General features: G+C 35.5%; 1 long non-coding RNA gene across 1 annotated transcript; it reads left to right on the forward strand.

Moving 5' to 3' along the window:
• The first annotated feature begins 3884 nt into the window (after positions 1-3884).
• LOC102500663 (uncharacterized) lies at positions 3885-32092 on the forward strand. The gene is made up of 3 exons (XR_334190.1): positions 3885-4001; positions 13996-14073; positions 31981-32092. It is a non-coding gene; the product is annotated as an uncharacterized LOC102500663 (long non-coding RNA).
• The last annotated feature ends 36561 nt before the right edge of the window (positions 32093-68653 follow it).

Below are 68653 nucleotides of genomic sequence, written 5' to 3' on the forward strand. Positions count from 1 at the left end.
CAGTAAGAAGATCATAGCTATGAGACAAATACTATCACCATTATCTATTGCTTTAGTCTATTTTCTGCTGCTTCACAGAATACCACAGACTGGGTATCTTGTCATAAAAAGAAGCGTATTTAGCTCCTCATTCTTGAGCCTGGAAAGTCCAGGACTAAAGTCTTGCAGGTGGAAGTGCCATGATTTCTGTATTATAGCATGCCAGAAGACATCACATGGCGAGAGAGGTAAAAGTGGGTGAGAAAGAGAAAAAGGAGGCCAGATTTCCAGGGCTGGGGCTATCTAACTCCCAAGGTGACAACATTTATCCACGCATAAAACCAAGCTCTCATGACCCAATCTCCCCTTAAACACCTGATCTCTCAATGCTGTCACATTGGCAATTAAATTTTACTGAGCATTAGTGGGGGTGCTTGACCCTAGCACTAGTTTAAACCCATAAAACAGACACAGATGGTTCAGATACGTTACTCAGAATCATCCAGTGAATAAGCAACACAGCTAGATTTAGTGCCTAGAGCTTAAATGTCAAAGATTTCCTACCCACTACTCTCTCATACCCAGGATGGATGATAGAATAAAACTCTGCCTTTTATTCAAAGAATTTCAAGTGCAGTGACAGAGGACAGGCAGAAGAAGGCTATTTTAGGAAGGGGTTGTTGAAATACAGAAACTGAAAATATTTTGTAAGGCTTGCGTGAAAGTTGAAGGCCTGTATTTCCGCTATGGCTCTTGTCACTCATCTTTCCAACCCTATAAAGACAAAGGCAAGAATTTACCTTTCAATTTTAGTCAGATATCTCATACTTCATGATTACCCACTAAATATTAGAATTTAAAACCCTTTTAAAAAATGTATCATCTATTTTATATTCCCTAACATTAATTCTTATATTAGCTTAGATCTTACCTCCCACAGGGACACGGGTATAGTATGGATATTGCCGAATCTTACTTTATTAAGTGCATAGTGTGTCATTGACTTCAATTGTTTTTTTCTGTTTGCTTAGTCCCACAATGTAGATTAATACAAATTTAACAAGCAGGCACAAGCCACCATTCTGTACATGTAGTATAGAATTTTAATAAAGAGATAAAAATTTTAATACTCAAAGTATGCATTACATAGAGTAGGAAAGTATACAGTAATTCTAATATGTTTGGACAAAATTATTATGTAACTTAAAATAAAAAAGGCCTTGGACACAGATTCAGTAATTTTTCAATACTGGCTCCACTATTTATCTGTGGGATCTTGAGTTGATGCTCCTTTAATTGCAACTTCTGTTGTATTTCATATTAACGGTGATGAATAAATGTTAATGATCTGAAAAAGGGTTTAGTATCATAATAAAATTATTTTGATTTGTTTTGCCTTTTTTCCTCGGAAATAAACTCTGGCATATTTAACACGGATCTCCTGGAGAGTATGATATCATGCTTAATTTGTTGCCTTTCTTTTCTTAAAATGGAAATGAAGTTAATAGCTACTAATTTTTATATTATATTTATTAACTTAACCCATCCGGAAAAAGACAGAATCACATGCGTTTCAAACTAGTTCTCAACTCTTACCTCTGATGCTGTTCCTAAACTTGTAGGCTTTAATTCCGCATTTGTTTTAGCTCTTCTTGGGCTATGTTTTATTTTTTGCATATGTCTAATTTTCCTGCAAAATTAAATTTTTTTTTATTAGAAACAACCTAGTTAGGAAATGCTTATACTAAAAGTTTGTCTTTTCTTTTTTTTTGGAAAATAAACTTTTACTTTGATTATTTAACTCAGATTTTTCAAACTCCAAGATCTCAAAATTTTTTGCCTTAAGAATCCCCTTTACATACATTAAAAAAAAAAAAAAAAACACTTTATATATTTTTAAAAATTGTGGACCACAAAAAGTTTTTATGTGGGTTAAATCTATTAAAATGTATTAAAATGTACTGCATTAAAATTAAAGTTGATTAAATGTTAAAATATGTTTATTAATTTTAAATGATGAAAAGCCTAAAATACATTAAATATTTTATGAATGTAATCATATTCTTAAAAAGAAAATATTAATACAAACTTTTCTCATTTTTTTGGAGAGGTTTTTGCTATAGGGCACATGCACTTGTCAGAAAGAGAGAGAAAGAGAGACAGAAAGCGAGAAATCACCCCCCAGGGTGGATGGCCATGCCATAATCCCTTCCCCTCCATTCTCCTCTCAGTATCTTGGGCACGCACGCACATGCGCCTGGCATGGGTTTAAGCCACTGGATCTGGGACTCGAACCATGGTTGACTACATGGGAATTCAACAACATAGCTATTATGCTAACTGCTGGTCCCTTGGTTTTTTGTTTTTTGTTTTTTTGTTTGTTTGTTTGTTTTGTTTTGTTTTTTTTCACTTACTGGAGATAAAGAAGATAAAGAAATAGGGACAGTGAAAGGGAAAGTAAGAAATTACCTTAAGGGGGGCTGGCCACACAGCAATTTCTTCTCCTCCATTTTCCTCTAGAGATTGTGGGTGTGTGCACACATGTGTCTAGCATGATTTTTTTTTTTTGAGAGATTTTCACTGTAGGGCGCGTGCGCTCACCAGACAGACAGAGAGAGACATAGAGACAGAAAGCGAGAAATCACCCCCCGGGGGGATGGTCACGCCACAATCCCTTCTCCTCCATTCTCCTCTCGGGATCTTGGGCACGCACGCACACGCACCCGGCGTGAGTTTTAAGCCACTGGGTCCGGGATGCGAACCGTGGTCGACTACGTGGGAGTCCAGCGACATAGCCATTACGCTAACTGCTGGTTTCCTCTAGCATGATTTTGAAGCCACTGAGTCCAGGACTTGAACTGTGTTTGGTCATGTGTGAGTGATTGGTCACGTGTGAGTCCTTTGACTTAACCACCATGCCACCTGCTGACTCACCCCTTATTGCATCATTTTATATTTTTGCAAATAGCTTTAATGTCTGGCCTAATTGAAGACAACTGGATTTCTCCACCCACCCACCCCCAATCCGCATATAGGGCTCACTGGAGAGAGAGAGAGAGAGTGAGTGAGAGAGAGAGAACATGCCCCAACCTGTTAATGATGACATGTATAGTATTCTCAACTGGATTGGTCTGAGAAGTATTTCATGATGGGTAAAGTCTTTCTACAAGCAAAATGAGAAATAGTGATCAACTATTTAAAAAAAATGGAATAATAATAATAATGATCGGGAAAAACATTGAAAAGATAGTGAATGATGAAGTGGGGAGTTTAATGTCTCTGTGTTGACCGACATGCATGGCATTCCCTTTTGAAAAAGTAATGTAATACACTGTAAAGCTATATGCAATCCAATGTAATATAAACACGATCATGATGATAATAAATAAAAAAAAAAATATTTGGGGCATGCATGCACATGCACCTGGCTTTTCTTTTCTTTCTTTTTTATTTTTCTTTCCTTTGTTTTTTTTTAGATTTTGTCATAAGGAGTGCATGCTCACCAGAGAGAGACAGAGATAGTGAGAGGAAATACGTGAGGAATCACCTAGCAAGATCCCATACAGTAAAACTCTCCTGAGAACCATCTGGCATCACTCCAGGACTCACAAGGAATTAAGGTCGAACTTCTGCATAATTGGTCTTGGCCAGAGCCCATACTCCAGGCTCTGCTACTGCCAGGTCATGCTAACCAAGGAAGTAGCAAACAAAGACACAAAGCAAGCTCTGGGAGGTCTAACTCCCTTGAGAGGGGTCAAAAAGACCAATCAAATGTTTCAAGTATGCTTATCTCACTGTGCCTATCTCCCCTGCATATCAGTCAGCCATAGTCTCCCGAAATTAATGGCTTGATTATCCTTTAAAAGAACCCCCTCCCTCCTCCCAGGCACCTCCAACATCAGACCTACAGATGCTCTTGCTCTTGATAAACTTTCCTTAATTGATGTTGGAATGGTCTTATAAGGCGTTTGCTGCTGTGCACTGGGATTTATCCAGCTAACACTAATCTGTGAATATTGTAGGTAAGTATCTGATATGCCATAGGTGGGTGCTTTTATTCATGTATCATTACGTAATTTAATAAATAATAACTGAGGGCCTTCTTTTTACTAAGTAGTTAAGTGGAGGTATAAAACAATGAATAAATAGTTAGGGGCATTGACCCTACAGAGGTTAAGTAAAAGAAAGGGATATACTTTTGTTTAGCAAATATAATAAATTAAAGTCAATTTCTAAATAATTGTAAGTTATTTGGGCTGTAGCAAGGAATATTTAAAATATAGTAATAACCTGCAAAAGTCGATTTAGATGTTTTTCCTACCTTAAGAATCAAAGCAGTAGCTCTGGTTTCTTTCTTTTGTAAATTGATTCAGTTCCCTCTTGAGCTGATTTATACCACTTTGCTTTTATTATCGACTTTGACAGTTTGTTACTTATTTCAACTACTCTTTTGTGTAATGAATTTCTTTTGAATAGCCTATAGGCTAGGCTTGGGCTTCATTTCAATGCGTGAACTTGTGTTTTTAAATGAATTCCTCCTTCAAGCAGCAGATCTCCTTTTCTTCTTCAGATTTTATTTTATATTTCTGCAAAATCTCACATATTGACCTCCCTATTTTTCCTAAGACATGGTAGACTTTTCAAAGAGGGAAGATTAAGCACGCAATTAGGAGCAATGAAGCACAAAATTGCTCATGCACGAAATATCATCATTTTCCTTGTGCATCTGAAAATAAGGGATTCATGCGGTCCAATCATGAGCTAACCAGTAAGAAAAGGGCACACAATCACGCACAACCTATCATTACATTTTAACAAATTTAGCAGAGAGTTTGGTACCCACAATTATCAAACTCATAAACACCCACTATCTGATGTGTTTTTCTTCTTTTTCAACATGCTCTTATTTACTATACAATGGGCTTTGATCCTTTCCTTATCTATTCTCTGTTTAGGATAGATCTATCCTCATCTATCCACAACACTTTTTAAGGGACATTAATATTGTCTGAGAGCAACCTTTTGGCTTTTCTAAGACCCAGGTAAAGACCCAGAGGAAAGAAGTGGGCAAGAAACCAGCAAACTCTTTTTAGTTCTGACTCATACACTCTGTTTAACACCCACCAGATTAAATAGCTAAATAGTGAGTAAAACTCAATTTGGACTCTGGTCCAGTGGACCACAATATTTGCCACATTAAAAAAGTATGTCTTCAATTACTCTTCATCCAGATAGATAAATCATTCTCATCCTCCATGTGTGGAAAAGTAAATTGGAAATGAATTGTGTGAATATTTTCGGGACCATTTTTAAAAAGAATTTTCTCGTTTAACTTTATTTATTTATCTATTTACTTATTTTTAATTTGACCAGAGAGGGACAGAGTGAGGGAGAGCTGGGAAAGAGAAAAAGCAAGTTGCCAGATCTGAAACACAAACCACAGTTGTCCATGTGGGAGTCCAGTGCCCCCAACCACCACACCACCTGCTGCCATTATTTCAGTTAATTTATTTAAATCAGAGAGAGAACAAGATAAGTAAGTCCAGCAAGATCTTCAGAACACAAGACATTCTTAGTCTTAGTCAGGTCAGATCACAGTCACCCACTCACTCAGTGTGTTTAGGGAGGTCTTGAGGTCTTGGTATGTCTATTCAGAAACTTTATCATGTAGGTCAAGCTGTGTTACCACTCTACTACCACCTGACCCTATACATTTTTCATTGTTTTTATTAGAAGCCCGATACCACAATAATGACATAGCAATGTTCATCTTTTGCCCACACCATCTTCAAAAACTTTACTTGAAGCCATAGACACCTTTATTCCTGACTCTTCCATTGCATTCTTTCTAAAGATTTTATGTTTTTCTTTTTTCGAACTACTGCCTAAATATATCTCCAATATCTCAGCTGTCGTAGACACCTATTATACTGTTCTTGATTACTAGAAAAGTGATGGTACAGCGTGGAAAGAGCACTGATTAAAGGTCTTGTTTTTTCCCCTCCTACATCAATAATTTTCTGTCATCTTGTATAAACACCTTATTCATTACAACCTCATTTCTTTAAATATGATAATCATAATAGCCACATATGAAAAATAAGTATGTAATCTTAATCTGCATTAAGATCAAATGGAGGGTCTTGGGTACACTGTAAATCAATAACTAGCTATGTATTTTAAGGAAGACAATGCATATTATTAATTACAGTTTAAAATAATGGGTTTAATATTAATGCTCTTGTTCTCTTTCTATGTTTGTGTTGTTTAAATATCACTGATCTTTCCACTATCCCGCCAGCTTCATACATCTTGCAAAGTCTGTTACAAATTCCACCATTTCCATAAGTCTTTCCAACTATTTCAATCAATCGAACTTACAAAATGGTGGCTACCAGTAAAACATTATATATATATATATATGTGTGTGTGTGTGTGTGTGTGTGTGTATATATATATATATATATACACATTAACCCATATATATTATATATTATGAGTGTATGTAACACACACATACACACACATTTTTATATATATATATATATATATGGTTAATTTTCTAAAACAATTTGTCATATAATACATATACTTTATTAAATATTTCAGAATATTTGAATATAATTTTTCTATTAAAGCCAAATAGAAAGATTTACCTGATCCCTCCAGACTTAGGTATCTCTCTCTACAAGAAGGTCTTGAGACTAAAGTATCTTCTCAGGTAGGCTAGAAAAGCCTTAGACAGCGTTGGGGAATGGCAGTCATTCCAGTTACATTGTTAATTCCAGTTAGTGTTCTTTTCTACTCACATAATGGTCATGATTTGGATGGAAAAATATATTTTCCCTCTATTAATGAATCCATGCCATCGTGGTTGCAGCAGCAATAGGGAACATCCAACTCTAGTCATTGTGCGTTTGCTGAAACAAGAGTTGGAGCTCACAGTGATGGTACAAGTGCCAGTTATGAGGAGCAAAGACAGCAGTGATGATAAAAAGCAGCTTAGTGCATACTGGCAGACTATGTGAGCATGCAGTAGGAGGAAGAAATGTGGAATGGTTTTGCTCTCAGACTTCAAATATCCCTATCGAAAGGTAATATGAAATAGCCCTTGTTAGGCTGAAGAAAGGAATAGCCAAGTAGTTAAAGCAATATTGGTAAGAACACTTGGCAAGACTAAGACTAAATCTGTCCTTCGTTTCACACAAACTCTTATATTCTCCTGTGTCTGTCACTTCATGGCTTGGAGAGTTTCAAGATGTACACATAAAATCGATTTCAGGTGAATTTTAAGCAGTCAGCACAAGATCTCTTAGTAAATCTGTTAAGAAACTTCATGAGGCAGTCATCTTTAGTTTCTGCCTTGGGAAATTTGATTTTCTCAAATGTTTATATCTATTTCAATCTACTTTAAACTGAATGGTTTCACATGTGGGAATAATTATTTAATATCCCTCCTTTTGGTTTTAGATATCTCAATATCACAGGGTTTCTGATTTTGAAAATATGCTATGAGTTATCACATTGCACTCTACTCCCAGTACATGTTCTTGATTTAGTTCCAGTTTATAAATCTGTGCTATAGGCATGGTCACAGGGGATAAAAAAGCATAGAGGTATTTGGAAGTGGTTTGATGGTGTAGGCGGATTGTACATACCTTGGGAAGACTCACCTGATCCCTCCATGCTTTGCTTAGGTATCTCTCTGTATCAGCTAATATGTTTTCATATGTAATAGATAGAAGATACAATTATAAGCAGCTTTAAAAGAATAGTCAATAAAATAAGTCTTATGTAAGGAAGAATCAGCTCATGCAGAGGATCTTTCATTTTTCTATTCAACTATCTTCAGTATTTTGTCTTCCAAGCTCAGGTCAATGCCTCTAATGATCACAAATGCTATAACACTTTCAGTTTTCACATCCTCACACAATCCACTTGGCAGAGAGGAAAGAGTACATCTTACTTATCCACAATCCAGGAAATCAAACCTCTCTCAAAAATATTAACATCAGATTAAACCATGTGGAAGATAGAATCTCTGACATGGAAGACTGACTCTAAGTCAAGATCACCAAAATGAATGAAAAAAAAAAAATACCCCCTCCCCACAAAAAGGAGAGCACTATATGGGAAATACTATATACCATTAAACACCCAACTATCTACACAATAGGTATTTCATACATAAGGTGAAGAATATGATAAAGGCATGGAAAATCTACAGCATACTTGTTGAAAACTTTTCAAACCTAGAAAATCATTCCAGCATCCAGATTCAGAAATGCAAAGAACACCAGATAGAATCAACATAAGAAGATCCTTCCCAAGGCACATTACAGCCAGATTGGTAAAAATCAAAGATGAAGACAATATTCTAAAAAAAATAGCAAGAGAGAAATATCAAGTTACTTATCCTCTCCTTTTTATTGAGAGGAAAAAATCCTTTTTCAGACCCCTGAAAGTAAACTTCAGTCCCAGCCTGGTAACAGAGTAGGTAACAAACTGCACCGCAGAACTGGAAGACACTTGGCAGCCATCAGATTTGGGTTTCTGAATAGACCTGAAAACATGCCACTTATATGCTTGCTAGCGTGCTCAAGATCCTGTCCAGCTCAAGGGCTGTGTGAAGGAGTTCACTGTGTGATGAAACCCTGTCTGGGGTACTTCTCTCTCTGTAATAGCAAAGAATGAGGAGATAATGGCTATTGGATAGAAGATCTATAGCATTTGTCACACTTCCACTGTGCTTCTGGAACATTTACAGAGAATACAACTATTGCCTGCTGTTTGTTTTACTCTTTTCCATATGTACCCATATATTTTACAAAAGTAGGACTTGATTTCAATTCATTGTAGATCTGCAAAATCTCATAAGCAGTAAGTGATTTTGTTAAATGAACAAATTGATACTCAGTGTTTCTGATTATAAATGGCCAATAAGCCTTTAAGATACATCAACCTAGAGTCAGTGTCACTCTGTAGGCTACAGAAAACTTGAATGCTCTTTTGTAAATAGGTTTCATAAATCATGGTAGGATAAAGCAAAGTCTAATCTTTCTCCCTTTGGCTTTTTAAAAAATTCTATAAAACTTTACCATAGTATTTCTGCCTTGCATATGTCATCTTTAGTAATATATGCAGGAAGCTTTGAGAAAGAAATGAAATATATGCAGGTGTAGATATTGAAGCAAAGTGTGTTATTTTGTCATTCTATTGTTCCTAATCTATGAATAAGGCTATGTTTCATTTTTCTTATCACATGTTTAGTAGAAGAAATGATCTCTACTTACGGCTTACAAAAGAAAACCTAGTGTAGGAACAAAGTACCAATTAATTTTCATTCATGTGATGTTATAATAACATCTCTGAAAGACAGCTTAAGGCATAATGGGTTTTTTCCTCCTTTGAAATAAATGATCTCATCTTGGATGCCAATTTCAAATTAATTTTATAAAATGAAGTTTAGACTTTATAAAAGGAATGCACTGAAATTAAGAATAACACATGGTACTACATAGGTCATACACATACAGAAAATAAAAAGTGTAAGATTCTTGGCAAAATTATGTTTTATCCTTTGTGGAAAAAACAGAACCTTTATTTAAAATATTATACAAAATAGCATAAAATGAAAAAAAAAAAACATCTTATATGTGTTTAAGTACCAAAACAAGTTGATTAATGCATTCTCTCGAGATATGGCCATAGATACTGCCTTAGAAATATATAACCTTTACTCTTCTCAAAGTGGCACTATTAACATTTGAGGCTGAACAACTGCTGAGGATGGTTGCTTTGTTCATTGTTCCGCAGCATTTCTGTCCCTACCCACTAAATGCCACTAATAGCCCCCGCCCCCCAGTTGTGACAATCAAAAACATCTCCAGAGATTACCTAATATTCCAAAAAAGGAAAAACCACTTTAAGTTGAGAAGTTGATTACTGCTTTGTCATAATCAAGTGTAGCTGAGAACTATGGCCTTAGAATAACATAATTATAGCTCATCTTAAAATTTATCAGTTTTCGAAAAAGGAACAAGGACTGTGGGTGGCGCAGTGGTTAAGACAGCTGGACCCCAGATGCCGGACTGAGTGGTTTCCAGACATGCCAGGCATGTGTGCATACATGCCCAAAATTCCAAGAGGAGAATGGAGGAGAAGGGATTGCAGCATGCCCATCCTGCCTCAAGGGGTGCTTTCTCACTTTCTACACACTTGTCTTTCATACAAGTGCATGCACCCCACTGGAAAAAAAAAAATTAAAGAAGAACTTAAGCAAACAAACAATTCCACTGAAAAGGATGAGTTCGATGAGGTTGTTAGTTTGAAGTACGAGATTAGTGCCAAGGTTGTAGGCTATGGGAATCAAAGAAAGATGATTGATTTGTAAGATGCAATCTTTTTAAATCATTTTTTAAAAATTATCTTATACATTCAATCACTACACATCATTTCGACTTGTAAAGTGAATTTGTCCAACATGTATACACTCATACCAGTCCAGTTGAAGATACTATACATGTTATCATTAACAGATAATCATCCATTTCTGTGTCCCATACTTGTCGTGCCTCTCTACTTTTCTCCTTGATTCCCTTCCTCTCACTCCCCCCCCTTCCTCTACCCTCTTCCCACACTGTCTTCATTTTCGGTAACCATTTTCCATACTAATATATGTTCTAATCTTTCAGTTTCCACCATGGAGTGCAGACAATCAGTGTATATAAAGTGGAGACATACGATGTCTCACTCTCATAGCCTGGCTTACTTCACTCAGTGGTAAATCTTCCATATTTGTCCACTTTTTATCAAATGTCAGGGTCTCATTGATTTTTATGAGCTTTTTTATTGTTTTTGAAAGAACATTTATCAAATTGTTTCTTTTCTTCTACTACTACTAAAAAATAAATAAAAATCACTAACTCAAGAAATATTCATGAAGCCAGCTTTCTGCATTAATTATCTTATTAAATGTTTGAATAAAAATAACAGTTAATCTTATCACAAAACTAATTATTTAAGTACACCCATAACTGCACTGTTACAAGAGAAGTATTAGCAAAGCAGTAAAGGAGCTCAGAGGTGAAATTAAGTAAATTTTCAGAGTGCAGTAGAGTTTTCTGAGTTTCCACATAGGTATCATATTTAAAATTGATTTTTCAAATAAGAATAACATTTTATAAAGAAGGAATTACGTTTAAAACAATTATACATACTAGTGAACTTCAAGTCGGGTCACAGACCTGGAACAAGGACAGGGCAAAAAGGAGTGGTTAAAATGAATCCAGAATGAAAAGCAAAGTTGGACTATAACAGGCTTATATGTAATGTCAAAATAATTAGGTTCTTGTCCTGTTAGTCTTAAACAGTTCAATGATTTGAGTAGGCTTATAATTTAGAAATGCTGCTATAGTGATATATAAACATTTAAATATAAAGTAAGAGAAACTGAAGGCAATAAAAACTAAGTTATAACTAAGTTACAAGAGAAATATTGTAGACCCCAAATAAATCAGTAAAAATAAGCACACAAGACTAAAATGTTCAGAAAATGTTATTGTTATAAAACAGATTTCTTAGAAATAAGTGAAAAGAGAGGCAGGTGCAGAAGATTCAAAGCAAAATGACTTCAAGTTTTTGGTATAGGTAATTTGGAAAATCTTGATGCCATTAAGCAAAGATGGGATGTATAAAAAGGAAAAACAAAATTGGAGGCAAAACAAATTCTGTATATATGTATGTGTGTGTGTGTGTGTGTGTGTGTGTGTGTGTATCAATCGAAGGTCATTTGGAACATCTGTGAAGGTATTCAAATTTAGTGGAAAACTATTATAATTCTCAGTAGAGATCTTAAAATGAAGTTATAATATGAAGGTAAATGTCCAGTGATGGTAGAAGTAAAAGACATCCAAGTTTAGGATAATGGAGGAGCTCTAACATTTAAATAAAGGGTATATGGATACTCTAAAAAGAAGAAAAGCAAAAAAATACTTCAGATTGGAAAGGGATACACCATGAAAGGCTTTTTCTATGGAAAAGCAAGGTAGAAAACATCTTTAATGAGAAGTTAGAAAAAAAATATCCATGAGACCCAGTCTTCATATGCGGTAGAGGCATTTAAAAAACAAACAAACACACAAACAAAAAAAACAGGCATGTAGAAGAGTGTCCTTTGAATGTGTAAGATGGGAAGTCATTGGTGACCTTAATGCAATAGTCACAGTGCCAGTGCCATACTGTTTTGATTATAAATGTTTTGTAATATACTTTAAAGTCAGTTAGTGAGAAGCCTATTATTATTATTATTATTATTATTTTTGGTACCATATTGCTTTGGTGATACAATGTATTTTTTGATTGCAGACTGTTTTGTAATTTTTTCCCCATATTCTATGAAGAATATCTCAGGAAATTGGATTGGAATTGCATTGACTATGCAAATTAATTGGGGTAGGACTGACATTTTGATTATGTCGATTCTTCCAACCCAAGATAACTGGATATCCTTTTAATTTTTTGTGTCATATTCAGTTTCCTTTTTCAGTTTTACATAATTTTCCCTGTAGAGGTCTCCTACTTATTTGTTAGGTTCATTTGTAAGTATCTTATTTGTTTTGTAGCTATTGTAACTGGGATTGCTTTCCTCAACTCTATCTCAGTCTGTTCATTGTTGATATATAAAAATACTATAGATTTAGTATAGAGTATTGATGTATTCTGCTACTTTACTGAATTCATTTATTGTTTATAGAGATATTTTTGTGTATATTCTTTTGGATTTTCAATGTATGTAATTATGTCATCTGCACATAGGGACATTTTAACGTGTTTTCCTATCTGAATGCCCTTAAGTCTCTTGTCTGATTGCATTGGCTAGGACCTCCAGCACTATGTTAAAGAGGAATGTAGAGACCCTTGTCTTGTTCCACTTTTTAATGGGAAGACTTTAGCTTTTCCCCATTCAGGATGATGTATGAAGTCGATCTCTCATGTATGGATTTTACTGTGTTGAGAAATGTTATTTCTACCCAAATTTTTCTGAGAGTCTTGATCATGAAGGGATTTTGTATTTTATCAAGTGCTTTTTTCTGCATCTCTATATATGATCACATAATTTTTGTCTTTCTTTCTGGTAATGTGGTGTAATAGATTTATCAGTATATGTATGTTGAACTACCCACACATCCCCAGGTAAAGCTTGCCTGGCTCTAGTGTCTAAACTTCTTAATATGTTGTAGGATTCAGCTTGCTAGTATTTTGCTGAAAATTTTTGTAACAGTATTCACCAGGGATATTGGTCTGTAGTTTTCATTTTTGTTCTGTCTTTTTCTGTTTTTTGTATCAAGGTAATAGAGGCTTCACAAAATGAGTTTGGGAGAATTCCGTCCCTTTGAATCTTTAAGAAAATTTTGAGAAGAATTAGAGTTTTCTCTGCTTTAAACATTTTGTAGAATTGTGAAATTTGTATATGAACATATAAACTCATACACACAGAAACACACATATATCTGACATAAACACATATGCATATAGGCACTTGTACATTCAGTATATTTGAGATACAAATATTCAGTTGTACTAGGTTCTTATGATTAACACAATATACTGTATTCAGTTGTTAGAAATTACAGACAGAATTAGATTTAGTGATTAGAAACATGGATGATATTCTCATAACGAAGAGTCCTGGTGCCATAAAAAGAGAGTTAGGATATGAATTGGCAAAAAATTTGGTAGGAAGAAAAATATATTCACATATCTTAATATTGTAGTGATGACTGTTGGCATTATTTGAATGCTTTTTATCTTCACTTTAATGTAGGTTAAATTATGTGTATTTCACCTTTCATTGTTTAGCTGACATATTAGAGAACATTTCTGTTATTTTTAGAGTATATTATACAGAAATTTTTCGTCAATGCTTGAGTAAATTGTAGAATTATTAGAATGTTAAGTGGAAAATAGCAACTGTTCATGGTCATACAGGAATGACTTTTTCTTCTACTCCTAAAGCAAGTATCTACATTTGGGACCTCTCTTCTTTCTACTTTCCAACTTTCGCTCATTATGAAATCTTCAGACTCAGTAGAGGTGAGTGTAATTTTACTATTTCATATTGTATAATTTTCTTAACTTCAGAGTTTTAGAATGGAAATATTCCACTCACGATTTTATCTCCTCCTCTTCTCTTCTTTTTGTCTGAGTTAATACAAAATTATTGACATTGAAAGAGGCTAGCTTCACACCACACTGTGGATAATGAGGGAAGATCTAGCACAGGGCTTGCACTGACATAATCTCAATTCTTTGAGATTTATTGAGATATGCTTTACATTGTAGAATAAGATAAATTTCTAAAAGTACTTTGTTCATTACAAGAAAATGTGTTCTCCAAATTTGGGTGGCCATGTTCTATTGATGTCAATTAAATCAAATCTGTTTATTATTAAATACTTTAATATTTATTGATTATCTATCCGGTAGATCTCTCAATTATTGTAGGAGATTGAAACATCTTACTTTGCTAAAACATTTATCAATTTCTCCTCTTAATGTTGTTATTATTATTATTATTATTTTGCCTGTACAATTTGGAGCTCTGTCATTAGAGCATACATACTTCAAATTGTGTCTTTCTGGAACCAGCAGATGGTGTAACGGTCACTGAACTCATAGTCGCCTGCTGTTCAAGTCTTGGATCTAGTGGCTTCAAACTCATGTTGGGTGCATGTGTGTGATGCCCAAAATCTCAAGAGGAGAATGGAGGAGAAATGGTTGCCGCATGGCCATCCCCCCTCAGGGGTGAGTTCTCAATTTCTGTTTCTCTGGTGAGTGCATGTGCCCTATAGCAAAAATATTTCTTTCTAAAAATAAATAAAATAAATTGTGCCTTCCTGGTAAGTTAGAAACTTATTATTGTATACTGATCTTAATTTCCAGTATTATTTTTACTGTGACTATTTTATCAGATAGTAACATAGCTAAATTATTTATTGCCAGTTACTGTATTTGAAATTATTATATTTCAAATGCTCACAAATGCTCTATACTATTCTATGACTTTCAACTTTTTTGCCCATATATGTTTTATGTAAGTAGTGCCATCTGCACTCACCAGAGACACAGAGTGAGACAGAAATTCCTCCTTCCCCCTTAGAGCATGTGGTCACATTGCAAAACCTTCTCCTTCATCCTCCTCTTGGGATTTTCACACCTACACACACCCCCAGCATGATTTTCAAGCCACTGGGTCCAGGACTTGCACCATGGTTAGTCAAGTGGGAGTCCAGTCCCTTAACCATTATGCCACCTGGTGGTCCCGGAATCTTACATCTTATTAAGACCTCAACTCACATTGTTTTGTTGTCCAGTATTTAAATACTAGCCTATTTTTATTTTTTATCTTTTTACTAAATTCTAATAGTATTCGATAGAATTGGAAAAAGGTCAGTGGCCTTAAATGAAATGGCAGCATTAACTTAACCCTTGATTACCTGAACAGTGGGTACAGCCAAGCCATCCCCAGACTGTGAAATAATTCATTTGTATTGTTTGTGCCAAGTTTCTTTGTAATGGTTACATAGCAGTAGAAGACCAATATATTCATTAATTATTTAGAAAACAAGGAAGATGCTGCAACTGACTCACAGAATTCAAAAAACTCATATAAATAATTAGAAATGCTGAACACAATTCATAAATAAGTAACAAAACTGGCCAATATCCACAAGGTGATGATCAAATTCATTGACTAGACAAAATTCACTGTTATTTTTATGGGGAAATACCATTGACATTATTGTTAGTTTTTTTCCTACAATTGGAAAGAGTTCAGAGACGATAGATTTTAGCCTCTTATGGAATTCAATAACCAAGAATAGTGCACATTTAGTTTTTTTTTTTTTTGCTTATTTAAATATATTTTTATAATTTTTCTGATCAAGCAAAATAGGGATATGGTTTTAAATTTATGAATTTCAAACTTTATTAATGGGTATAAAATATGTATTTAGGAGTGTTACTCACATAGAAGATGTAATTATTATTAAAAATGATAACTGATAGGCTCTTGAAGCCTTGCTAGAATGTACACAGACTAGCGCATTTACTTCTGCCAATGTGAGTTCTGTCCTGTTTTGTTATTCAACAATGTTCAACCATACAGGGAAAATATTTCCCCGAATTTATTCAGTTAATTATCTATTACCTGGAACTTCTGTTTGAGAAGTTCAACAAATACTTTGCAGTGAAGAGAAATGCACTGGGCATTGAAGAGAAATTCTACCTCTACAAATTCAGCTTAGAGAATGTTTGCCAATAAATGTCAAATGCTAATAACTTCCCACTAATCATTGTGAAAATAAATCATTCCCCTAAAGCGTTCCTCTGAGAGTCTTTGAAAGGCATATTCAGTTTTCAAAGTAAAAAGAGTTTTAAGCTTAAGAATGGTTTCTTTTCTTTTTTTTTAATAATTATTTTATTTAACTTAATTTATTTATTCATTTATTTATTTAAATTTGAGCAGAGAGGAACAGAGTGGGACAGAGTGAGAGAGGGAGAAAAAGAGAGAGAAGGAAAGTAAGAAAACAAGTTGCCAGTCCCAGGACTCGAACCACAGTTGCCCATGTGGGAGTCCAGTGCCCTTAAACACCACACGACCTACCAGTCCCAAGAATGGTTTACTTTCTCAAGAATTCTATTTTTTTGAGAGTTCTTTGTTCAAATAGTTACAGCTACAACATAATGGATTAGTCCTTTTGTTTTTTTAATGATAAAATATACTCATGTAAAGGTTCATGATTTTTAGTAAGAGTGTAGGAAAGTTGGATTTTTGCTTGCTCTTCAGTTTGGCAAGCAACGCTTATAATGTGAGATACACACCATTATGTGCTTTCTGTGGTTTTGTTCAGTTTGAGCCAAAAGGAAGTTTTGAGTTGGCAGTAGGATATTTTCTATTTACAAGAAGTACAAACAGCTGCTACCAGAATGTAACTACTGGATATATTAGCTAAGATAAAGGTAAAAGTGATATCTAGGCCTTGATAAATCCAAATGACTAATTAAGAAACACTTATATCCTAAACCAGGAGCAAACAAAATAAACTTTTAATTAGAAAATCCTCTCATCTTTGGCTCTGGTATTTATGACTCAGATAATACCCTGTTATTCAAGTGTTCTACTGGGATTCTAAAGATTTTTGTGCTTCAGTGATGAGACCACATGGGACAAGAATGAGAAGAATGAGGGTCTTTGTTGATATGTAGAGGTGACTACCATTTTAATCTAAGAAATTCTACTTATACAATATGTGCATGCTGATTTTCTACATAAGTTTCATTTTGAAAATAAGATTTGCCCTAAAGTATTTAAAATGTCTGATTGAGACTAGATTCATTTTCTATTGGAAGCCAAACATTACTGAAAATCAGCAACTTAAACCAACACTCATTAATTGTCTCAAATTAAGCAGGCCAGACATTTCCTGAGCTCATTGGAGTTCTCAGTCTAAGGGATGACCAGACTGGTATTAAGGTGCTAGTTGGGTCATATTCTTATTTAGAAATTCTCAGGAGTAATCTGCTTGCATGCTCATTTAGTTATTAAATTTAGTAATTCTTTGTGATTATAAGATTTCTCGCTTTCTGTCTCTCTGTCTCTCTCTGTCTGTCTGGCGAGTGCACGCACCCTATAGTGGAAAACCTCTAAAAAAAAAAAAAAGGGAGAAATCACCCCCAGGGGGGATGGTCACGCGGCAATCCCTTCTCCTCCATTCTCCTCTCAGGATCTTGGGCATGCACGCACACGTTCCTGGCATGAGTTTTAAGCTACTGGTTCCGGGACGTGAACTGCGGTCGACTATGTGGGAGTCCAGCAACATAGCCATTATGCTAACTGGTGGTTCCCACCAACTCTTCAAAATGATGGCTGGACACAGTCCTTTTGCTCCTTTTTATTTCCTGGTTCTTCTCCTTTCTCAGGACATTTGGCAAGCCTTTTCCATGGGCTTGTACTGAGCCTGTGCCTTTCCATCAGAAAAGAGAGAAAAGGGGAAATAAATACCTTATAAGGAAATAATAAAACTTAGGCAACATCCAGGAAGATTGTACATCCCAGAGAACTCAACCAATGAGGAACTGGAGGAGGGCCTTGAGCACTGGGGAACAAATTGCTTGTAGTAACCGTTCCAGGTATGCCTGCCTATCAGAAACCTGATCTTGCTGGGCTGCCAATAAAGTTTCGCTTCACTGTACCTCCTGTTTCTGTGTCTGTTCTTTGGCATTGGATGGGTGAACACCTTTCTCACAAGAAGTACCTAAAATCTGCTTTCTAAACCCTTCAAGACTTTTGATCTTCAGTAAATGTTTATACTTTATTTAAACATTTTCTCTCTTGCATTTATTCCACGCACTTACATTTAGGATAGTGATATTGAAAAAACAAACAAACAAGAAATAAATAAAAAAATAACATAACCAACTTAAGGACTACAATAAGCTATATAGCCTCAGCTAGGTGCTAGTCTTGTTGTATGTTCATTCTACTCACTGAGTCTCATACCTAAAGTCAGACATGTCTTCATAGACTTGTTTATATCAACTATACTTACTATTGAAAGTATTTCATTTAATTAAGATCCTTTGTGAATCCATAAAATATGGGGAAAAATCATGGAAAGCAAATATAGATACCAGAGACTGTGGGAGGAGAGTGGGAAATGTCAGGGGGTGAGAGGGAAGGAATCAAGAGGGAAAAAAAAAGAAGTAAAATATATAAGAAACTAGCAAATCATAAGTACATCAAGATTCCTTGGGGCAGTTTAGTAACAAATACAAGTGGTCCAGCTCTACCTAAAACCTAGTGACCCTCAATGTAGGAAGGTTAAACAATTTCCTATAGTGATTATGAATCCTATCAAGTTATATAATTTACCTATTTAAGAACATACTCTAACATTTTTAGAGACAATGTTGTCAGCTAGCTCACATGTTCACTTTTTTCATAGCTTTTTATCCCCCATTCTCTACCACTCTGAAAGCCTTTACTGAAGACAGGTGTCATCCTCGTATTTCAACCATCTTGATGTTGCAATTGCATTTATTTTATGACAGTCCCTAACTGGTGCACTTACATCTCCTACCTTGTCATCATTCAGCGCTACTCCATTATAAAAATTCTTACTTGGTAATACCTATTTTCCTTTTCTTTCATCAAGTCACTGTAGTCTCTCTCTCTCTCTCTCTCTCTCTCTCTCTTTCTCTCTTTCTCAAAGCCATCCTGGTAGGTGCTATTTCCTACTGATTGCTCATCCTGACTGAAGGCTGGAAGCATTCATTCCAAGATGACTTCCTTTAATCTGCAAGAAATTAATATAACTAGCCAACTGAGTCTTTTTTAAGTTCTAATTATAAAATTTTAACTGCTTCTGCCGTACTTTATAGGAACGATATCATCTCTCACTCACTAACTTAAAATTGCATTTCCCACTACAGAAATTCCAAGGCTTTTCCTAGAATTTTAAGCTTTCTCTCTCTTTTTCTCTCTCTCTTTCTTTCTTTTCCTACTTTTCTTTCTCTTTTGTGTCTGTTTCTTACTCACCAATGATCGTTTGTTCAGATACATTTTATATTTAGAAAAATATACTGCTTTCAATTAATACTTTTATTACCACTAAGCTCTTAGTTTAAAGAGTTAACTGTGTCACTGCTTCATTTTACTGCCATATTATTTACAGAGAAACCTATAATTAGGTACAAACTCACTGTAGATTTATTCTGAACATCTTGCAGTGGGGTTTCTTTATTTTTCTATTTCATTAAAGCTGTTTACTCTAAGTTTCCCAAGATCAATTAATGTCTCAATCCCTTTCACATCTTTAACTTGCCATGTCTCTATGCATAATTTCACTCTGGTAATTACATATCACCTTCCTCTTAGAGCTTTCTTTTGAAACTTTAGATTAATTGACAGTATTGTCATTTGAATGTCTATATCTCATTGCTGAATCTTCTCTTGTTTCTGTTTTCTCATTGTATTTAATCTTGAGTCTCTCCTTGGTTATCTACCTTTTCTTTTTATTAATGAGAGACTATGAGTGCATGCACAAGACAGAGAATAACAGAGAGAAGAGCTTTTGACAGAATTTCACCATACCATGATCCTCTTCGCCCAGCCTTCCAACTCCTAAAAATCCTGAATGCCCAGAGGCATACAATATGTTTTTAAGCCTACCTGGGGGTCTGAACCCATGGTAAGCTTTATGTTTTCTAGTCTTGCAGGTCACTCATGTCTCCCCTTTATCACAGCGGTTGGGTCCGCCCTTATTCATCTTTCTTTATCTTTCTATAGTTTATCCCTTGGTATCCAATCAACTCTACCATCCTTGAAAACAACTCTATGTAGCTAGCTACAAATTATTTCCATACTCTAGCTTATTTCTAGATAGAAATCTATGACTTTTAACTGTATTTCACTAGTTTATGTCTGTGCCATAACATTAGAGTAAATTTGTCATTTCTAAAACCAAAATATGTTAAGACCTCCTACATTTAAAAACCTCAGAATCCCTTTTGACCTATCTTATCCTTTAGTAGGAAATGCTAACTAACCTCTTACAGAATTTTTCACAGATGTGCCTTTATTTTGATTTCCTTTGCAATAACTTGACAATAGTCTTGTTACTTAAACGTATAAAAGGTATCCTGCCTTACTTCTTTGATTGCATGGCCACTTGACTTCATCCTGCGTATTTACAATTGTGTGAGATGCCCTCCAAGATGGCGTGCATTCTGCTTAGGCACTCTCTCTAGGATACATTTCGTATAATCAATTGTGGTTATTTATATCACCCCTCTCTCTGACTTGTAGTATCTTTGATGTCAGAAACTGTGGGGGTTTTTTAATGTTACTCTCAATATTTATGGCATATGAGAACTTCTAATTTTGTTGCTTAGTAAAATAATTAAACAAATACTAGATTCAAAGTCCTTACAAAAAAGGCAGAAGTTGGACCAGCAGTTAGCGTAATGGCTATGTTGCTGGACTCCAATGTAGTCGACGGCAGTTTGATTCCCGAACCTGGTGGCTTAAAATTCACACCGGGCATGTCTGTGTGCGTGCCCAAGATGCTGGGAGGAGAATGGAGGAGAAAGGATGGCAGCATGGCCATCCCTTCTTGGGGGTGATTTCTCGCTTTCTGTCACTCTGTCTCTGTCTGTCTGGTGAGCGCACGTGCCCTACAGCAAAAAACTCTCTCTCACACAAAAAGGCAGAAGTAATAATGATTTTTGAATGAAAATCCTATATACTCAAATATTTAAGAGATTCAGTTGAGGATGTAAGCCCCCTATAATATGTGATTTTCAACTGTTCAATAATTTTTTTCTATGCCCTTATTTCAACCCAAGAACAAACACAAGGTTGATATGAACATTTTATTTTATTTATTTTATATAAGCCCTAGGCTTGCTTCACTCTCACTGTAGGCATTACCTACTTTGTCGGTTTTTAATTCAGTTCAGACACTACTTACTTTCTTGTTGATGCCATTTCTAATCACTCCCTTTGGCAAATACTACTCTTTCTGCACTCAGCTTAGATGATTTCTATCTCTCATCTGCATTTATAGCATGTGATTTTATATTTTAATCATTTATGGACTTTTCTTATCTCCTGTCATGGGTTGCAAGTGCCCAATGCATGAACGAAGCTGATGTTTAAAGTGTACGTCAGTGGAAATGAGCCTGCATGTGGTTTGAAGAAAGAGGCAGATGAATAAAGTGATGAAAAATAAGTGACTTACATTGAAATGACTGTCACTGTAGGTCTAAGAGCAGCCCTAAAACAAAAGAATGGCACATTAAGATAATTGTGTAGGTAATATGAGTGAAATGTGCAAGTCAGGTAAGCCTATGTAGGCGCCTATTCCAAAGTTTAATGTTAATAAGGAAAGGATAATTCTGTGCTAAAACCCAAGACCAAGATATAGTGGGATATTTATAGTGTTTCCTATTATTTGAAAGACCTTGGAAAGCTAAAAGAACCATTTATAGCTTTCTCATCTAATCCCTTTCTCTGGATACAGGAACAGCATATTCCACTTGGGTCTCATAAGCAAAAGGGTTCTCCTTTACAGAAACGATAAACATTGTGGAAGTTCTCTTCTTTGCTTCTGTACATAGCACATTCGCAAGCCAGGGCTCTGGCATTAAAATGAATGAGCATTCTGTTTGTTACATGCCACTGTCGCAATGCTGATATGGCATGACTTTAAAGTCTTGCTCAATAACTCATTGTACTCCAAGCCCTACAGAAGTTCATCACTATTCTTCATTACAACATTACAGCAGTGAAAGATGTGCTAGTCACCCTTTTTCTTCCTAGTCTATGCCTCTTACATATTTTGTAATTTATTGGAATCGGCATTCACAAAGGTGTGCTCTGAAAAGGTAATGGGGATTTCTGTTATTGCTCTCTTAAACTTTCGTTTTTGTGTGTGTGTGTGTGTGTGTGTGTGTGTGTGTTTTAATGAGAGAGAGAGAGTAGGAAGAAGAGGGAGAGAGATAGGTATTCTTAACATTCTCGACACATTGCCATTCTTCCTGCCTCAGCCTCCCAGTTAGCTAGGACCATAGGTGCATACCTCCCTGGCTGCCTGCTCAAGTTGGGCTAGGAGCCCAAACCAGGCTTCTCATGTGTTCTACTCCAGCATGCAGTGGAGCCCTCTTGCTTTTACCACCATGGTTGGGCCCTAAAAAAAACAAAAACAAAAACAAAAACAAAACAAAACTCTTCTAAATATTTCCAATATTTCCAGTTTATTTGAACCCTCTGAAACCACATTTTTTTTTTTTTCTGATTTGTTTTCCTTGTCATATTTAAGAGCTGTATTTCTTTGGAGTCAATGCATTTTCACTTCAATCTAGAGAAATTAAGACTATTTTCTTTGCAACCAGAGAAAGACACCATCCCGTTATCTGTGATCACCTTGTACTAGTCTGTGTTGCTATGGCGCAGATCATTTGGAGCAGGAGCTAAAAACGGTTACCAATTCATTTCTCCTAAGGCCATTGAAATGCTCGTCAACAGGAAATGTGGAGCCTTGATTAGTCTGGTGGTATTGTATTCCCATAACATAACTTCTCTGAGTCACATTTTCCTCATCTACAAAAAAGTGAAGCTAAAAATAACTACCGATGAGGACTTTTTGGAAGATTAAATGATGCAGGATATGCAAGAGTGCCTGGCTTGTAACAGGAACTCAAAAATGTTTGTTTCTCTCATCTATTTCTTTAGATTCATGAGTATGTTTGAATAAAGGTAAATTTAGAAACAACTAAATTTGTTTCTCAAGATGATGACTGTTTTTCTTTTGCAAATTTAAGGCTAATATGTTTTACAAATATCTGTCCAATAAAATAACTTGTAAGAAATCAAAAAATACAATTCTTAAATATTCAGATCAACAAAAAGTTGTCATTTACTGGACAAATGTGAAGGAGAGTCACTCCACCAACCCTCATGTGCACTGTGGGTTTCTTTCTCCAGGGAGAACATCAAACTATTATTTTTACTAGTATTTTGAATAGTTCAACCAAAGTAGCTCATCTCTATTACTTATAGTAAGCCTGATATTTCACGTCTTTATTACATTCAGAAAACCCCTTTTATTGCAATGAGAAAACTTTGCTTTCAAGACAAATGAGGGGGGTAAAGAGGAACACTCCACTTCTGTTAAACCACATGACAAAAAATGTGTTGTAATAATAAATAGGAAATATGGGTTTAATATTAAGAGAAGCAAGTCTTATGGATACCATAGGAAAAGTTGTGTGTCTGTCTCTCCATATTCAAAAGCATGAAAAGAATGCTGACAACCTGGTTTACCACATAAACTCTTTTGCAATTTATCTAAAGCGAGAATGTTCTCTTTTTTACCGAATTTAAATAGCAGATCTTTTTTTGAGCCAGACTATGTCCTGTCTCCATTCAGCAAATGAAAGAATTTGGATCTATTATTTGTTTTGGCTTTGTTGTGATGAGAACTGATGATATGCCTTTGAGATGTCTTGTGTCTATCTTTCTTTTTTTACTTTTTGGTTTTATTCCTTGTTTTCCCTTTACTTTCTTATTCCTTTCTCTTTCTTTTTCTTTTTTTTTTTCATAAGTTTACACCTATTCAAATGTGTGTACTTCAGCAGCAGCTGAAATTTTCCTGAAGTCACAAGTGCTGACAAACTATAGTACATGGTAGTTTTCCAGATGCAATTATATAAGCAGGCACTGTAGTTTGGAACAAGTACAATAGACTCTAATGAAGATGAGTTGCAACTGAATTCTTAATTCCTCTTAATATCATAGACACCATTCTCTGTTAAAAAGATCAGCATCTTCCTTAAATATATCAGATTATTTTACTCTGTAAGCAATATATGTTTGCATAGACAAGTAGTTGAACTGGTCTGCAACCCATAAGTTAGGTGCTAAGTTCTGTGTGCTGGATCCCATATGGCCAACCATGGTTTGAATCTCAGCCCCAGTGGCTTACTGATATGCCAGGCATGCATGCCAAACCCAAAATCCTGATGGAATGAAGAGATAGAGCAAAAAGGAAGCAGTATGATCATGCCTCATAGAGTGGTGATTTCTCTCTCTGTTGAGCGCACATGCTCTCTGGAAGTATAAAAAAAATTATTCAGGTAAACGGTTGATATTAGTGAGCAGGGGTTTGAGTTTGGCTGGTCATATTATCATTAGTGTTGTGCCTCTGGCTTACTTGATTTTCTTTCTCTCAAATGAGTGTGTATGCTTCAAGTAATTAATATGATTATTACCTAAGACATAATTCAGGAAAATGGCTTATGATAGTGTCTGCCATAGAGTAAAAACTTAGTCATTCTTGGCCTCGCAATAGGCCTGATTGTCTGCTTACTGAAATAAAATATTATGTAGAATAGATTCTTATACTGCCTGTCTATTCACGATGACTTACATTGTATTTTCCATTAATATGCAATATGGTGACAGCTTGGTTAGCCTCATTTTTCAATCTTATACTCTGTTCTCTATATCACTTCGCTGGAAGTAAAGGTTGCTTATCAATGAGGCAGAACATGAAGCCACCATAGATTCTTAGCTAAATGGCAATGTGATGATGTGTTGATGGACTGACTACAGGACAATGGAAACACAGGGAACTTGATGGGTATGTACATGCATGTCCAGGATCCTGGGGACTGGAGGAGTGGAGGAAGGAGACTGCAGTGTGACTCAAAACTATGAAGTTTTCTCCTTTGTCCCACTCTCTCTCTCTCTCTCTCTCTCTCTCTCTCTCTCTGTCTTCTTTCATACACTCTATCAAGAATAAAATTTTTAAAAGAGAAATCTTAAAAAAACGCCTCTCTATGGACAAAGTTATGTTATGTTACCTTTCTGAAGCTATGAAGAAGCATTTTTACAGGTGCTGTGGCTACCAACACTTTTTTCTTTTCTTTCTTTTTTTTTTAGCTATCTGGACCACCTAATAGCTTGCCCTTTCTCACCAGGAACTATGATAATCTACTTCAGCATTTCTCATACAATGAAATAGAGACGGTTTTTATACAATTATAATTTTTTGCATTTAAAAATAAATATTGCTAAGGGTGGCAGGTGGCAAGGTGGTTAAGGCACTGGACTCCCACATAGCCAACTACAGTTTGAATCTCAGACCTTACTGTCTCACTTTCCCTCTCTCTCTTGTTAAATTAAAATAATAATAATAATACATAAAATTAAACAAATAATTATTTTTAAATAAATAAACATTGACATATTTTAAAATCAGATGGAGAAAGTGCCAACTGACTGACAGACTTGATTTTCCCAAAGTATTTTCTTCTGGTAGTCAATTTTTCAAGTAAAACTAAATAACTTCTTATTTTCTTATTTATAAAAAAATGGAAAAGAATGCATAAAACAAGGAATATCAATATCTTGTAGTACAATGTTAGTTTCATCCAGTACTCTCTTTTTCTAGGATATATGATAACTTTTGTAATTATTTTGTTATGAACTCAGAACAGATGGCAACCCAAGGCACCGATGACAAATTAACCTACCTGCTTTTTACATATATAATTTATGCTTCTCAGTGCTCAGAAAATTTCTTTCTTCCATTTATTTATTGTGATAAGAATGCTTCCTAAACATGATTTCTACCCTCAAGAATTTATAAAATGCATAAAGCAGTATTTTTAAGTATAGGTACTATGTGTACAGCTCTCTAGAACTTATTCTTCTTGTATAACTTAACAATGGCATGAATTAAGCAGCAACTCAAAATTTCCACCATCTCTCGGTCTCTGGCAACCAATACACAACTCTTTGAGTCTACCTTTTAGAAACCTTGTACAATAAGAATCATGTGTTTTTTTCTTTTTCATGATTGATTTATTTCACTTAGCATAACATTCTTAGTTTCATTCATTATTCCATATTGTCTAATTTTCTTCTTAAAACTAAGTAATACTTCCTTGTATGAACAAGACACATTTTCTTGATCTATTTATTTCTTCATGGATTTTTTTGGTAATTTCCATTTTTTTTAATAAGAGGTATGTTCCTTAGGGTGTGTGCACTCCAGGAGACAGAGACAGACAGACAGAGACATTAAGAGGGAAAGTGAGAAATCACCCCCAGGGGGTTAGTGAGGCTATAATCCTTTTTCCTCTGTTTTCCTCTCAGGATCTTAAGTATGCATGCACACACACCTGGAGTGATTTTCAAGTCACCACATCTAGGACTTAAACCATGGTTGGCCATGTGGGAGTCCAGTGACTTAACTGCTGTGCCATCTGCTGGCTCCAGTAATTTTCATATTTTGACTATTGTGAACAATGCTGCAATGAATATAGAAGTATTTTGACAACATACCAATTTGAGTTATTTTGCATATATCCTCAGAAGTTGGATTTTTGGATCATATGGTAGATCTATTTTTATTTATCTAATTTCTTTATGTTTTCAGTTTGCCAGAGGGCACATATGCTTGCTGGATAGAGACAAAAACAGAGAGAAAGAAAATCATAAAGCACCACTCATGGGACATAGTCATGCTGCAATTTTTTCTACTCCATCTCTCCTTCCTTTTGGAATTTTGAGCATGAACACACACATGCCCGGTATGTTTCTCACGTGGTAGGTTCAGGACACGAACAGCATAGTTAGCTACATAAGATCCAGCCTCTTTTTCTACCAGGCCACAAGTTAGCCTTTTTAAAACTATTTTGAGGAATCGGGATACTGAGTTTTGCAGTGACTGAGCCATTTTATATACACAGCAACAGTGAAGAATACACCCACCCACCGTGCCACCAGGTAGCCCAGTCATTATTTTCAAAAAAGGCTTTTTATTTTCCTTTCTCTTTTCTACTTTAGTAACCATCATAATGTGTTTATTGGTTGACTTAATCCTTTAGTTTTACATCACCCCCTTTTTTTTCTCATCTCATAGCATAATCTTTAATGACCAGTCTTTGAGTATACTGATTATTTTCTTTGTGTATCAATCAGTTATTGAATTTTTAAAATACATTTTTTGTTCTTTGTTTCTTTCTTTCTTTCTTCCTTCCTTCCTTTCTTTCTTTTTTTTCCTTTCTTCCTCCCTCCCTTTCTTTCTTTCTTTCTTTCTTTCTTTCTTTCTTTCTTTCTTTCTTTCTTTCTTTCTTTCTTTCTTTCTTCTTTCCTTCCTTCTTCTTCTTCTCTTTTTTTGTTTTTGAGATTTTTGCTATATATTGCATGCACCTGCTGGAGAGACAGAAAGAGACAGAGAGACAGAATGCAAGAAATCACCCCCTGGAGGGGATGGCCACACTGCAACCCCTTCTCATCCATTCTACCCTCAGGATTTTGGGTGGGCATTCAACTGGCCTGAGTTTCAAGCTGCCAGGTCCAGCACTCAAACAATGGTTGATTAGGTGAGAGTCCAGTGCCTTAACCACTACACCAACTTCTAGCTGCAGTGTATTTTTCAACTCAATTATTTTCTTAATCTCCAGAATTTCCATCTTTTTTTTTATATTTTCTGGTTTTTTGTTGTTGTTGCTATTAAAATTCACATTTTTTTTCAGCTATTCTGTTGACTTCATTTAGTTTTCTGTGTTCTCTTGTAACTCACTGTTTATTTAAAGCAACTTTTTTTCTGAGTTATTGGTCAGGTAATTTATAAATCTCACATTTTTGTTTTATTTTGTTCTCGGGATTTCTTACTGGAGATTTAGTGAGTTTCTTACATTGGGCCCTATTTCCTTGATTCTTTGTGCTCCTTGCAGTTTTATGGAGGTATCTATGCAGCTGAAGAAACAGTCATTTCTCCCAGGTTTAAAAATTGTGTTTGTTCCATGAGCAAGAGAGACAGAGAGTGAAAATAAGATAGAGAGGTGACACACCCACAATAAGGCCCTGATACCAAGACCTATCTAGAGCTTCAGCAACCCTCAAATCATGGCCATAGTCCTGCTCATCCTATTCAGACACAAATCTGAAACTTTCCATGTTGGGTCAGCCTCACAGAGCATTGCGCTTTACAGCTCTGGCCCCATTTTCTGAGTTTTTATGGACTACTTTTATTTTAAATTGCCAGAGGGAGTGTGCGGATTTGCCAAGGAGAGGCAGAGAGATAGACAGAAAGACACAGAGGGAGAAAAAAAACCCTCCCCAGTAGGGGGCGGTCATGTCACAATCCCTACTCTATTTACCCATCCTGTTTAACATACACATTCAGGTCATGTAGTTTTCAAGTGGCTGGGATCAGGATTCAAACTATGGTCCACTATGAGGCATATGTCTACCTAAACCAAAAGGCCATGAGGCTAGCCCTCGACAGACTTTAATAGAACACTTCTAAATATCTTACCTTTTAAACTAGAAATGTTGAACAGTCAAAAACTAGTTTCTTTCCCATGTGGTCATTCTTTGTTATCATAAATCTAACAAGTATATATTTTAAATTCTATTTACAAACACAAGAAAACCTCCAACTATTACTTGTTTTCTTCATCCACGTTACTGTTTCTTTTCTCTTGATGTTATTATTTATGTCTAAACACAAAATATAGCATTACATTAATAAAATAGCTTCAAAAACTTGTGGAGATGGAATTTTGGGGTCTATCATACATTTAACATATTCCATTAAGGACTCTATCTGTCAAAGGAAAACGTTGATTTGTTTATTACTATAGGCTTTTTCTTCCTAAATGTTTCCAAAACTCATACACCATATTTTAGAGAATGACATATTCTAGAATCAAATGAATTAAATAGTCTTTTCCAGATCATCTCATATTTGAATTGATATTCTTTTATGCTGCTTTGAATACAACTACTAAAGCTATCAAAGGTTTTTTTGTTGTCGTTGTTTTTTTTGGAGAGGTTTTTGTTATAGGGTGCATGCACTTGCCAGAAAGACAGAGAAAGAGAGACCGAAAGTGAGAAATCATCCCCTAGGGAGGATGGTCACACCACAATCTTTTCTCCTCCATTCTCCTTTCGGGATCTTGGGCATGTATGCACATGTGCCCAGCGTGAGTTTAACCCGCCAGGTCCAGGACTCCAACCATGGTCGACTACATGGGTGTCTAGAGATATAGTCATTACACAAACTGCTGGTCTCAACCTATCATAGACTTTTGAGGTTGTGAAGTTTAAATAAATTATTACATATAAGTGACTAAAAATTGTTCCTGAAATATAGTAAACTCAAGTAGATGAAAACAACAACTCTGTCTACCACAAAGATGTCAGTAATTATTATCTCTGTCACAGTGTTGTATACTGTGATATGTTTTTGGCCTGGTATCACTACATTCTGTTGAATTGACCCCTTACCTTTCACTACAGAACAGTTTCATCTTTGAGTTTACTTTGTAAGTGAGAAATATTACAAATACATGAGAAATTGGTTTCCAGTTTGAGTTTCTGTACTTGGTTTAAGGATCACTCTGCAAATCGTGCATGCACTTGCCAGAAAGACAGAGAAAGAGAGACCGAAAGTGAGAAATCATCCCCTAGGGAGGATGGTCACACCACAATCTTTTCTCCTCCATTCTCCTTTCGGGATCTTGGGCATGTATGCACATGTGCCCAGCGTGAGTTTAACCCGCCAGGTCCAGGACTCCAACCATGGTCGACTACATGGGTGTCTAGAGATATAGTCATTACACAAACTGCTGGTCTCAACCTATCATAGACTTTTGAGGTTGTGAAGTTTAAATAAATTATTACATATAAGTGACTAAAAATTGTTCCTGAAATATAGTAAACTCAAGTAGATGAAAACAACAACTCTGTCTACCACAAAGATGTCAGTAATTATTATCTCTGTCACAGTGTTGTATACTGTGATATGTTTTTGGCCTGGTATCACTACATTCTGTTGAATTGACCCCTTACCTTTCACTACAGAACAGTTTCATCTTTGAGTTTACTTTGTAAGTGAGAAATATTACAAATACATGAGAAATTGGTTTCCAGTTTGAGTTTCTGTACTTGGTTTAAGGATCACTCTGCAAATCTACTTACTTTACCATTTGAAAAATTCATAAGAAAAGTAATTTTATTAGGTAAATGTCCTTCCAAGACATGGCTGAATGAACAAGTTCCAAGGACCTGATATTGAAACCAAATCAGTTTTCTTTACACCATTTAGCATATGCCCTCAAAATAAAGAAAAAAAATTGGGAACAATAAAACCAATTAAACAAATAGTTTGAAAGGAAAAATCTTTGATAATATTACAGTCTCTATTTAAAGCCCTCCCCTTTTCATATTATTTTGACTCCTCTGTTTTTATTTTTTTTTAGGAGGGGTACAAACACATCTAACTCAGAAGTAAACAACCTTCAAGATCCAACAGTCTTACAATGATGTAATTTAAGCAATTTCTCTTTGAGAAAATGAACTAATAGATTTTTTTTTTCTGTTTCACCTGGCTAACATATTAGCAGAACTTAAACCAGATTATAGAATTCCTCATTCCTGGGCTAGTGCTCTTTGCCAAAATGTTATTGACTCATTAATACTGTCATGTCAGCAGTTGTTGAAAGAAGTGTGAATTTTGATAAAAGTACTGGATTTTCTTGGCACCTTACTTAAAGTAGGATATGTAATGAGGTGCCTCTTAGTCTCAATGTACTTTTTCTGGTGAAGGAAAGTGTCATTTTTTTTTTCTCCTGACCATTTTACTTCCTATCCCATACAGGTGTCTGATGCACAGATGTTGTTCAAATATATTTATTGAATGAGTAAGACAAATACTGATAACCAGTTAGTTGAGTGTCATCATACTTTACGGAGGGGTTCTGAGAAGACACAGAATATGGAGTACAGTAGTGAAGATATACAGCACTCATATGATTTACTTGCTTAATATACACATCAGCACTCTATAGGAAGAGAATCCTTGAATAAAAGAATATTAAATAATGTTCTTTATGTATTTCTGTATTTTCCAAGCTAGCCTACAAACATGCATGTCATCTCCCCCAACTTATCAGGAAAAATAAAGCAGCTGGACCAGAGTAGTCTTCAGCCCCTTCTAGCTCCTCCTTCCCTGTGATGCTCATATGCTATACTTCTAATTAAACTCCTTGACGCTAATTAAAAATGAGAATAGAACAAATGTTACTAGCTGAATTCAGACTCCCTTCTGTTAAATTTAGTGAGCTCTTCAAGGCTGGGCTTTTGGATTTTTTCCCCTAATTAGAATTTTCTTGGCACTCACACTTTGTCATGCATACTTTATCATCAATTCCATAAAAATAACTCCAGATAGTGAATCAGAAAATACCTGTCTTCTCTAAAGTACTCATAATCATAAGGTTTTTCTTTTTCTTTTTCTTTTTCTCCAGTACTGCAGAGTCCTGAGAATCTGTGGTTTGGCAGATGGTGTGATGCAGCGTGTAATCTGGCATGCTATGTCTATCAGCCTGTGGTAACCCTTCGGCATTTTATTTCTGCAGGAAACAATGATGGCAAGGACAACATGTGGCGGCCCACAGGAACATAATCATGTTAACTCCTGACTCTGCAAAAACTTAACACGTGGCATTGTTATTAGCATTTTCTAAGAAACCAGCATCTATGAAACAGAAATTTGCTTGACTATATTCAATTGCTTCTGGTTGATTTGTTCTTTCTTCCATTAAATTTACCAAAGAATGTTCTGTAGTGGTGTGAAATTGGAGGTCTGTCAACTGATTAGCATCACCTCTGCTTCATGCACCAATAACTTCAACTCATATTTGCTAGTTTCTTCTATTCTGCCGTGCAATTAGAAGACTAGTTTTTCTAAATATATTCTATCAATGCTCTGTGGTATTATAATTCAGATGGGATAAGAAGTATGAAGAAGGAAAACTTACCAGGCTTGTATCTGTGGCAAGAATGGCATATGGAGTAGAAGTAAAGATGAATAAATATGAATACTCTGAATAACGAGACATTAAGCATTTCTTTCTTTTTTATTTTGAAAAAAGAGAAATAATTTAAGGTAATTAAATATTTAGATACAATTTAATGTTGTCATTTCCTTCATTCTTTTGTTTTTAAGGAAAATATACAATTCTTCTTTCATGGGAAAAAAGATCTCTACAATGAAAGATCAGTTTCTAATTTTAAGACCTTTAAATAAAAAAGACAATGTATAATAAATTTATGTGTTACCATGTCATACTGATGAGAGGATTATCTGCTATTCTCTTCCTCTATGACAAAAAGTATTGAAATATCTTTGAAATGAAGCAACCTCAAAGTGTTTTTCATCACATATCATTCCAGTAGGAAAATTGAAAATCGAATAAATAATTTGAAATAATTTTTGTTCCTTGAGCTTATCTTTGTTCAATTCATGAAGAGATTGGTGAGTTTGCTTACAACTTCAGAAAGAATGCAGCCTTTACTTATAAAATGGAATGCATCCCCTGGAATATGCTACGACACCAGGATTTGAACAGTGGTTGGCCCTGTAGGAGCTAGCTCCCTCTGCATAGAAGTTAATCAATGCACCATGGGGTCAGCCTAGTCAGCCATTATCACCCTATACATAAAGGAATGGATTTTAAATATGAAGCTCTGAAGATGTATGAGAAAGTTCATATCACAGTCCCCACAGTGTGCTTGTAGAAGACTGTGACCATCAGTACTCACTAAGTCTAACAGGGGTGATGCTTTCTCGTTATGGTTTTAATTTATATTTCTCTGATGATTTCTTACCTTGAGTTTTTTGGCATACCTGTTCATCATTTACCTGTCTTCTTTTGGAAAATATCCATTCCGTTTGTTTTCCTGTTTTTAAATGATTCATTTACTTGTTATTGAGCTGTTTTGAGTTTCTCACATAGTTTGCATAGTACTCCTTTACGAGATATATGGTTTGGGGATATTCTCTCATATCGTATTTGTCTCTTCATTCTGTTTCTATTGATTGTTTCTTTGCCGTGCAGGAAGTTTTGCTTAGATATAATCCTACTTCTCTATTTTAACTTCTCTTTTTTTCGTGCTTTTGAGATCTTATTCAAAAAGTTATTACTAGGACTAGTGTCATGGAGATTTTCCCCTATGTTTTATTCCAGTAGTTTCATAGTTCTTGGACTTTACAGTTAAGTTTTTAATGTACTCTGAGCTGTTTTCTGTTTATCAGGAAGACAAATCCCATGTTATCTCACATGTGAAATCTAAAGGCTTGAACTCATAGGAGCAGATGGTAAAATAGTGGTTACCGGAGATGAGAATGAAGGAAAGGAGGTATGAGAAGATATTGGTCAAAGGATACAAAATTTTGTTAAGCAAAATAAATTCGAGAGATCTATCGTACAACATAGTGACTAAAGTTCATAGTGATCTTAAAAATTGATGAAAAAGATTTTAAATGACATTGCCACAAAAATGGTAACTATCTGAGGAAAGGGACTCCACTTAGATTCTCTGAAATGGACAGTATATTTTAAACATCGTATTGTACATGGTAAACACATATACAAAAGATTTGAAATGACATTGCCACAAAAAATGATAACTATCTGAGGAAAGGAACTCCACTTAGATTCTCTGAAATGGACAGTATATTTTAAACATCGTATTGTACATGGTAAACACATATACTTTTTGTCGATGTACTATTTTTTAATTTCAGAAAAGAACTCACTAAGTCAAAGTTGTAAGTAATGTGTATAATTTATGTAGGAATATACTGCATTTTCATAATAGAGAGTGCTTTATAATTTGAAATACATAAGCATGATTGTCAGCAAGTAAATATGCTGTTAAACACTGTATAAAATAAAGTCCTTACAAACTATGAAGTTAAATTGCCAAACTATCAAATAGAATGATTGTTTAAGGAGAGAAATGCACTTTTTAAGATTTTTTTTTAACGTTTCTTTCTTTCTTCAGTGAAAGACAGAGAGAGACAAAGAGAGGAAAAGAGATGGAACCCTCAACAGGGTCCTTATAAAAAAATGTGTATTTTGTTCATGAAAGAGCACATATGCACACACATGACAGGCAGTGAAGGGAGAAGACACAGCGACAGAAGCACCTTCTACAGGTTGTCATCATGCTATAGTCCCCTTGGTCCAGCCCTCTAGCTTGTCAGAATCTTGGACAACCACTGATGTAAGATTAAAAACTCGAAATGACCCTAAAAGGAATCTAGACATAGGTCTCTTAAACTTTATTAATTCCAGCATTAATTACTATTTCTTTACCATGAAGACTTCTTGCCTTTAGCATTGACGACAGAAGCAGGGATTTTTATGTCTTAATTAGTTTTTTATCCCCACCAGAAATCTAAATTAAAAAAAAAAAAATGTCCTGGATCCAGAAGGTGGCATAGTGGTTGAGGCACTGGACTCTCATATGGTTGACTGAATTTGGAGTTCCAGACCTGGTAGCATGAAACTCACACTGGGGGTGTGTGTGTGTGTGGGTGCGTGCCCAAAATCCCAAGAGGAGAATGGAGGAGAAGGGATTGCAGCATGGCCATCCTCCCTGGCAGGGTTGATTCCTCACTTTCTATCTCTCTGTCTCTCTGCCAAGGCACTGACCCTATATATAGCAGAAATCTTTAAAAAAATAAAGCCCCAGAGTTGTCAGATTTTTTTTTTTTTATTTTTGTCTTTGATCTCTTATGTAAAATAATTTCTTATTTCTTTTGTATTTTTTTTCCTATTATATTTAACAATAGGGTACTTTCGGAAGAACATGCTACAAAGATGGAAGCCCAGACTCTTTCTCAGGCATCTATGGAAAAGTTAAGTGTTGATTTTTATGTTTTTTTTTTTAAATTTTTTTATATATGACTTAATATAACCAAGAGCAAACTCCCAGTCCATGAGTCACATTTTCAGAATTCTTTTAAGATTATGTGGGCTGGGACCAGCATTTGACTTAGTGGCTATGCTGCTGGACTCCTATGTAGTTGACTGCAGTTGGAGTCCTGGATCCCGTGGCTTAAATTCACACCAGACGCATGTATGTGTGTGCAAAAGATCCTGAGAGGAGAATGGAGGAGAAGGGGTTGCAGTGGGGCTATCCCCCCTGGGAGTGATTTCTTGATTTCTGTCTCTTCGTCTCTCTCTTTCTGGTGAATGCACACATTCTATAGCAAAAATCTCTCCAAAAAAAAAAAAGAGAGAGAGAGATTATGTGGGTTGACTAAAGTGTTTTGGAGCTCCACAGAATGGAAGAGAGAGACTAGGCTGCAATTAAAGGTGGCATAAAAGTTCTATGGCTAATGGCAATGACGTGAGAAATTACTGTTCTGACTGGCTTTTCTGAGACTGGCCTTGCCCAGTCCCGCCTCTTCACCTTTCTGTGATCTTCTTGATGTCCTTCGATGTATTTGTTTTCTGCTAAAGTTAATCAGAGACTATTCCTGACTTTGCAATCCTGATGACGAGACTGAATGTGAAACAAACTGGAATATGTTAGTAAAAGAGAATCTCTAAGATCTTCTTTATGAAATTTCCCAGAGTGAATTTGCTGTAGCCAGAAATGATGATAAGAAGATGTGTTCTACAGCTCAGGAAAGAATAAAAAATGTCAAAAATAAGAAATTCATCACACACCTATTTAGGAAAGGACTCCTTAAAATCTCTATGAATTGACAAAAGCACTTATGAAGTAGTCGATGCCTTATATGTACCAAAGAGAGTGTTTGATGGAAAGATTTATGACTCTATAATTAATATTAGATTTGCGTTGTTTCTGTCCTATGTTTTCTGTGTAACATTGGGAACAAACTTTAACTAATAAAATGGATAGTTTCAAAACTGACTCACCAAATTCACAGCAATTAATGCAGGTGAGAAATAGTCCTCAACTATAAAGCTTCTTGCATGCATGAGGCTTGTTGTATTTTGGTGCTCTAATATTATTGATTTTTATCCATATGCTGTAAGGAGGAAGAAGGCAAGGGCACCACTCTCAGGAAGGTTAACGAGCCAAAGGCAAACTCATGAGCAACCACTGTGCAAGACATAAAGTGTGAGATGATAGAAAAGAAATAAAAAATAAAACCTTTATAGTATAATATGAATTAATAGTCAAGAGATTAATAGAATTTCTGAGCTTTTATTTAATGGCAGAATACTGGGGCCAGCAGGTGGCATAATGGTTAAAGCCCTGGACTCCTAGATGCCCAACTGCAGATTCATTCCTGAACGTAATGATGAAACATATGCTAGGTGCGTGTGGGCCCAAAAATCTCAAGAGGAGAATAGAGAAGGGAATGCCATGTGGCCATCCCCTGGGGGAGGGGGTGGCTTAGATTAAAAAAAAATATGTTTAAAAAAATGCAGAATGTTAACATTGTGAGCCTGAGAATAAAGACGGTGTGTGCTCTACCTGTGGTTTCCACTCTCCTTGGAGTCATCACACACCGCTTGTTGTTCAAGCACACAGTCCAATAGGTCAGAAATGGTGGCCTTCAAAAGAGAGAATGCTTCATTCCTCTTCCCTTTCTTTTTGCAATTTGCAAAATAGAGTAACATCCTGGAAAATTGAAGTGAAAACAGGGATTGGCAATAAAACATATGGATCATTTAATATAAAATAATTCAAAATAATAAGCTTACAAATAATGTGCTCATCGTAAGCCAACATAAAGGTTGCCTTGCCCATTGTGATAGAAATGTCTAAATAATACATGAAAAACAAAATACGACGTCAGTAAAAGGAAATTAGTTATGCTGTTTTTATAGTAAGGGTCTTAAAGTCAATAGCTTATTGAAATTCTCAGAAAGCTTGATTTTTACATTTACCCATTTCTTTCTTTTTTTTTTTTTCTTTTTGAGATTCATATGTCCTATTTATCAGTGCTTCGAGGTCTTAGTTCTGCAGCGACATCTTATGGAGTTTTTTTATATATGACCTAATATAACCAAGAGCAAACTCCCAGTCCATGAGTCACATTTTTAGACTTCTTTTAAGATTATGTGGGCTGGGACCAGCATTTGACTTAGTGGCTATGCTGCTGGACTCCTATGTAGTTGACTGCAGTTGGAGTCCTGGATCCCGTGGCTTAAATTCACTCCAGACACATGTATGTGTGTGCCCAAGATCCTGAGAGGAGAATGGTGGAGAAGGGGTTGCAGTGGGGCTATCCCCCCTGGGAGTGATTTCTTGATTTCTGTCTCTTCGTCTCTCTCTTTCTGGTGAATGCACACATTCTATAGCAAAAATCTCTCCAAAAAAAAAAAAGAGAGAGAGAGATTATGTGGGTTGACTAAAGTGTTTTGGAGCTCCACAGAATGGAAGAGAGAGACTAGGCTGCAATTAAAGGTGGCATAAAAGTTCTATGGCTAATGGCAATGACGTGAGAAATTACTGTTCTGACTGGCTTTTCTGAGACTGGCCTTGCCCAGTCCCGCCTCTTCACCTTTCTGTGATCTTCTTGATGTCCTTCGATGTATTTGTTTTCTGCTAAAGTTAATCAGAGACTATTCCTGACTTTGCAATCCTGATGACGAGACTGAATGTGAAACAAACTGGAATATGTTAGTAAAAGAGAATCTCTAAGATCTTCTTTATGAAATTTCCCAGAGTGAATTTGCTGTAGCCAGAAATGATGATAAGAAGATGTGTTCTACAGCTCAGGAAAGAATAAAAAATGTCAAAAATAAGAAATTCATCACACACCTATTTAGGAAAGGACTCCTTAAAATCTCTATGAATTGACAAAAGCACTTATGAAGTAGTCGATGCCTTATATGTACCAAAGAGAGTGTTTGATGGAAAGATTTATGACTCTATAATTAATATTAGATTTGCGTTGTTTCTGTCCTATGTTTTCTGTGTAACATTGGGAACAAACTTTAACTAATAAAATGGATAGTTTCAAAACTGACTCACCAAATTCACAGCAATTAATGCAGGTGAGAAATAGTCCTCAACTATAAAGCTTCTTGCATGCATGAGGCTTGTTGTATTTTGGTGCTCTAATATTATTGATTTTTATCCATATGCTGTAAGGAGGAAGAAGGCAAGGGCACCACTCTCAGGAAGGTTAACGAGCCAAAGGCAAACTCATGAGCAACCACTGTGCAAGACATAAAGTGTGAGATGATAGAAAAGAAATAAAAAATAAAACCTTTATAGTATAATATGAATTAATAGTCAAGAGATTAATAGAATTTCTGAGCTTTTATTTAATGGCAGAATACTGGGGCCAGCAGGTGGCATAATGGTTAAAGCCCTGGACTCCTAGATGCCCAACTGCAGATTCATTCCTGAACGTAATGATGAAACATATGCTAGGTGCGTGTGGGCCCAAAAATCTCAAGAGGAGAATAGAGAAGGGAATGCCATGTGGCCATCCCCTGGGGGAGGGGGTGGCTTAGATTAAAAAAAAATGGGAATGCCGTGTGGCCATCCCCTGGGGGAGAGGCTGGCCTAGATTAAAAAAAACATATGTTTAAAAAAATGCAGAATGTTAACATTGTGAGCCTGAGAATAAAGACGGTGTGTGCTCTACCTGTGGTTTCCACTCTCCTTGGAGTCATCACACACCGCTTGTTGTTCAAGCACACAGTCCAATAGGTCAGAAATGGTGGCCTTCAAAAGTGTGGCCATCCCCTGGGGGAGAGGCTGGCCTAGATTAAAAAAAACATATGTTTAAAAAAATGCAGAATGTTAACATTGTGAGCCTGAGAATAAAGACGGTGTGTGCTCTACCTGTGGTTTCCACTCTCCTTGGAGTCATCACACACCGCTTGTTGTTCAAGCACACAGTCCAATAGGTCAGAAATGGTGGCCTTCAAAAGAGAGAATGCTTCATTCCTCTTCCCTTTCTTTTTGCAATTTGCAAAATAGAGTAACATCCTGGAAAATTGAAGTGAAAACAGGGATTGGCAATAAAACATATGGATCATTTAATATAAAATAATTCAAAATAATAAGCTTACAAATAATGTGCTCATCGTAAGCCAACATAAAGGTTGCCTTGCCCATTGTGATAGAAATGTCTAAATAATACATGAAAAACAAAATACGACGTCAGTAAAAGGAAATTAGTTATGCTGTTTTTATAGTAAGGGTCTTAAAGTCAATAGCTTATTGAAATTCTCAGAAAGCTTGATTTTTACATTTACCCATTTCTTTCTTTCTTTTTTTTTTTTTTCTTTTTGAGATTCATATATCCTATTTATCAGTGCTTCGAGGTCTTAGTTCTGCAGCGACATCTTATGGAGTTACTTAGTTTGCACAACCACTTAATAATGTCTGGCAGAAGTGATCATTGTTCTAGCAGATTTGATGCAAATAGGATTCTTGTCTGTGCTTTGCATGTGAAAGAGATTAAACTGACACCATGAGGAAATTTTTTTCATTGCTCTGGTTGCTTATCTATAATTTCTTTGTCGTACGGACTGTGCAGTTTTTAAGATATTCTTTCAAAATGTACTGCAATATTAGGTACTTACTATGTATTCCCGAGCTGCGAGAGAAAGGGAGAAGGAAGCTTTTGAATAGAGAAATAAGACAACAGAAAAGATCACAGTACAGCTGGTGTTTGTTGGCAAGAGTTTCCACTTAAAAATTTGCAGCAATAAAAATGCCTCTATTATAATTGGCACTTTTCACTCATCATGATCACCAAGAGTAAAAAAAGAAAAGAAAATTGAAATCTGAAATTTAGAGAAATAATCTGCTAAATTCCTTTAATGTGTAAATCCAGCCACTTCTTTGTCTGAGTATGTTCTTTTGACGAAACATCATATTGCATTAAACTCTAGAAGGGAAATAGTGGTTCTGTTGTGTTTTTATCACTAGAGTTATATTTTCAACATCTGTAATCTAATTTACAACACTTTACCCATAATCTTCTAGAAGAAATAGTGTTAATAAATGACCCTTAAATCGACTAAACTAATCATGTTCTATTTTATTTTGCTTTATATTGGGTTGTCAGAAAAGTCATGAGGCAGGGCTAGTAGGTGACATGGTGGTGAAGGCACTGGACATTCCCATAAGGCTGACATGGTTCGAGTCTCCGATCTGGTGGCTTGCTTTCTCACTTTCCCTCTCTCTTTCTCTGTCTCTCTCTTTCTGGTTAAATTAAAATAAATGAATGAATAAATAAAATTAGAGTAAATAATTATTTTACAGAAGAGAAAAGTCATGATGTATTTTCTTAATGGCAAAACAGAAAAAAAGTCATGACTTTTCTGACAAACCCAATATTTACTGCTATGAAATATGCTAGTGAAAGAAAATTTGAGCATATGCTTTGCACATAGTAGGGTTTCACTCAATGTTGTCTAATATTTACATATAAAATACCTTGTTATAGGAACACAAACTATTGCTAAATAATTTCCATGTGGATACAGAAAGAGATATCATAATGAAGAAAAGTTATGGGATACTGAAAATGCAATTAAGTTTTATCAGTGAAAGAAGCAGTAATTGTGTCAAATACCATATTCTACCTAAACAAAAGAGGAAATTTTATTATGTAATTATAGACACATCTATGAACTCTTATATGTCTTTCTGATCACTGCTGAGTAAAGATTATGGCATAAGATCTTGCTCACACTTAAAAGTTGTCACTGTACTTGGTTAATTATGATTGCATCTTAAGGACCCTGGGTATTTTCATGTATCCTACAAGCACTCTTAGGAAATAATTGGACTGCTCAAGGACCATTTGTCCAGTGACAAGATAAGTCTCAAGTTGTGTCTTTCAGAGATCTTCTGTAGAATAAGAATTCATGGCTTAATTTTTCATATTCATCGACTAGAAAAAAACCTGACTGACTTAAAATTGTATGAATCATGACCAGAGACATAGATAAGAATGTCATTTTAGAGAAATGAATGATTTTAATTGAACATTGGTATATTTGCTAGAAACAAAAGTTAGAAGCTGAATAGTGTTTGTCAGTGGTGGAGAAAGAATGTATAGCGATTTAATGTATGAATAATATTTTTTAAATAATAAAAATATTTAAAATGAACAAACAAAAAGAATATGATAACTTTGATTCAAATTGTCTGATCTGGAAGCATCAATCACTCACCCAAATGAACATGTGTAGAGAAAACTAGTGATGTGAAACTGAATTTAGGGAAAACATGAAACATCAGTTACACAGATTTGAGACTACTCCAAAGAGGACCATTAAATGAAGAGTACTCTGGTCAAATCTTAGAGAATATATAGAAGGAAGAGATAACCACAAAACCCACTGCCCAAATAGTAGACTATTACAGAAATGGAATATTTATCAAGATGCTGTCCCTATCTTCTTTGTAAGAGTACCATACTGCTAGTTTACTAGTTGGAAGATAACAGTTCTCAAACTTGAGTTAGATTTAATATGTTAACCATGAAGAAAAGGGACTCAATCTTGACTTGTAAAGATAAGTATTGGCAGGAATAGAAGATCTTAAATATTTCACAAAGTAATTTCTCAATATTCAGGAAATGAAGCAACTCTGCACATGGGTATGGCTGATTCCAACATGAGCATATGATACCAAAAGGACATATATCACCCATACCATGTGAAAATGAACATACAGACCTTAATGGTCTATTGATATTCAAGTTGGTATTTTAAGATATAAAGTCATTGATTCCATTTAAGTATATAACTATGGCTAACTTTTTCTCCATGATTCCCTCACTCTCACTCTCCTCCATTCCCCACCCTCTCCCAAAAAGAAAGAACCAAAATATTTAAGGGACAAGAAAATGGGACATTATCTGTTGATGATAATATGTATGGTGATATCCTTGATTGAACCAAACTGCAGTGTATCCCGGGTGGAAAAGTGTATTTGGTAGGCTGCAATGATAACACAGTGATTGAATATAAAAACAACACTACTAAATGAAATAAAATAAGTAACTATGGATAATGAGAATTTGTCTATGTATTAGTAAAAACTTCTAAGGTAAAATAAGTTTGCTAAAGATGACACATAGAGAATACTTAAAGAATGTAATTATCACTTGAAGAAAAACAAATCTTTACCACTAGCTTCCTGGGTAAACTGGAACATTTAGCTTTATCTATTTCTTGAGATGTGAAATAAGATGGAATCAACTGGAGGAAAATGACAGCCTTTTCTATGCCAAAATATTTCTTTAAAACAAATAGGAAGGCAACTGGAAGCAACACATATAAACTGACGGGTTCCAACATTTTGTGTCTAATTGGCTAATTTCATATTAGCAGTTCTACATCTTTTCTTCTGATGTGAATCATCACAGGGGAAGAAAACAAGGCAAATGATTTCCTGGCTGAGGAAAACATCTTTGCTTCATTACATAATTTTAATTTGCTCTTGTTTCTATTCCGAACACTGAGAACTCAATAGAGAAAATGTTGCTTTTTAACACATAACTATGCACATTTACATAACGATGTACATTTAAAATGTTAAAAAGCCAACTTCCACTTCGTTCCATTTGTCAGCTTCTGCTTCCCCAAGCCTTTCAAAATTCAAGTCTATGATGCCTGTCAAATGCAGATTCAGTCCTATCATTACTGAGATAGTCTTTTCCAGGGAAACATAATGTCTCAGTAAGTACACACTCTGACTTCAACAGGGACTAGAGAGAGTTTTGCAGCCCAAGTCAAAGTATTTATCTAATTAGGTTAGGGTGAGCCACAAACACTTCTGAGTGTCTGACACTAACACAAGCTCTAATAAGAGCTGTCATTTAATAAGTACTTACAATAAAAGCAAACTCACAGAACATTTTTTTTACTGACATGGCTGGCAGAACAGAAATTGAAATGTTAATCCAGTTATGGAGAGGAGTACCTGGTAACCACTCAAATTTTAAATTGGGCTCAGGAGGCCAAAACACTGGGTGTAAGGGAGAACTGGAAAGAGATCAGTCCTCACAGGGACTAATTCTCCGGTCTCAATTACTTAATCCCTTACTTGATTATAGTGATTATTGCCCTTAGGCTAACAGCCTGGCTAAAGCAAACTTAATTAAATATCTGAGGAAGATAACATCATACAGAACTTCAAATTATCTGTACAATTGTACATCTAAGTGATTGTCACTCCATTGAATTAAAAAAGACCAAGCATTTGAAGAGACTAAAATCACATGATAACACACAAAAAGAAACCATGTAAAAGGGAGAGGATTCCTTAAGGATCCAGATAACGGTGATGAGTCATAAACTTTAAGTCAACTAGCCTTGATGGCTTGAAAGATTGAAAAGGAAGAGTGAAAACTTTGATGGAAAATGGAATCAATAAAAAGTAATGAACCCAATGAGAATTCTACAGTGAAATTTGAAATTTAAAATTCATGCCAGATACATGGGCATGCATGCCCAAAATCTCAGGAGGGAAATGAAAGAGAAGAAACTACAGCATGACCATTATCCCTGGGAAAAAAACTTGTTACAAAAACATAAAAAATGGTATATCAGCAGATTCCAGAAAAAATAAATGATGAATCAGCACAATATTCAAGAAAAAATAATTTTTAAGACTAAGAAGAGTATAACCCTTGAAATTCCTTTTTTCAATATTTTGGTGCATCGTACAGCCAAGACAACAAAAGGAAAAAAAAGGAAAGAAAGAAGAGGAAAGCAAAAGAATTACAAAATTGCCATTTTCACGTATGACATAATGAGCTTTAAAGAAATACAGAGAACCTGTATGTGAGGTACTAAAAGGAGCACATTTATTATAAAACAAATTATATGTTAAACCAATGGGGGGAAGAAGCAGCAATAAATTTAAAATGCTATTTAAAGTACATAACATTTCCTTTATCATAAAGCATCAAAATTTTAGGCATAAGTTTAATCATAAATATAAAATATATTTACATGAAAAATGTGTAAGTAGTATTTTTTTTAATTTTAGTAATTCAAAGGATACAAAAGAGTTACAGATTTCATAACTCAAATTTTGAAGCATCAACTTTTCAGAAATTGGCCTATAGATTCAATGACACTCTAATAATTAATTTTCATGTGGGAGTCCAGTATACAACCACTATGCCATCTGTTAGTCCCTATTATTACTATTGTTTAGTAAGTGACTAGTCCTGTAGCATATTGATTAAAGGAGTCAGAGCCCACATGGCTGAGCACAGTTGAAGTCCTGGCCTGGTGGCTTAAAAAACACACCAGGTGCTTACACTTGTATGCATAAGCATACATACTACAGGATGGAGAAACAGCAGGGTTTGTGGCTTGACCATGCCCCCACTGGGATGTGTTTTCTCTCTCGCTGCCTTTGTGTTTATTTCTGGTGAATGCGCAAGTCTTCTGGCAATTAAAAAAAAAAAAATGTGTACTCTCCTGTGATGACACTTTCTGGACTTCATACCAAAGAAATCAATCTTATTAAAAAAAAAAAACAAAAACCAATTTGTAGCATTGTACTGTAGTGCTTGAAAACCATTAGTCCTTATAAACTTTGATTATTATTACACATCTAACAGTTTGTTTCATGACTTGAATGGTCCACAGATATTGTCCTTCATAATTACAATTAGAATTAGCAGGGTCCAGCAGAATATATGTGGTTAAGATGGTGAACTCCCATTTGACTGACCACAGTTCGAGTCCTGGCCATGGTGGTTTGAAGCTCATACTGGAGACATGTGCATGTGTGCCCAAAATTTCAGGAAGAGAATGGAGGAATGGCCATCTCCTTCAGGAATGGTTTCTCACTTTTCTTCTCACATGCTCTATGGGGAAAAAACGAAAACAAAAACTTAAAAAAAATGACTACTAGCGAATCTACCCCTTCTTTCTATTTTTTATCATGGCTTTTTCAATTTTCTTCATTATGGTAGAGTAAAATTTAAAATAGTCACATATTCACAATATACAACTCTGCATCATGGTTCTACAAATACTGAATGCTGTTCCTTCATTACTAAACCATAGTGTTATCATAAAGATTAGATGAGAGAGCAACAAATAACCTATGCCTTGTTCATTATAAAGCCACTCCAAGGGTGGTCAGTAACTTTTCTTATCAGGCATTGTATCTTTCTGAAGGAATACGGCTACCAAAGTAAACTTTTGTACTTCGGTCATAACTGACTATGCCTGGATTGATTTATGGATGAATAAAGAAACTGTGTGGTATCAAAATATCACATTATCCCTTTGAGTTTGTGTCGTTATTCTTTTTTCAGATACTGACATTAAAATGTCAATAGGCTTAACATGTTGCCAAATTTCTGAGTGTGCTATTTTCTATTTCATCATGTTTACAGTATTAAAGTAGAAATTCACTATCTCAAGGCAAAAAAAAAAAAACAAAGTGGCAGCTTGAATAAGAGTCATTACTGTTGAATTTAAATCTTTATCTCTATCCATGATTAATGTAAATATAGATATGTATTATATATCAAGATAATTAAAAAAATTAAAATGTATATTTGCATTATTGATATTCTGCCATTTTCTGGTAATAATGGTTGTATTCATGCAGTGCTTGCTTCATAGCTAAAAAGATAAACTGTGAAGACTCTCCTTGTCCATAGAATTCATCTGTAATTTAGTATATACAGGTCAATAGAATGAAACATAATTGTGAAGTATAAAGTTTCACATTGAATTTCTCTAGAAAAAAATACTGCTCTTTTTAACAATATACATTTAAATATTCCCTAAATAATCCATTCTCTTAAAACCATATCTCAAATTTTAAGGAGCACTAAGAATTAAACTAAAATCCCTTTTTCTTGAAATAAAATAAATTCCTAAAACTTCTTAAAATTTGAGAGATGTTGTTAAAATTTGAGATAGGTTTTATGTTTTATTCTCTATTACCAGCTCTCTTCCTATCTGCTATTTTTTTTCCCTGTCAGTTTATAGATAGAGAAGAAAAGAGACTCAAAAGTTTTTCAACTCCAATGTCTTAACTCTTCAGGGAACCAGACACAAGAGACTTGACGGCCCCAGGGACAACATAAATAATAACAAAAACCACTGGAGGCAGAAGGTTAGGAAATGTTATGGCTATATGAACTTCCCCATGTGATGTGACTCAAGGAAAATTCCAAGTAAAGTCAGAAAGAGACTTTTGCAAAGATCTTATGAGCCACATTTACTCTCCAAGTTGTATCTTCATTTCAAGGCAGATACACTAAGAATGAGTTGAATTTTGAGAAGAGAACTGTAGTTGGAAGAACACAGCAAACACCCTATTGTCAATTATTCATTTTTGATTTTGAGTCTTTATTATATTGGAATTTTATTTTCTTTGGCATCCAACATGAGCCAGATTCACTGAGTACTGGTTAGCAATTTGTGTGAGTCTAGTGAGACAGAACACTCTTATGTGCAGTAGAGTTCCATGAAACAGCGGCATTGTTGACAGATGGGCAGCACAGGACAACAGAATCCTGGGGTTCATGGTGAGCTAAGGTTCAGGAAGCAACCCTGCTGGGCGGAGTCTGCCTGGTCTTGCCCCATGGCACCACAGCTGAGGGCTCCCCACCCTTGGTTACCTCCCTGGATCTACATGACTCACTTGGAAAACTTTGGAAGGACATTCTGCTTCATGGGGAGATGGGCGCAAAGCCCAGCTGTCCTGGGTAGTTCCTCTCTATCTAAAGATGCTGCATTCCCCAGGAAGCACAGGGACAAACTCATTCTTATTTTGGAATAATGCATTCTCAGCGCATTCCACAGTTATTCTGAGAACTGAATGCCATAAGGAGAGGGAGGAGAAACTGGGTTGGCCATGGCTATTCAAGGACTATCTAACATTGAATTTAGAGAAATAATGGCATACACACACACACACACACATACACATACATAAATACACATACACATATATGTGCACACACGTACACACAGAGATATATGCACGTATGTGTATACACACATACACACACACACACACACACACAGCAGCAGCAGCAGAAATGCTGAAGATCCACTCCATCACAGGTCAAACAGGGAAACTTGAAAAGCTAGGCTTGCTCATCAAGCAAGGCATGCTGAAGAGAGCTAACTTTGTTTATTACAGAATGAGAGTGAGCCCAAGTGTGGTTTAATTTTGGAAAATCTATAATTGGATTTGAGATCCTTATCTGATGAGCCAAGAATATGCTCTATACCAATGCTATAAAACATTATAATAAAAGTGGCGCCTTTTGAGCATAGGATAGTTGAGGCCCTTGCACCATTATATAAGTGGGGGGGGGGAGTGGATAGAATGCGAAAGACAGGTTCTATCACCAGCTAAAATGAAATGGGCGTATGGCCTAGGAAAGTCACTAACTTAATCTTTATAGGCTATGACTATAATATAAAATAAAATCAGGAGAAAGACTGGGCTAATTTAGACATCTAAAGCTCAAAACATACGTACTTCTCATTCCCTTCACAAATTGGCAGTCTGTTTTCTACTTTCTCCTGTCTACGTGCTTACTGGAGAATTATCTGAGTTTTATCACTGCATTTTCTCTTTATTTCTTTCCTTTTCATGCCATGCGATTTGAATTATTCCACTCCACTGAAACTGTTCCATAAAACCATCCTCAGTATCCTCAGATGCTCTTCTTCTTGTTTGGATTCAAAGACACTTTTAAAATACAATAATTAAGTTTATTAGATCATTTCCTTCGGTTTACACGTTTCACCCTTGCACCCTTGTATTCTATGTGGCTTTGACTATGTATTTGATGACTTGCCTTTATCCTTCTCACATCTCCTATAAAAGTCACTGATACATTAATGTGGACTGATAATTATTCGTCAAATTGCCATTGCTGTTGGACTGTGTGGGTCTTTCTCTGGATAATTAGGTTTGGATGGGATACATTCAAAGCCTCGATAGGTGTTTTTTTGTTTATGTAGGAAAATGTTCTTTATATAATAAAAGTGTTCTATGTTTTTTTTACATTAATTAAAATCTGCTTATTTGGCAGAAATGTAAAGCATTAATCATACTGGAGATCATCAATTATAATACTAAGGTACTAAATATTTTGCCTTTCTAAAGATTTAAATATTCTATTTTATTTAAAATATAATCTAAGAAATACCTGACTATATAGTATCAGGAAATAAAAACAAAACAATTACTGCAATGCAAAAGAATTGTTTTGATTTTTCATATAATATATACTCAGAAAGGTATGTTAATTATTTATTGTAAATTAATGACAGAATATTTTATTATAAAAGTTGATGGCTGTCCAATATAGAGGCTTCCAACTTTCACTCAAAACACTCAAATCTATGATCGGATTTAGAAAAGTTCATGAAATAAATGGAAATAAAAGATGAAAAAAAAATATATATATAAACTATTTCTCAACATAAGCTCCATCAAGTTCAAGGTCATTTTGTAAGTAATGATAGCAATCATTAAATCTGCCACTAAAGAATTGAAGGCCTTGGGAATTTGATCATGCCAAAGTGTCTTTATTACATAGTTAACTGAAGAAAAATGGGTGACCTTTAAAGACTTTTTAAGATTTCAAAACAAAACAAAGTCAGAATAAAAACTAAATAAAACCAGTAATGATTTCCCATTGAAACCCACAACATTGCCTTTGTTTGATGCAAATTTTTGAGCAAGAGTATATCATGGTGTTAAAGGACTCCCTACTGAGGTTTTCCTGGCATTTTTCTTCTAATGTTTCTTCTAACTTTTCTAAAATACTTTCGTATTAAGCAGATGTTATTATTCTTCGACCCTCCTAAAAGCCAATGAGCAAAATGCCTTCAACATCCCAAAACTGTTGTCATGACCTTTGCTCTTGAACCATCCACTTTTGCTTTGACCGGACGACTTCAACCTGTTGGTAGCCATTGCTTTGATTGTGCTTTGTCTTCAGGATCATACAGGAAGACTCTTGTGTCCTGTCTTTTTACAGGTCTTTGAAGAAGTGCTTCGGGATCTTTAGTTGACTTGCTTAAAAACTCCACGCAATGTTCTTTGTTGTCTGTCTGCAACTCAGCTGATTCACAGTTCAGCACCCACTGCATGGAAAATTTGCTTGATTTGAATTTTTCAGTCAGAATTATGTAAGCCAAACCAGTTGAGGTGTTTATGGTATTGACCATTGTTTCTGCTTTTAATCACCAGTCCTCTTTCTACAGAGAATGAAAAGAAATTGACTTCTGTTCTTGCAAATTGATGTGGATTGTCTGCTGCTGCAGGCATCATTTTCCACATTGTCTGATTCTTTCTTAAAATGAGTTGCCCATTGGTAAACTACTCCTTTCATTGGAGCATTCCCCCTGTGGACTTTTCATAAAGCTTTTACTCTTCACCTGAAGTCTTACCAGAAATTCAATGTTTGTTCTGGCTTCAATTTTAGAAGCATTCATGTTGTTCTGATAGGGAATATTTTTTTTGAGCCGGTTTCTGATCTTTCTTAATGCCTCAAACTAAATCCCTTCAGATGTGCTATAACAAGTAAGTTTAAGTTTATTTTGGTGCAATTTTTTTAAAATCCATGTGTATAGTTTTAAATAATATGCATTTTCTATGAACTTTAGGAAGATTCCTCATATGTTTAAGAGGACAAAAGGATGAGAGTTAAAATGAATTAAATTTACGTTGCATTTTCATGAAATAAAAGAGTGTTCAGATTAAATTTAGAAATATATTGGTATATGCAGTGCTAATATCTGAGGTATGTGAAAAAACAGGAGAAGTATGAAAATGGCTTTTGACTCACCTTTGTTTCCAGTGTGTAGCTCAGATTTTCATTGTCTACACTGAGGAATTAGCTAGATTTGATTGTTTGAGTCTTTTAAGAATTATGTGCTCAGAAAGCAATTCACAAACTATCTTTTGGGGAAAATAACAGTGAAGATAAAAGAGGAAAGGGAGCAGGTGGAGACAGGAAAAACCTTCTAGAGTTGAGCCTGAAGGAAAAGCAGGTAGAATTGGATAGGAGGAGTCCCAAACTGCAGTGCATTTCTAAGAAAGTCTTGTTATGGCTGACAGCCTCTCCAGAGCCAAGATTGTTCAGTTAGAAGAATCGTACATTTGGCTAGAAAGGCCACTCCCTTGCCTTCTGGTGTTCTGTCATTAGCTGAAGCTGCCTGTGCATGGTCTTGGCATAAAAGTTATAGCAGATCCAAAGTTGTGTATTTGAAGATCTCTTGAAGGGAGTAGCAAGCTCTTTCAATGGCTATTCTGAGTTAAGCGTCACTGCGACGCCAGAACATCTAATAGGATCATGCAAATGTAATGACAGGGATACATTCTGAGGAGATTTCTGTCCTTGTGTGAGCTTCCTGAAGTGTACTTACACAAACATCCACAGGATAGCATGTTACACCCCTAAGTTAATTGGTGGATAGACTCTTGTTTCTAGGCTATAAAACCGTATGGTGTGTTACTGGACTGAATACTGTAGGCAATTGCAGCACAATGCTAAGCGTTTGTGTAAGCATAGAAAAGGTGCAGTAAAAATCCAGTGGAAAAGATAAAAAAAACGCTATATCTGCACAGGATACAGCCATTGGAAGTGGCTCTGTGTGAATGTCAGTGAGTGATGAGTGAATATGAAGACCCAGGGCATTACTGTACACTACTGTAGGCTTTATGAACATTGTATACTTAAGCTACATAAAATGTGTTAGTTGTTTTCTTTTTAAAATAATAAACTAGGCTCAGCTTACTACAACTTTTACTATATAAGCTTATCGTTTTAAACATTTTGACTTTTAGGTTATAACATAGTTTAAAGCAGAAAAGCATTGTACAAATACAAAAAAAAATTCTTCACATCCTATTTTATAAGTCTTTCTATTTTTAATAATTTTTACTTGTTGAAATTTGTTGTTATTGTTAATTTTTACTTACTATTACTTCTTAAAGCTTTTTGTTAAAAATTAAGACAACTCAGCATCATGTTATAGTTTATAACAAATTAAACTGCAGTTCTGAAAACCACATGATCAACCCTGCATTTAGATCCTCAGATCAGCCCCAAACAACACAGGACATGTGTGTGTGTGTGTCCAAAATTCTGAACGCTACGGGAAGACTGGGGAAAGGGAATCCGGGATGACTTTTCATCTCTCATTCTCATGCACACCTACATGCTATCACAAATAAAATAAACTTCAAAATGAGCAAACAAAATGAAACAACAAGGAGAAATATGAAGAGGCAAGACATTTAAGGGACATCAAAATGGAGGACTGTCTGTTGATGACAACGTCTGTGATTATATCTTTAACTGGACTGGTAACATTCATTTTATAAGCTGTGATGATGTACAGTGACTGAATGTGTAAAATATGTGTAAAATAAATAAATGAATGAATAAAGAAAGAAAGAAAGAAAAGAAAAACTAAGACACACACAGATTAGCCCAGACCTACATAGGGACTGGATCATCATATCAATGTCCTCCATCTCCACTTCTTGTCCTGCTGGAAGGACCATAAAGTAGCACAAGATTTGGGCTGGCCCCCTTAGCACAGCTATTACATATTGTGTATAAGGAGCCAGATCCTACATGGTCAATCATATTTCCAACCCCAGACCCAGTGGCTTGGAAAATGTACTGGGTGCATGTGCACACATGCCTCAAATCCTGATGAGATAGAGAGAATATGGAAAGCGAATAGTGGCATGGCTATGCCCCAGTGAGATTTACTCTCTCTCTCTCTCTCTCTCTCTCAATAAAACAATATATGTATAGAAGATTTAATCAAGCACAAGGGGAAAGGATGCAAGCAAGAGATGAGGTCAATAGGAAATGTATGAGGCCATGTCAGTATTCCATGGCATGAAGGAAAAGCAGGTAGAATTGGATAGGATGGGCCCTAGACTGTGGTGCATTACTAAGAAAGTCTCGTTATGGCTGACAGCCTCTCCAGAGTCAAGATTGCTCATTTAAAGGAATCTTATATTTGGCTAGAGAGGCCACTCCCTTGCCTTTTTATATCTGTTTTTTACAAACAAATTTTACATTTGTTTAATAAATAAGGGAATACACTACAAAATAACAACATAGAGTAGCGTAACTATATGAGACATTTACATAGGTGTTTATTATCATTATGAGGATTTTATACTGTACTGAATCGTATGTGCTATTCTTTTACACAACTTTCAGTGAAATTGATTTAGGCACACCACAAACACTGAAGTAACGCATTGCACTAGACATTACTATGACTCTCACATCACTAGGTTATAGCAACATCATAATCTTCTGGGATTGCCATTGTTGATCACAATATTACATAATGGCTATTTGAGGCCAAATATCTCCAATCTATTTAGCATCGTATTATCTCTGTGCACATGAGTTTTATCTCTATACACATTCATGAAAGTAGAAAAGTAAATATCCACAGATAATGTGCAGATAACACATGGAAAGATGGCTGTTGGAACATTGTATTCTGGGTATGTCATTAACAGGAAGATTGCTGTATAGACAAGAATAAAGTAGAAAATTCTTGCAAGATTTGCCCATCATCTGATCTAATGTGGAGAGTTAGACCTGTTAGAGAAGAACTAAACTGCTTAAGAATCCTTAGCAGAACCAGGGACTTTCAGCATTTTTGAGAGGAGATCATTGTAGCTCAGAGTCAAGAAGGCCAAGGAGAAGGAAGACCTCGGCTACACACAGCACTTCCAGTAAAACTCAACTTCTTCTCTTGGCCTACACTGACTTTGATTTTTGTCTTTCTTTGAGCTGATCATATTTCATTCCTACCTCAGTCCTCCAAAAGAGCTCTTTTTTTTTTTTTTTTCATTTCTCAAAAATGGGGAGTGCTTTTCTACCCCAGATAATTGCACTAGTGTCTCCTCTGACTAGGAAATTTCCCAAGGCTTTTGTTCATAGTGCCTCTTTCCTCTCTTACAAGTCTGAGAGAAATGCCTTGACTATCCTCTATAAATAGAAAGCCCAGACTTCCTTTTGTTTATCATAGTGACATGAGTGAATCGTTCCAAATATGTGGATTCATGTGTGTGTATACGTACATATATATATAAAACAGTGTGTGTGTGTGTGTGTGTGTATATATATATATATAAACTCATATCTATGAAACACAATGTATATACATACACACACATATATAGCAAACATATATGTAAATGTACATATTTTTATGTGGAACTTTAAATCTATTAGGGCAGTAACAATATTGTTTTGTATACATAATGCACACACAATCATAGGCTAGCAATATGTTTCTTTTGAGGAACTATTTAATGGACTAATGAATAGTTATGTATATCTTAACATTTTTATATGCATCACAAAATTCACAACACTGCCCTTCAGAAAGGTTGTAAAATTTTATATTACTAGAGGTAGTTTATGAGAGTACTTGTCTTCTTGTTTCTTAACAATAAATTTTATTGCTCAAAAAGCACTTATTCTTATAAATAAAAATAGTATCCACTGCTATTTTAATTGTGTTACCTTGGATTCCAGTCTGGTTAAATATTATTTCAAATATATGTACAATTTGTATTTCCTCTGTGGTAAACTTTCCACTCAAGATTTTTCCTATTTTTTAATTCATCATTAATTAAATAATAATGAATTAAAAAACTAAAATAATGAATAATTCATTATTTTAGTTTTTCTGTAGGGTGTATGCTTACACTAGAGAGAGAAAAAGAGAGAGAAAGAGGGAAAGTGAGGAATCACCACCCAGGAGGGTGGCCACACCACAGTCCTCTCTCCTCTGATCTCTTTGGGATTTGGGGGCGTACAGGCACATACACCAGGCATGATTTTTGAGCTGCCAGTCTGGGACTTGAATCGCATAGTTGGCCATGTGGGATCCAGAGGCCTTATCCTCCACACCATTTTATGGACCTCTTTTTCTGTCTTCTAATATACATCTATACTGGATAATTTAAATAAAATATACATTATGTTCTATAAAATAAAAATATAGAGAATCATAAGAAAGTATGATACAGATCGTTTAGTCACATAGAAATCATTCGTGATATATTGGAAAGAGAATTTACTGTTATTCAATCCATTAACGCAATCCTCCAATTAAAACATGTTTTTTAGACCAGGAGGTCAGATGTGGTAGTTAAGTTGCTGGATCCCACATGGCTGGCTCAGTGGTTAGTGTCCTCGACCCAGCAGCTAGAAAAACATGCCAGGTGTGTGTACAGGCATGCTCAAAATCCTGAAAGGAGAATGAAGGGGAAGGTATGGTGGCATTGCTATTCTTCTTAGAGGGTGATTTTTCTCTTTCTCTCTCTCTCTCTCCTGGAAATGTACATAAACTATGGCAAAATTAAAAAAAAAAGGTTTTCTAAAATTCTTAAAATTAATAAGTATATGTGATAGATTCTTAAAGTTCAATAGTATATATTAGATAAAGTTAAGACTTAAATAATTAAACTTAAATTATTGTTTTGTGTTGCGGAAAACAAAATGAAACAAAGCAAAATAATTCTATATTAAGCAGTGATGCAAGTAAAGGATTATGACTAATTTGGGTAAAGCAATCATTTGAAAAGTATGTAAGTTTTTCTGGGCCTTGGTTTCCTTTTTTATTCACCTTTTAATTTCAAAATCTTACTTTAGTGATTCTCCTCCTGGCTTCCTACCTCCAGTTACCTGTTAAACATTATCCTAAAATTTCTATGAATATACACTTTTGAAAGACTCATATGTAAAGGTGACATATCTAGCTTTGCCACCTTGGTTTCTGTCCCTCAAATGCTTAAGAACGTAAGTGAGGGGAGGGCACACTGGTTATTTTGCCAGCACATGCTCCAACATCTGTCATATTAGTTGGGAATGTGATTAGTAATTGGGGGTACAGAATATATTGTTGATAGAAGGACTGTGACATTCTTCTTGTGTAGCCAAGGCAGGTTGTTTAGTAATTATGTTATACGATAGAACTATTTGACTATTACTTCTGAAGTTTTTGCATGTGGCTTTAAAAATGTCATATGGCATATAACTCCTCAACTTGCTACTACTAACAAAATATTCTATTCACAGGCTAATTCCTTTTGTAAATTTCTGTTGTATAGACCTGAAACAAGTGTAGGGAAACTGAAAAACACAGGGGCTTCAATAAACTGTAGGAGTTGAGCAAAGGTGGACCTAAAAATCCCAGGTGTTACAGCTGGACTTCAGCAAGAAAAAAGCTGGGCATACTAGCTAAGCTCATCTTGGAAAGAGAAACACAGTCCTAAGGGCTCTTGTAAAGGTATCAACTCAACACCCTTAAGGCACGGGCTGCTGCAGCTGTACTTCAAACTTCTCAGACCCAGCTTTTCCTAGGTGTCTCAGTGATTCTGTTACAGAGAAAATATCTCTTTATGCACAAACTTTGAGACATGAGAAAAGCAGAACATGGTAAAAATCTACCTCTTTTATGGTTCTTTGGGTAGGTCTCAGTCTAGACTATAAACTGAATTCTGTGCATAATTTACAGTGTCTTGTTTCAAATTTCTGTGCCAGTCTTTGGTGGGCAGTGCTAAATCAGCTACAAAATTCTATTTCTTTTTAAATGTCATTTTGCAACACCTTAAGGATCAAGAGAAGGAATTTTAGGGAGATTAACATATTTTATCCTCCAGCTCCAGAGGCACCATTCTGCTCTAGGTGATCTGAGGCCAAGTGTGAATTATATTATTTCTGCCTTCAGGATGGCTTTTATTTTTACACATTTAATATATTTATATGAATAAAATACATAACATGCATTTATTTATTTTTGTATATTTGTAAATTTAATGAATCGTTCTTTTACACATGGAGTTTTTAATAAACAGGTCCTTTGCTACGTAAATAAATAAAAATAATACAATGAATTTTATTTAAAACTTGAAGACAATTCTGAAGACTTGTAGCAACATGAGTGTCTATCTGGGAAGCAAGTTTGAAGGAAGTTTCTATGTGCATGGTTGGGGAGAAGTAGAACAGCGTCTACCTGAGAAATATCAACTTCAAGAAAGCTGAAGATTTCTTTGAAGGAAGTAAACAGTAGCCCTTGGGAAGTACAGAGAGACTTCCTTGACCAATGTGACTGAGTTCAAATTCACAAAATAAGTTATCCTCTTCCTGGGCATCAAAAAAAATATCTTAACAAGAAAATGTAATAGAAGATATTTTATAATAAATTGTTCAGTAAATATCTCCCATGTGCCCTAGGTCTCCTCTGAGCGTCCTCTCAGTAATATAGCTATGAAGCAGAACAAATAAAGGTCCTTTTTAAAAAATTTTATATTCTTATATGTAAATTTAATATTAAATCGGATGAAGTTTTGAAAATTATAAATGAGATGTTTATCAGAAATGTAATTAATCACAAGCTTGTGACACCAAAAAATGGAAACAGAAGACAAGATTAGAATACAAGGTCAAGTGAGGTCTAACGTATGTATATTCTATGACTTTCTTACAGCATACTAAGGACCCGTTGGTGTGCTAGGATATTTATCATCTGGCTGTGACCTCTGTATGTGTACTTCTCCAGCTCATAACACTCTTAAATTATATTCATAGAAAAAGGAAAGAGAGAAGAAAAGTGCACCACCATTTAAAAAATAAAATCTACTCTAAACATTTTGGCATTCAAAAATTTAAAAGTGGAATAACCATTATTCCTATAGGCTAGATTATAATAGGCTTAAGGTTTATGGAGTTAGATTTCCAATCCAAGATATACCTATGGCACACATACTAAATGACATGCACTCTTTATGTCTCTAAGCACACAAAGACTGAAAGGCACTTTATGTCTCTCCAAAAAACTCTGGATATCATGGGGAGAAAAAAAAAGTAGACCCCCAAATTTCTAATAGCTTATATTTTATGATAAAGGTCTACAGAGAGTGTTATCATGGAGGGTCCTAATTGTATGCATTGCATTTTCCAAATAATTATAAGTAGAGGTAGTAGTGTTTTAATAGTATATAAAATACAGTCTTGGCCAATCACAATGAATCTTGTGGACAACTAGTAAGGCCATCCTAGAACAAACCTGTTGCGAGTCAGCCCTGATTGTGTACTACAAACTATTGTAATCATATTTAATTAGAAATAATAAGGTCTTAAGACCAATATTTGTGGTCCCAGTAACTATCCTCTATATTATAACTAAAGTAAGTTATAATTAGAACAAAAGAGATGATAGGTAAATCTTTATTAACTGTAAAAGACGGGTATAATTGGTGATGTTTACCGCATAACGATGCCTCCTTGTGTGAAGTCAAGGATTCTGTTGAGTTTACTGTAGTTTATTACTCAGGTAAGAAAAAACAAAAACATAGTTCAATTGCCAAAACATACCAGCTCACCATTTTCACTTACTCTAGTGTGTTATTAGATGTCCATATAGAATATCTTCTCAGTCACATTAATTATCAAATGCAAAATCATACTTTTTCCTTACATAATTGTTCTTTATTTTATCTTCTTTATTTATAATAAAGCACAATGAAAAAGAGAGAGGAGTGCCCTCCACAGGGTCTGATCATACTGCAGTCCCATTCTTCCAGTCTTCCAACCTGTTCAGTCTTGAACGCCCTTCTACATGCCTGGCACACGCCAGAGATTTGAACCCAGGCAGTCATGCTTCTTTTGATTAGCACCTTACTGTTGTGCTGCAGAGCTAAGTCTACCTGACTTTTTCAATAAACGTGATGATCTCCTTGTGCTTGGAATCTGATGGGAACATTTTTATATATTTTCAAGGGAATAAGATAGGAAATAATTTCAACCTCAAGCCAATCAACCATCTGGAAAAGAAGCATTTTAGATATTTAATATGTCATCACATTTCTCTTACATCTCTCTTTTGGAAACTTTGTCGGTTAGCTTTTTATATGTTTTCCAGGGAATAAGAAGGAAATAATTTCAGCCTCAAGCCAATCAACCATCTGGAAAAGAAGCATTTTAGATATTTAATATGTCATCACATTTCTCTTACATCTCTCTTTTGGAAACTTTGTCGGTTAGCTTGTTTGCATCATTGAATACCTTGAACAGTGGGTCTTAACTAACAAGAGGTTGGATTCGTAAGCTCACCATTATAGACTGAATAACTTTAAACATGCCTCAGTTTCTCTATAGTTTCTCTATAATGGCAATTTAGAAATGCTATGCTATTAAACATACAAACACAGGTGAGGCCTTAGCATGTGCCTGGCCCATAGAAAGTGCCAAATAAATAGTAGCTACAAACTACAAGTAAGGCATTTATGGAAGCTTTTCTGGAAGGGATTAGAAAAGTGGAATTTGCCAAAATTGTTTGTATTTGTTAAGATCTAATATTTCTTAGGTTTAATTTATTTCTGTAACAGAAACAATTGTTCTAAGGAGGGGAAAAGATTCCTCTGAGGTTACCTTTTGAAAGCTTGTTGCAAATGCAAAATTCACTCCCCTACCTTAGGAGAGCTTGCAAAGATTAATGAGTTGTTTCTTTGGGTTTGAGCTTTCCACATGCGCTGGGTCCACTATGGTGATATAATTAATTTCACAACAACAGGGTTTTGTCATCCAACATTCCCGTGCCATGCAGCTCTGATAAGTATTCTTTAATTAAACCTCAAAATGTGCCACTGTTGTCACATGGTGTAGCTGGAGCACAGATAGACCTCCATGGACCACAATGGTTTTAATATGCAGCTGAGGATTCTTAATAATAGAATATTTACGAGAAAGCCTGTGAGTTGGCGTCTGAGGTTTTAAAACTTTTCATAAATACTTATATTTTAAGAAATAGGAAGAAGAATCCCAGAGATAGAAGGACCAACAGGCAGGCCCAAGCCAAATAACTTGATTTGAGCTCATCATCAGGGACCCACTGAGCCTGCTGCAAAGATAGAGCAGGTCTCCAGCCTCCAAGCTCCAATAAAGCTGGTTCCTACAATCCCAGAGAAAAGAGCAACAGGCAGGCCCAAGCCAAGGTGCTTTGCTTATTACATGCCACATACATGCTTTGTAAGACCATTTTGTTACTACAAAGACGTGTAATGAGCATATGCAAATCAGACATTATAATTTTTAAAATAATAATAAGAGGGGAGCCTAATGAGTTTATATTTCTAGTTATTACTCTTGATAAGCCAAGGAGCAAAGATGAACCATTTTACATATTCTTCCTGACTCCCAGCTTTAAAACTAGCAACCTCCTGGAAGATTATTTTCTGTGAATATGGCCGAGGAGAACCCTTCCCTTAGAGACTTGAGTATAAAGAAATTGATCAGGTAGGGTTGGTGTAATTTAAGGCTCATTGTTTCAGGTCTGTAAAGTTAGGAAGTATTCATTCTGCATCTGGCTTGAACAGTTTTCTGTGGGTGTTTCAATCTTAGGTCAGTAATGGAATAAATGCATGTATTCATATAAAAGTTTCTAACGAGTGTGGTTTGTCTTGTTCTTGGATTCATGATTTTGCTCCATTCTGGACAAGTGACTTGATAAAAATCAGAGTGAAATAACACAGTGAGATGGCTAATGCACAGAAGCTAACCCATTTCTACAATTTTAAAAATATCAACTTCTGTAAGATTAGCTACTAAAAACTCCTGGTTCTCTCTTTATCATTGTAGTGGGAATAATATTTAGGCATATCTCCTAGAGTGGTTATGAGAATTATAGCAAATAATAAAAAGGGCTTTATAAAGTGGGAGGAGCATAAGAAGTCATTTATTGATGGTAGTGATGAAGAGTTATGCTAAGAGTAGTGAGTAGAGAAAGAACCCAGGTAAAAACAGTCGGCAGCAATTGCGTATGAAGAGAAAATGGTAAAAAGCTTCTATTTCCATCCCAGATACTCTGAAGAAAGGAGAGGTAGCTTTTTCTGTCCTGCTATGCATCTGTTTCCTTACCTTGGCGTTCTGTTGCTGGATGAATTTATCGTTGTGTTTTCTTTTTTTTTTTTTTTTCACACCTACAGGGGACATTATTTTGGAAGGGAAAAATGAGAGCATTTTAGCTAGATACTTACGAAGTGGGAGGGATGCAATGTGGTTACTGACAGCAATGCCAGAACATAAATTTACGTTGTTTCCGAGAGCCCAGGAAGATTAAATATCTCCAGGTATCTGAAATAGTAGGGACCTATGGTGACATTTCTGGAGGCTAGAAAGCAAATACTGGGATCTTCTATCCAAGACAAAAAGTAACACCCAAAGCAAAAGGACTATCCAAGACAAAAGTCATTATGTACACAGCAGAACTGCTTTCTGCAAGGGCCATAAAGTTTTGGGCATGAAGCCCTGTGGGGTCAGGAGGTGGCATGGCAGTCAAGGTGCTGGATTCCCACATGGCTGGCCACAGTTCAAGTCTCTGACCTGACAGCTTGAGAATGATGCCAAGCATGTGTGCATGAATGCCCAAAATCCTAAGAGGAGAATGGAGAAGGAATTGAGGCATGGCCATCTTCCCGGGGATGTGAGTTCTCTTCTCTCTCTCTCTCTCTTTCAGGTGCCCTATGACAAAAACCTGAAAAAAAGAAATAGAGTCATATTGACCTAGAAAGACCCATCAAATGACTGATACTGAGTCTCATAAAATCAAAGTATGAAAAAGAAATTGAGCCAGCCTTGGACCAAAAAGAAATTAGGTTTAGGTTCTATCTATTCCTCTTTGAGAAACAAACAACCAGGACCCTAGAAAGAAAAAATAAAGATATCAGCAGGGAGTGAAGGTAAAGATGGTAAGTGCCTCCTGCTGTCTGCCATCTTAGTCCACAAAGCAGTGCAATGACTTCAAGGATGAGGAAATCGCATATAGAATCTTGGATCAAGGGATGAGTTCAGAACACTGAACAAGGTGAATATTATTTAGTTGACATTAAGCTGAAGATGGCATTTTTTCAAATTGCTTAATGCCTATTTAAAGGCTTCTCAAAATTCAAAGTATGTTTCCTACACAGTTTAAACATCTGGGTTTAAATATTTTGAATAAAGGAGATTTTTGAATAAAGGAGATTTTTATCAGCAAATTTCTCTAAGGTAAAAAGGAGATAATTTTCACCTTCTTTTATTTATTTATTTATTTATTTATTTCTGTATGCTGCCATTAGATAATCCAGGGAGGCTATTATTCACACAGCCCTACTGGCATAAATTGAGAAATTTGGGTCTGGGTTGGAAACCAGTCCAGGACAACACCTGCATATCATGCATACGCTTCTTTCATGATTGTGAGAGGGAACAGAGGTATAGGCATTGGAATGAGGTCATTTTCCCAACTCCCAATGGTCACCAGTGAAAGAGCATGACAGAATAATTTATTGAGCTATTAGGTCATGTGTTGTCCCCTGTCACACTAGGAGCCTGGAACACAAGCGAGATGTGCTTCATAGCAAATCATCAGTTTCTGGTCTCTCTGGCTCCAGTGTCCTCATGTCATATTATAAATTTTGAAAACTTCAGATTAATGAGGAAAGTAATTCTGCATCTCTATAGGGTGGAAAAGCATGCATAAGGAATTTCAATAGTGGCATATACATGACAAGAGAAAAGATTTGAGGAACATAGCCGAAAAGGAGATACTCCAGGCAGATGTGTTGTTCAAGAAATGACTTGCTGGCTAGATGAAGAATGTAGGTGACAGGGAGCCTTCACCTGTCAGCTTTCTCACAGTCTGCCTCAGCTGCCAGAGAGATGCTTCCTGCTCCCCTGTCCCCAAAACTAAATGGAAAAGTAATCATGTTTTCAGCAGATGGTGCTAGAACAATGGATGCCCATGCTTTTACAAAGGATATTGACATTGATCTCACATATTATTAAAAGGTAAAATTACTGGAAATGGATCATAAACTTAAATATAATGTATAAATCTACATAACTACTAAAATAAAACATAGGCATGGTTCAGCTGGTGGAATGGATTTATAGGCTCTGGATCCCATATGACTGACTGCATAGTTTTTAGTCCCCAACCCCACAGCTTGAAAATGACCCAGAATATGTGTGTTTTGTGTACGTGTGATATGTGTGTTGTGTGTTGTGTGTGTGTGTGCGCGCCAAAAATTCCAATAGGAGAGAGAGAGAGATGAAGGAAAGGGTTTTCGGTGTGACCATTACCCATGGAGAGGGGGGCAGAGTTTCTCCCCTCCCTCTCTTTGTCTCTCTCTGGTAAGAACAAATATCCTCTAGAAAACAAAACAGACAAACAAACAAAAATCTTCCTGATGTAAACATTTACTGTTATAAATGTTTATGTCAAAATAATATAAACTACATCATATTGTATAAGCTTTGATAGCTTGTATTTTCAGTTTGATTCTTATCTAAATATTTTTAAATTTCTCCTTATAATTCCCTTTGACTCATGGGTTATTTAGTCCTTTAATTGTTAAATATTTGGGGATTTTCCATTTCTCTGCTATTAATTTCATACATTCAAGATATACTTTGTATAATATCTGTAATTTAAATTTAATAAGGATTGTTCTGTAGCCCGGAAATGGTCTATGTTGTTGAATATTTCATGTGCATTTGTGAGTAATGTGCATTCTGATTGTGGGAGGAATGTTCTGTAAATGTCAATTAGTTAAAGTTTGCTGATGAACTTACCAAGGTCATTTCTAACTTAACAGAACGTGTTATATAATTGTTCTATCAATTGCATAAAGAATGCTGTTAAAGTCTTCCACTATGTTTTTAATTTACCTATTTCTTTTTTAGCACTATCACTTTTTGTTTTGTGTGTCTCGAAACATTTTTAGGGACATGCGAATTTAGGACTGTTACGGCTCATAGACAAATCTTTTCATCAGAAAATGAACCTTTCTATCTCAGATGGTATTTTGTATTTCAAAATTGACTTTATCTCCTATTACTATAGTTACTTTACCTTTGTTTTGGTTGATGATTTTTTCTCCCATTTTTCAATACATAATAATTTTAGTTAAATGTCTTCTAATATAGGAACATGATTATTATAGTACATTTCTTGCTTTTCTGTGATGCATTGGAAAATGGGTTATAACTGATTATAATGTTTAATTTTGAAATCTATAAAAGAAATATTAAGATTAAATTTTGACTTTATTAATATAATGTTGTAAATGCCATACCCTGCATGAAGTGGTGAGGGTCTGAGAGGGGACGATGGTGGATTGGAAATAAACATACAGACATACAAGCACAGGAAAGCCAGGATTGGGTGATCCAGCTGTCTCTGACAGAGACAACTGTGATCCTGAGCCATTCCCAGCTTTATTGTTTTATAGAGCAAAGTGGGAGTGAGAAGTGAAATGTGAAGCCAGATGTGTTGCTGTTATCAACTGAAGCTGTGAGACATCTTATGTCTTGCATTTCTAAACAAGCCTTCCCTGCTTTCATAATCTATCCCACTGAGAGGCTCTGAAAGAGGAGCAGTAGACCCTACTGGAGGAATGCAGGGCCAAGGGGCAGTGGCGTCTTTTACTCTATTAACTTAGGTCTGTTGGGAGCAACTGTCTCAGGTTATGTAAATGTGGGAGACTGTCACTTTCACTATTGGTGCCCACTTAGCCTGTTTCAGGGCCAGTATCTGGCTCTCTAGGCCACAAGAGAGTATATCCCTCAATCTCAGGTTCTTTGGGAGGGTCCTGGCTCAAACATTCCTTAATTAAATTCCACAAAGAGAAAGGAAAAATGGGAATGCTGCTGGGTCTATATTAACATCTCCTGGTTTGTTTTCCAATCTTATTCCAGGTCTCCTCATTAACTGTTCCTTGTTCCAGAAATCAGGGGGCATGTTTCTTGAAGAAAGTCCAGGAATTGATATAACTGCTTGATATGGACTTCACTGCCCATAGCTTTTCATGTACAGGACAACATTTGAACATACATTCCCCTTTCTTTAAACAGCTGTGTCCCCATCTTTTACACCTGACTCTGTTGTGTTCCTTACCTTAACTTTGTCAAATAAGGCACCTGGACTCTTAGAGCATCCACTCGTCTGGTTATTGGTAGTTCCTCCATGCTCGCTCCATGTTCAGTCCCACTTTCCACAACCTGCATGAAGTGATATGGGTCTAAGAGGGGGCAACAGTGGTTTGGGAAGAAATACACAGACACACAAGTACAGGAAAGCAGAGATCAAGTGTTCGGGTGTCTCTGATGGACATACCTTCAGTCCTGAGACGTGTCCAGATTTGTTCTTTTATAGGGCAAAGGGGGCAGGAGAAGAGGAATGTGAAGCCAGGTGTTTTGCTGTCAGCAACTGAAGCTGTGGCACATCTCACGTCTTGCAGATCTAAAGCAGCCTCTTCTTGTCTCCCCTGGCCTTCTCTGGCTGATACATAGTTTTCTTTAACCTCTCCTGACTCTGTGGCCTTGGCACAAGGAAGAGAAAGAGCAGAACTGTGCCTCTGCTGGTCTTTAAAGGTTACCATTGTTCTGTTCAGATCCTGCAGCTCCATACATATAAGTTATTTTTAGATCACAAAAACATTAACATAAAATTAGTTTACCTGTAAATTATATTCTGTGTTCTGCTAAAACATTTATGGTGATGGTGACCGAACATGCTGACATTAATCCAGCTTTCTACATTTTATGAAATGCTTGACTTAAACTAAAGCAAGTGTGAAAAATGAATGATTTTCTTCAATTACGTGTGAAAACCAAAATGTATCACTTTAAATGATCAAGGTCAGCAATAATGGTAGGCAATCATATCAGTAACATGTATCTTTAATATGATAACATGAAAATGGCATTTTTCTTCCTCAAACCCTATAGCTCTAGTCTAACTATAAGAAAAACATAATAAAAATTCCAGTAAGTTGGATATGCTAAGAAATACTTAACAAGTACTCCTCAGAACTCCTGAAGATCATCTAAAACAATGGAAGTCTGAGAAATTGTCACAACCAAGTGTTGCCTGAAGAGACGTGCCAAGTAACTATAATGTGATATCTTAGATAGGATCCTAAAAGGGCTTTAGGTAAAAATAAGGACTCTCAATAAAGTATGAGATTTAGTTAATGATTATGAGTCATTGGTTCATTAATTTTAAAAATAATAATAGGTGAAACTGTATGTGGATATATGTGAATGCTCTTTACTATCTTCTCAATTCGTCTGTAAATCTTAAACTAATCTAAAAACACAACTTATTAAAATAAATGTAAAAAAATACATAAAGTAAGAGATAGGAGAGTCCCAGTAGGAACGTAAGTTGAAAATTCATAGCAAAACTTCAACTAAAGAAAATGTAAAGAAACAGCAAGACATATAAAAGTTACTTTCTGGAAAGCAATAAACTAACAAGACAGTGCAGAATTTTAGGACATAATGCCAGGCTAGATAAAGGCACAGTGGGAGAGATCCTTGTTTTAGGAGTGGCTTCTCCCATAGGGCTATGTGTTGATTCTGGAAACACCTGTTTAAAAACTGTGAGAAAAAGCTCTACTTTTGACAACTAAGGAAAAGGAAATTTAGCTCAGCTATAGGTTGAGATCCCAAAGGCTATTTCCTAAGAAAAAGGGAAAATTATAAGTAGATGAGATGAATTCTTATAAATACTACAACTCAGCTTCTAATTCTTTCATCTCTCCATCTCTTTCTTTCTCTCTTTCTTTGCAAGAGAGAGACAGAGAGAGAGAGAGAGAGAGAGAGGAAAATGGAAAAGATACCCCTAATGGGATCTGATCATGCCACTATCCCTTATCCTCCATTGCTTTATCCCATTGGGACTTGGGGCATGCACACATATGAATCCAGTCTGGTTTTCTAGACTTTGAGCCAGGATTCAAATTACTGTTGGCCATATGGGATCTGGTTCTCTTAACCACTAGGCTATGGGACTAACCCTGTCTTATCTCTTGGCTTTGAATTATTGTATTTGGATTTCTGGAATTTCAAGGAAAAAGAATGCAATCAAATATACATCTTTTTAAGGAAGGAATATTATATTATATAATTCTGTAATCATTTTTATACTTAACACCCACACATGTGTTAACAGACACAACACGGAACTGGAACAAAAGGGGATATGAACATTATTAAATAATCAATAGGAAAAAAATAGAAAAACAATCCCACAGATATTGGGACTTTACTATGTAATATTGTACTATTTACACTTAGTATATTCAAGGATAAGAAGGAAGATTTGGAAATATCTGCCAAAACTGAGATGGGACATGGAGTAAATATGCCTCACCAAAATACAATACAAACATTTAGACTCTCAGCAGTAGGGTTTATCTTCATCTTAAGCACAGATGCAGCATTAAGTAGGGTACTGGGACTGGTGGGTAACTTGAGATACTTAAAATACAGAAATGAAAAAGCTAGACATATATTACCTTGGGGCCCTAGACCAAAACTTGAAAACAGTGGACATTTAAAAAATATATATTAATTAATTAATTAATTAAATAAATGGAAAAACATGTAGGGAATGATGATTTAGCAAGTATTTGTTAAAATTTATTTTATTTTGTTTAATTAGTGATTCGGAGACACATGGTGTAATTCTTCATTATAAAAAAGAAAATGAAAGAAAAAGACCTAAAAATATAGAATAAAACCAAACCAAATAGTATCATACTCAAAATGCTTCAGAATGATCATGGTTACTACAGGAAGTGAACTCAGTCTGAGATAGGTTGATAGAGGATCTGCCTTTCCAGCTGCTGTGAGAACAGTTGATCTGATTATCAGACACTTTAGGTATTTTCCTAATTTATAGCAATACTCGACTACTAACAGCATCCTGAGGGAGCCTCAGAAAAAAGATATTGGCAATTCCATTCAGTAAGTTAAAGAAATATGATCTCCATAAGAGAGAGTATCTCAGTTGTATTCAGGAGAGCTTTTAAAGTAAATAATATTATTATTTAAATGAAGTCAATGAAAACCATTGAATTTATTATAGAAATGTTTATTTCACATAAAGACAGTCTCTATAGAGATGGAATTATTTTAAAGTAACTTACTGAGTGAAATTCATGGTGGATTGTTTTAATCTAGAATTTATTTACACATAAAACATATAATTTTCCTCCACTTCCTGATCAATAGGGCAATATGTTACTTCCAAATAGTACTTAATTTGTGGTTAAGGCTAATTCTATGTTGCAGCAATACTCCCAACAAATAATGCCTGTATTTTCCCTACTCCTATTTATTTTCAAAAACATTATATATAGAAAAGTATGTGGGGTCAGCCAGTGTCATAGTGGTTAAAGTATCTGGATCCCACATGGTTGTGTGATTTGAATCTTGGACTTAGTGGCTTGAAAAGAATGCCAGGCATGTGTGCATGTGCACCCAAAATCTTGAAAGGAGGGAGAAATGGGGAAGGGATTACTGTGTAACAGTTCCCATAGATAGAGCTTTTTCACTTTTTCTCTCTCTCTCTTTCTGTCCCTCTCCTGTGAGTGGACATGCCCTCTGGCAAATTTAAAAAGATATGTGATCAACTTGTTGCCTCAAACTCAATCTCTAGGCAGTAAGAAAAGATAAATTGATTTGAATGATTGCTTTTTAATTCTAGTCTCACTCTTGTCTACTGATTTTACCTACCTAAAAATAGACCAGGAACCATATTATATTAACTTATGTCATTTTATTTCTGGTTGCTTCCAAATATGAATTCTCAAACCTAATGTAAACGTACCTTTCTCCTCTTCTCTTTTCTTTTTTTTCTTTTTTTGACAGAGATTTTTGCTATAAGGCACGTGTGCTTGCTGGAGAGAAAGAGACATAAAGAGGGAAATTATCCCCCCTGGGGAGATGGCTACGCTAACCATCTCCTTTCTAATTTTCCTTTCTAATTCTTTCTCTTCCATTCCCCTCTCAGGATTTTGGGCACACACGCATATGAGTGTGTGTTTTCAATGTGAGTTTTAAGCCTCTGGGTCCGGGACTTGAACCACGGTTGACTAAGTGGTAGAAGAACAACATAACCATTGCACCATCTGCTGGTCCTGAATTTGCTCCTCTTCTTTCCTCCCTATTTTTAAAGAAAAACTTCCTACAATACTACTGCCAATGGAATGGCTTTAAACTTTATCACTGTCTTTAAACTTCATTATGAGATAAGAATTGAACATTATCTAAATCCACTTGGTTCATTTATCTAGTAATATCCAATTAAATGCTATTTCTTGAAGACTCAACATACACTAATCATGTATCACTACTTTTTTTTTTTTTTTGAGAGATTTTCGCTATAGGGTGCGTGCGCTCGCCAGACAGACAGAGAGAGACATAGAGACAGAAAGTGAGAA

Source organism: Tupaia chinensis, unplaced genomic scaffold (assembly GCF_000334495.1).
Source record: "Tupaia chinensis unplaced genomic scaffold, TupChi_1.0 Scaffold000162_1, whole genome shotgun sequence".
Taxonomy (NCBI): domain Eukaryota; kingdom Metazoa; phylum Chordata; class Mammalia; order Scandentia; family Tupaiidae; genus Tupaia; species Tupaia belangeri.